This window comes from Diceros bicornis, chromosome 24, assembly GCF_020826845.1.
Source record: "Diceros bicornis minor isolate mBicDic1 chromosome 24, mDicBic1.mat.cur, whole genome shotgun sequence".
NCBI lineage: Eukaryota > Metazoa > Chordata > Mammalia > Perissodactyla > Rhinocerotidae > Diceros > Diceros bicornis.
Window position 1 is genome coordinate 41,876,719 of NC_080763.1, and position 60,275 is coordinate 41,936,993.

Below are 60,275 nucleotides of genomic sequence, written 5' to 3' on the forward strand. Positions count from 1 at the left end.
GGTGGGCTGTGCGCTCTACGTTTTCATCAGATTCATCAACATTTTTAGTCTTGCCTGTCAAGTGGACACTGGGACGTGGTGCCCGAGTTTCGTGAAAGAAAGAGGTGAAAGGGAACAAGATGACACGGCCCCTTGTGGCGAGGCCCCGGGAGGCTCCGAAAGAGGACGCGCTCTGCCGAGGGCACCCGGCGTGTCGCAGGGCAGAGGGGCCCGGGCTGCACGCACGCGGCGCCGCAAAGGTCACCGCGCGGGGCACCCGCCCGCCGGAAAGCCTCCAGAGCCCGCCGAGCGCGGGACGCCGGCGGCCCCGCCCCGCCCCAGCGCCCCGCCCCGCGCCCTAGGCCCCGCCCCCGGAGAGCCTCCCCGTCCCGGCAGTCCCCGGGCCCCCACCCCGCCTCCTTGGCAACCAAACCGACGCTTTCTCCTTAGCAACCAGCGCCGCTCCCGCCATGGCCGAAGAGAAAGTCGCTGCCCCGACGGAGAAAGTTAGCCGGATTCAGCGAGTATTTATAAACCTGCTGGACACATACAGCAGCAGAAACATCGGGAAGGTGAGCGGCGGCGGGTCAGAGCAGGACCCCAGCCCCCAGCTCCCAGTCCCCCGCGCCCGGCACCCCGAACGCAGCGAGAGCCTGTGCCACTGGGCGCTGACGGGGCCTCCCCTAAGGGAGGGTCCCTCGTTCTGGGCACGCCAATGCTCCCTGGACCCCAGGCCGCACCCAGGCTAGACAAGAGCCCCTCCTGGAAGCCCAGATGTTTGGAGATCGCCGGTCCAGCCCCGGGTCCTCTTCTGTTAATGGGGGGAAACTGGGGCTCAGAGGGTGGCAGGGACTTGCCCAAGATCACATGGCGAGTTGGGGGCAGGACCTGGCCACAGAGCCCAGTCTCTGGCCTCCTAACTACATTATCTTTCCCCTCTGCCATCTGAAGCAGGCAACCGACAGATAATAAGTCAATGGTTTTATCACTGACCAAGCATTTTTCATTCATCCATCCCTTCAACATACGGTTTTGGCGTCTATTATGTGCCAGGCACTGTTTTGGTCCCTGACTCCCATTAAGCTTCCTCACCGTTCTCCATCTTTATCCCTGGAAAATGAAGATATTAAAAAAAGAGGACGCTGGGGGCTTCCTCTTAAAATGCTCGGCAGTCAAAAGAAAGCCATAATTTTATCATTTCCCTGAGTAGGACTCACTGATCCTATTTCTACCCCCTGGAGCTACACAGAAGTCTAACCTCACCCTGGGCAGATTTCTGTGAGGCTGTAATGATCACACTTTCCAACAACACAAGCTCCCTAAAATAGGATGAGGCTGCAGAGCATACCACCTGTATTGGTTTCTCAGGGCTGTGGTAACAAATTACCACCAACAATGGAATTTATTCTCTCCCAGTTCTGGAGGCCAGAAGTCCAAAATCAAGGTGTCGGCAAGGTTGGTTCCTACTGGAGGCTTCAGGGGAAAATCTGTTCCATGCTTCTCTCCCAGCTTTTGGTGGTTGCCAGCAATGCTTGGCATCCCTTGGCTTGTAGACTCATCACTCTAATCTCTGCCTCCCTCTTCGCATGGTGTTCTCCCCAGAGTGTCTGTGTGTCCAAATTTCCTCCTTCTTATAAGGACACTAGTCATTGGGTTAGAGCCTGCCCCAGTTCAGTATGACTTCATTTTAACTTGATTACATCTGCAAAGACCCTATTTCCAAATATGGTCGCATTCACGAGTTCCAGATGGACAGGAATTTGGGGGGGAGGGGACAGTGTTCAACCCAGTACACCATCTAAAGCTGATCAGTCAAAAATATACAGATTTAGGGGCTGGCCCAGTGGCGTAGTGGTTAAGTTCACGAGCTCCACTTTGGTGGCCCAGGGTTCAAAGGTTCGGATCCTGGGCGAAGACCTACGCACTGCTTATCAAGCCATGCTGTGGCAGGTGTCCCACATATAAAGTAGCATGGATGTTAGCCCAGGGCCAATCTTCCTCAGCAAAAAAAAAAAAAAAAATCAAATAAAAAAATATATATACAGATTTAGATATATAATTTATATGTGAAAATAGTATATTTTTATATAGAGTGTAATTATATATCATAAACAATATATGTGATATTATATATGATATATCTCTTCTAGAAGGGACTAAAAACATGTGACATATCTTCCACATTACCAGAAAAGGGAGGAAAGAAGAGACAAGGACACAAACAAAACTAAAACAATAACAAAGTATTTTTTTAAAGAAGGGAAGCATTGAAAAGACAGGTGTGGTATGAACTGATTTGTGTCTTTCAAAAAGATGAATACTCCATGCTGAGGCTGCGTCCCACATACAGCAACTAGAAGGATGTGCGGCTATGACATACAACTATCTACTGGGGCTTTGGGGGGAAAAATAAATAAATAAATAAAATCTTAAAAAAAAAAAAAGATGAATACAGATATAGAGAAGATAGGTTGATCGATCACACAGAAAATGTCTATACACAGAAAATGTCTCAAAGGATACAAGAGAAGCTTAACTATTGTCTCCTCTGGAGGATAAGATTCATTCATTCGTGAACACCTACTAAATGGCAGGCACAGAGAACTACACAGTGAATAAGACCAGAAAAGGTTGCTACCCTCAAGGACCCCACCTCTCTGGAAGGAGATAGACAATAAATAATTTCCAGAATAAGCAAGACATTTCAATGTGTTGTAAGTGCTCTGAAGGACAGAGAATACAGATGCTGATTGGTAGGAGTGACCGGCTGCTTTAGATAGAGTTGCATGAGAGGGCTCTCTCGGAAGGCGACGTTTAATCTGATATACATAGGATGCAGATCAAGCTGGAGGAACTAGTTCTCAGGGGGCCTGGCAAAGGCAAGAGTTCTGAGGTGGGAGTCAGGTTGGCTCTTTCAGAGGACAGAGTGGCGAGCGTGCAGTGAACCAGGGGCTCCAGGCCGACTTCACTGGTGCAGCAGGCACAGTGCCCAGGGCCCGTGAGACTCCGGGGCCCACAACAATGTTTTAATTTCTTTTAACGTCAGAAAAAAGTAAATGAAATTTTAGAGTCAAAGACTGTGTGTCTTTATAGCAATACGGTCATAAAATATAATTTTTTATATTGTTTATGGAGGAACAGGCCCATGCAAGTCAGAATATGACCCTGCTCAGCAACTAAACAGTGCCTCACACATGGTCAGCACTCTCTCGATATGTGTTGCATAAATTAACGAAGCAGAGTCAAGCACAAAGGCCCAGACCGTGCCGGGTGAGGAGTTTGGTTTATATTCTAAATCCAATGAAAGCCATTGGAGTATTTAAAAAGGGAGGTGACAGGACTGAGATTAGGAGGGAGGGAGGGAGGAGAATTTAACTTTTTACTTTACCCTCTTTTGATCCCTGATTATTTTCTACAACATACTATTTTTATAATAAAACTTTTTCTTTTAGTATGCAGAGATCTTTTTGAAAAGCTTTTCAATAATGGAATTTTCTAGTTATTTCTGAACTAACCAGGCCCCCTCTTTCTCAAATCCCAAGTAATTGCTGTTATATGTACTAAGCAACATAGGAGTGGGAATATGAAGCTGTCAGGGATGGGGAAATTTTGCCCTTACCCCTCTTCATTTCTTCTGGCTGGACTAATAAAAAAAACTCAAGACAGATTACCAGGAGAAAAACCAATTTAATATGTATGAATGAGAGATCATAAAAATGATGCTCGGAGAAATGACCAAAGCAGGCAGCTTGTATATCTTTTTACACTAAGAAACAAATTTGTGAGGCTTTGACAGGACGAAGAAACTTAGGTTTGGGTGTTTAATTAGTAAGAAATTTAAGCAGAGTTTGAGTTTGAGGTAGTAATTAGTAAAAAAGTAACACGGTTTGTTTACACAGGATTCTTGGCCCTGAATTCCTTAGCTCTGGTGATAAGAATGTCTCTCTATCCCTGGCACTGGGAGGATACCTTTCACATGGGAGATTTATTTCATGTTTTCAGGGAGAACAGAGAGAGGAGGGTCAAAATGCCCTTTTTGCATCAGCTGCTTCTCAAGTAACTTTAATACAAGATAATCAATATACTTTTGTGTCATATTTTGGGGCAGCCTGCCCTGGGCCCCAGCAAATCATATAAAAGGAATAGAAGCCAGATTTCTTGTCTTCTGGCTCATAGCCCTGTGGGGGCAGTGCCCCAGCCCCTGCTTCCCCTGGTCCCTGGGAGGGCGTAGCGTGGTGGGGTGTGGCACCTGTGTGGCCTTGGGTGTCAGAAGGTCCCGCTTCACCCCTCCCTGCCCGTGTGATCTTGGGCAAGTTACTGCTGGCCACCAATTTCCTCATCAGTGAAATGTAATAATAAAATTGAATATGTATGTTTGAGAGATAAATGAAAATATATATGACCTACTTGGGAAAAATATATTCCAATAAGAGGTTGAACTTGACAGCCCTGCATCCTAACTTGGACTGTTTTTTATCAAAATAAATGAGGTGGGACTTTTTGTTTGGTTGGTTTTGGTATATTTTTACTCCCAAGGTGTGATAATGTCATGATTATTTACATATGTTTAATATACAAATTAAAATAAATTATTTTTATTTGTAGATAAATAAAATTATATATCTATGAAACTCTTTAACATTGCATAAACCACTCCCAGGGAAAGCTTTTGTAAAGCAAGAAACGAAACTTTCTATTTCATTATTCATCACGGTAGCCACTGGCCGCATATGGCTGGATTTAAATGTGGCGAGTCCAAATGGAGATGTGCCATAAGTGTAAAATGCACATCGAATTTCAAAGTCTTAGTATGAAAAAAAATAATATAAAATATCTCATTAATAATTTTTATGTTGATTACATGTTAACTTGATAATATTCTGGATATATTGGGTTAAATAAAACATTATTTAAATTAATTTCACCTGTTTCTTTTTACGTCCATTAATGTGGCTACCAGCAAATTTAAATTACCTGAGTGGATCACATTACATTTCTACAATTCTATTAGACAAGACAAACGTCGTGACTATAGCCCAGCTCTGCCTGTTGCCTGAGAAGGATCACATCCTTAACCGGTTCTTTAGACTCTCTGAGCCTGAGTTCCTCATCTATAAAATGGGGAATCATAATAGTACCCACTCCACTGTGTTGTTGTGGGAATTAAATCAATTTCAGTGAGATACCAGTGTACAAAGCATTTGTTCTGCATGTGGGCGCCTCCAGCAAGCCTTCAATGAAGGTTAGTTTTAGAATCATCACTCACTGACTGCCCTTCCTCTACGTTGTTCTTACTAGTGGGGAAATTTCTGTTTTCTTGCAGTTTCTCTCTAACTGTGTAGTCGGGGCTTCGCTTGAAGACATTACAGAAGAAGAGGAAGAGGAAGATGAAAGCAAGTCAGCAATGCCGGACGCCTCCTCAGCCAAACTGAAGGAAGGCACATTCCAGATTGTGGGCACGCTTTCCAACCTCGAAAACCTTCGGCCCAGCTTTGCCGTGGAGACATACTGTGTAAGTCCAGGGGGCGTTGCTAAGAGTAGACAAAGGAAGAGTCCCCTTTGGCTCCAACATGCATACAGTATGTTTTTACCCTGCTTCTCATTCCCTTTCTTCTGTGAGCATGGGGGAAGATGAGGGACAGGATGGGGCAGGACTTTCTCCTCTGATGGAGAGCCACAACCATCATCTCCACTTTATGTGTTTGCCTGAAGGACAGAATTTACATGAGATGTTCTTGGAAAGGACAGATCTCATTTGGACTCTCAGAGTCATAAAATTCTCTATACTGTGTTTAAAATGTAGTCTGCCCTGTATCACCCCAACACGACTCTGGGCCATGGTGGGTGTTATCTGTGAAAGAGAAATCTCTTTGGTAAGAAGCCACTCAGGCGTAACCATTGTATGCTGTCTCATCGAGAAACAGTGCTGCCTCCACGTGACAAATGCTACACAGTCCTCATCCGGAGACATTTAAATACCTCTGAGAGGGGTGTCCCTCCCAGACTAACTCCTCCCATCGCCCTGCCTGCTACTCTCCGGACACTACCAAATAGCTTTGCACCCATTTTTCCTCTTCCTGGTACAGCCTTTCCTCTTCCCTCTCTCGACCAGCCTTATTTATCCTTCAAGATTTAACTCAGGAGGTCACCTCCTCCAGGAAGGCCTTCATGATTCCCACTTCTTCCCCACTCCTAGTTTGGATTCTCAGCTCTTTTATTGTGCTCCCGTAACATCTTTTACCTTCCTAGATCATAACACTTTTCACACCCATCTGTCTATTGTGGGTCCCTCTGACCATACCATCAGCTCCTATCAGCTCCTTGAGAGGAGGGACTGTGCCTCATTTATTCCCCTTTTATCCATGCACCTTCAGCATTTAGCACAGCAACTGGCGGAAAGTGGCCCTCAATAAATATTTATGAAATGAATGGATGAGTCCCCTCCCACCACCTTCGGGAAATTTCTTCACCACTTACCCTCTTTCACACTCTTCCGGGTCTTCCCTTGACACCGGCTTCTTTCTTGCTACCTATCTATATGCTCAAATCCTTCCCACTGTAAAAACCTTAATTTAGCCTCCCTGCCGGCTACCAGCCTCTCTCTCTACCCCTGGCTCCCGCCACCACTGCCCTTCAGAGAGGGACGAGCCACATTTCAGGCCTCACTCCTGCACTCCCCAGTCCCTGGCCTGTCCAGGGCTGGCAGGCTCTGTCCCCACCATTTCACAGGCAGTGCCCTTGCCAGTGTCACCAAGGAGTTCCTAATTCCCAAGAGCCTGTCTTACCTGGCTTCCCAGCAGCAGCAGCAGCTCTGCTTCCCAGGAGAAACGCTCCTCCCTCCTTCTGCAGCCCCTACACCCTGACTTCCCTTGTGCCTCCAAGCGCTCCTTCTTGGCTTCCTTCACTGGTTCCTTTTTTCCCCCAGAGCTCCCTCCTTTCTCATAATAGGTGTTCTTCCTAAATCTTACCCACTCCTATGGCTTCAGCTCCCCCATACAAGCCAATGCCTTTCAAATCTGTCTCCAGCCCTGTTGACCCACAAATCCAACAGCCTCCTAGCCCACTTGCCCAGGCATCCTGCAGGCATCTCTAAATCAACATACCCCAAATGAAATTTATTACAGTACTCTACAAAACCACTCTGCCCTTTGTAGTCCTCATTTTTATTAAGGACTTTGCTGACTATATCAGTTTGGGCTGTTTTGGGCTGCAAGTAATAAAAAACAGTAGGGGGCGGCAATGAAAACTGCCTTAATAAATAAAGAAATTCATCAGCTTATGTGGCCGGTAGTCTCAGGGAAGAACCAGCTTCAGGGCTGGCATGATTCAGCTGCTGGCTGCAGCTCCTTTTCCTGCCCCTTCCTGGGCTCTGCCTTCCTCTGGGGGTGACTTCATCCTCAGGCCAGCAGCACAGTCCAGGGCCTTACCTTCATACAGAGGAACACTCTGATGAAGAGAACTTTCAGAAGGTCTCAGAAAAAGGAGGATGAACATTCCAGCAGCCTCCTGCAAGCATCTCCTTGAATCTCGCTGTCTTGAATTGAGTCACATGCCCATTCTTGAACCAATCACTTAGCCTTAGATCAATAAGGCCCATCCCTTAAGCTAAAGGATGGAGTAAATTTCCCACAGGCTGAGAAGGGGAGTATCTGAACAGAATTAGGGTTCTGTTGGGAAAGAAGAAGAGGAAACATATTTGTAGACAACCAACAGTGTCATTTCTATCATTTGTCATGTACTCACCTCACCACAGCTGAAAGCCTGGTAGCTCTGTGGGCTCTTGGCTCCCCCTGCCTCCCATACCCTCTTGGTCATGGGATCCTTCACCTGTCTCTTTAATAGCTCTCTAAGCAGCGCCTCCTTTCCATTCTCTTAGCCATCTGCATTAGTTCAGATCTCCATCATCTCTCACTATTTGTACCTGAATTTGATTCACTGAGTGTGCATTGAGCACCCTAAAGATCCACGGATAATGCTGAGCTCACAGCCTAGCAGGACCCGGATATAAACTAGGAGCTCCAGGGGAGTACGGTAAACATGACGACAGAGGTGTGCACAGAGCAGCGACCATACGCTCTGAAAAGGGCAGGGGATGGGGCCGGCCCGGTGGTGCAGCGGTTAAGTGCGTGCCCTCCGCTTCCGCGGCCCAGGGTTCGCAAGTTCAGATCCCGGGCGGGCACCGACGCACCGCTTGTCAAGCCATGCTGTGGTGGCGTCCCATGTAAAGTAGAGGAAGATGGGCACGGATGTTAGCTCAGGGCCAGTCTTCCTCAGAAAAAAAGAGGAGGGTTGACATTGGATGTTAGCTCAGGGCTGGTCTTCCTCACACACACACAAAAAAAGAGCAGGGGATGCATTCTCAGTCTTGTCTAGAAAGCCAGGCAAATGGAGCCTCAAGCCCCCCTCCCACACCGATCCAGGCCCCTCAGCTCCTCTGGTCTGGAGATCCTGGAGCCTCCAGCTGCACAGTCCTGCAGATGGCCCTCCTTTGGGAGCTTGGGTCTACTGGAAATGTTGGGGCTCCCAACTGAGCCTCAAGGCTAAGTAGAGCTTGCCAGGCAGATAAGGGAGCAAGGAAATGCCATACAAGGGGGAACACACGGGAAACTGTATGGTGTGCTTTGGAAGAGAAAGAATCAGTATAGTTAGAGCATGGGTTTTGGGGAGCTGAGGAGAAGAAGCAAGGGTGGCATGAAAAGTGAGAGAGAATGAAAGATGGGAAACATTAGGCTGGTCCAGGTTGTGAAAGACGCCTCTGCCTGGCTCAGCAAACTGCTGCTATTCCCTGAGCATCCCAGGCTCTGCTGAGTGAGCTCATATTCACCTTTCTAACCCAGCTCAAGTGTCAACTCCTATAAGCCATAATTACATATTCCTCCTGGCCCATTGAACCTCAAATGTACCTCTATGATAGCTCTTTCCATATTGGGGGCTGCCATGTAAGGCTGTACATGTTGCACACTGCACAAGGTTGCCCAGCTAAGAGGATGAGTAAGGACTGAAAAGTGACCTGTTCTTCTGGCTACAGTGTGCCCTGGAGCGGGTTCCTTCTTATAATTTTTTCACCAAGAGCATGTTGACTTTTTCTAATTTGTACAAAGGTGTCCTATGTGCTTAGCTGTGTCCTTGTCTAAAGGACTGTGTCTATTTGCTAAAAGTTTTCCCAATGACACACATACACACACACATACACACTGCTCCTTAGCACCAACAAACATATATTATTCATTTTGGCCTCTATCCTCAGGGTCAAAAACAGAGCCCACAAATGTTTGTTAGGTGAATAAATGAATGCACGAACGTGGTCACTCAACACGTGGTCACGACTATTCTCTTGAAAACATGACTGTCTCATCCTAAATCCGTCCAACTAGGATGTAACAAGCATGTGTGTTTTTCTTTGGACACCACCCTCACATGCATTTACAGTCTGGAATCATAGATGCTTTATCTTTCTTCTCTTGAACTGCATCTGGAACACACGTCTTCGGTTTCTCCCCTTCCTCCAGTATTCTTTCCTCCTTTCTTTCACGTGTCATTCCTCAATCTAGATCAGTCCTGGGTATACTGGGAGAGTAGAGTCCTTTCACATTGTCATGCTATTGACAAGGTAAAAATCGATGTTTGGATCAGCATTTCCAGAGTGTCTTCCCTCTTGCACAGTCAGTCCAGAAAAGACATTGAGTGGATGGTATTATGGGTTGAATTGTGTCTCCCTCCACAAAAAAACGATATGTTGAAGTCCTAACCCCTAGTACCTCAGAATGTGACCTTCCAGGATGTGTCTTTACAGAGGAAATCAAGTTAAAAGGAGGTCATTAGGGTGGGCCCCTAATCCAACATGATGGTGTCCTTACCAAAAGCAGAAATTTGGACCCAGACATGCACACAGGGAGAACATCATGTGAAGATGGAGGCAGAGATCTGGGTGATGCATCAACAAGACAGGGAACGCCCAAGATGGCCAGCAAAGCCCCAGAAGCTGGGAGAGAGGCCTGGAGTAGAATCTCCCTCACAGCCTCGGAGGGAACCCACCCTGCTGACACTTTGACCTGGACTTTCAGCCTCCAGAATTCTGAGATGTTAATTTCTGTTGTTTAAGCCTCCCGATTTATGATACTTGTTACAGCAGCCCCAGGAAACGAATACAGCTGAATGCCAAGGGCTGGAGAAACTAGCAGTCCATGCTGTTAAATTTAACATGGATGTGTTAACCTTGCCAAGGTAGTCCTCTTGTTTCATAAGGACAAAGCATCTACTTTTATTTTGTTCTGCAACCAAATTGTGTGGTAAGAGACCAAGTTTGATCTGAAATGTTCTACATTAATGCAACTGGTCAAGGATCTGTGGGGAGCATGTGACCCTCGGGACAATGGGATTAACCACAAATGCAAATCCTGGTTTGGAAATACAAGGTCCTTTTATGGTTATCTCAACACCCACCCAGCGTATTGCACTACTGGGAAACGTGCTGGCATCCACGCACCGAGGAACAACTAGTTAAAACACAACGATCACCAACGTTGCTTTTGTCTAATGTAAGAACTTTATATTTTTAACCATTAAAAGCTTTTATATTTTAAAAAATATTCCCAACTGTTAACTCTAATAAGGTACCTTACATCTAGAAAGAGAACAGATTAATTCCATCTTGAGGATTCTGAAACAATCCACATTAATCACTCATCAGCACATCTGAGTGATTTATGATATATAATTGCTCAAGTAATCTTGCATAGAGTTTGAGTTAGTTTTAAATGCCTCACACATTTTCTTCTACTGTGTTCTAATTCTTCCTTTCTGAACTGGGGTTTAAACAGCATGCAGAAATAGTACCTAAGATCATTATGCAGTTTTTTTAATCATCTCTTCCCAGCTATTTTCATAAACTTCTTTGTTACTTGAAAACTACACACAGAAGAGAGCCAAAATTTCATTTTAAATAGAAATGCTTCTGCACATGTTTCCTGTGGGACTCTTCAATGCAGCATATCTAATTCGGAAATTGTCATTCCATCTAAACATTAAAGTTACTTTGTTAGCTTCTTGCAACAAATGGCTGTCAATTTTCTTTTTCAGGCCATCTCTCGAGAAGACCTTCTCATGCGCCTGCTGGAATGTGATGTTATTATTTATAACATCACCGAGAACCCACAACAAGTGGAGGAAGCCATCTGGGCAGCCTCTGGTCAGTAGGTCTTCTGTCTCCAGGGACACTATTTTTGTGCAATTTACTTTGCCTAAGAGTCATTTTATGAACACTAGGCAAATTAGGGCCATGGAAAAACTGATCCAAGACTTACTTAAAACATGAAATGAAATCAGGATAATGAATATGCCTGTGGATAGTGTTAAAAGATTAACTGAGGCATATTAAAATTTTTAAGAGTTCATTGGAGCAAAAATCGATTTGAATGGGGCAGTGCCACATTGGATGTGGCTAGGAGCGCTCCACCTACAAAAACCAGGAGAAAGAATTTTATAGAGAAAAGCCGGAAGCAAAGCAACGAAATTATTTGATTAGCTATAGCTGAGGGTTTCCCTTACGTGGAAGGGCCTAGCTGGCTGTTTGTGAGGGGTTGTCTTTAGGTTTTGATTTCTTAACCTTGAGGCATTTACAGACTTAGATTTTGATTTGCTTACCTAAACTGCGAAGGTATTAGAACCACCTCAGTCTAACGGCCACCTGTTTAATTAAACAATAGATGCTTCCAAAGAATAGACTATTTTTAATCATTAAAAGAAATGAAACATTAACATCCAAAATTTCACCTTTATCCATTCCAGAGGCACTGCCTAAGGAGGTGGGGCTGAAGGCATTGGAAGATACAAAGACAAATAAGGAAAAGATTATACCCTCGGGGCACTTGTAGACCCACAAGAAAGCTACGGGCACATGAGAGGATCTCATCCTCAATGCAGGATAGAGAATGGCATGCTCCCAAGAGGGATGTGACTTTAAAAGGACAGGAATTATTTCTAACTGTGAGGATCTGATTCAATTCAACAAATGTCCCCTGATAGCAGGGGTCAGGGAGGGCTTGTGGGGAATCCTTGCATTTTTTAAATGCTTTGACAAATGAACTCTAAGGACCTCAGATCTAAGAGAACAAGGTGACGTTGAGCAATTTGGCGCTTTGTAAGTCATCTCCTCAGTAAGTCGGAAGCACAGGAGAAAGCAAATTAGCTTACTGGAATCATCATTCTCGACTAGGAGGACAGCCAGAAAGACACAGAGCTCCTTACATTTCAATATCTTTTATACTTCAGTATCTTTGTCTTAGGCAGATTAGATCAGGGGTCAGAGAACTCTTTCTGTAAAGGGCCAAATAGTAAATATTTTTGCTTTTCGAGCCAACCACTCTGCCACTGTAGTGAGAACGCAGCCATAGACAATATACAAATGAATGGACTGGGTTCCAGTAAAACTTTATTTACAAAAAATAGGCAGTATTTTGCCAACCCCTGAATAAGATCAACAGCAAACCTGTATTTTGGCTTAAATTCAAAGAAATGGAATGGGGCCTCAGGAATGACTGTACAGTCATGTTCAGGAAAATAATGATGGAAAAGTACTGTCTGTGGATGTTGGGATTCCTCAGGAGCTTAGAATGTTTGATTTCTCATTTATGAGTCTGTGCCTAAATTTCATTCAGTGAGATACGAATCAAAAACATGAACATTGTGTCATATTTTGGAAGGGAGCTTTTTTAAAGCCTACTGTGTGCATTTTGTCCCCTTGCAAATATTTACAGATGATATATAATTGCACCTTCTAAAATAATTGCACCACCTAGAAGAATAATCAGAGCTAATGTTTACTGAGTTCTTATTTTGTGCCAGGCTTTGAAAATTGATTTTTCTATATAATATATATTTGCAATTTTTTTTTTAATCGTAAATTTTTTCTGAAATAAAATCTGGATGTGTTTTGAAAATTAAGAAGCGCAGTAGGGCTTAGAAAAAAACCAACAATTTCCTGCATTTCCTTTCCATCCCATCCCTACCCCACAAAAGGAACCTCATTTAATCCACTGTTCCTTTTAACACATAAAAATACCTGTGCTGATGTCCTTTGATTGTGCATCTTAGACATTAACCACTGACTTCCTGCTCTGATAGGTGAGCCTCAGCCCCTTGTAGGACCACCCCATGCCCCTCAGGGGACATACTCCTTTCTCAAACTTTGACACTGCATTTCCTTTCAGGAGCTTTAAATGCAGTGTATGACTGTTTCCTTCTTCATTGGAATAAAGAGCTTTAAATAATTAAGAAAATTTTACTTCTCTATTTGGTGGAAAGGCTTTAACTGTATTACCTCATTTTTGAGATACAGAGTGTTTGTGTCTGCAGGAAAGTAGAGTCCGAGTCCCTGGGTCTGTCCTCGGGGTCACCTGGAGGGCAGGGGGTTGGCGGGGCCATGGAGAAGAGGGGCAGAACTTGATCATTTTACCTGATGCACGTTCTTAGATTTGGGGGTTTTTGTTTTTCCAATGGTATGTGTTACTTCTTAAAAGTGTTTTATTAAATTATTTTTAAATGTTTTGTATTAAAAGAATTAGAAATATTTATAATTATTAAACTTAATTATTTAACTATTAAATATTTAAATATTAGACAATATTTTATATTAAAAGAATTCTCCTACTTTTCACAGATACTGTCAAAGGAAGACAAGTGACATAGGGAGAAAGGAATACAGTATTAGAAATGAGAGAAATCATTTGCACATAGGGATAAAATGTGCTTGTTTGAAAGTGAACAAGCAGATCATTTTAGACCCATAAAAATTATCAGAGGTAAAGAAGGGTAACCCAATTCGAGTCCCTCTAAGTGTGCCACCATTCACAAAATAGGCCAGTCTGAAGCACAGCTGAGCAGAAAGGGTAAAAGAGCAAAATTAAATTGAAGAGGCAATTTTTTTTAATAGACTGGAAATAGAAACTAAAATTAATGGTTGAATTTGGGATTAATATGTGGACATAGCGTTCTTACAGTTAATGCAATAATCCTCTCTCATCTTCCGGTCGGAATCCATGCGCTTGTTAGATTCAGGATATCAGCACTTTATTGTTTTCCTTGTTGTTTAAGAAATCAGTTCATGAGACTAAAAATGTACCCATGACAACTGTGTCACTTAGATCCTCTGACGATTTAATTTTTCCAATTTTGGAAAATTACATGTCTTGAGAAATATTTTAGTGGAATCACATGCCGCAGTATTCAAGGAGATTCAATGCTTAACTGTTTGTGGAGAGCCCTCCCGGAAAGTGAGGAACCCTTTGGAAACCACATGGCCACCCTTCGGGCCACCGCCCTTCCACATTCCGGCTCATGTCCAACATCCCCGCCTTCCGGAAGCCCTCCGCACACGGCCCACAGCCCGCACCGCACCGGCGCCCCCCCCGCCCCAGCCAGGGGCACTGCAGGCGTGGGCAGACCCCAAATTACTTCCTTCCACAACAGCTTAAGCCAAATAGGACTGCTTTATGGGAAATCATAGAAAGGCCTTATCTCTGATCTGGACCTTCCACAGCCCGCATCCCCAACCTTGATGGGTGTCCTGCTCCATTCCCCACGGAGCTGGCCCTACGGCTTAGTGGGGCGAGCACAGGCCTTGCAACCAGGCTGCCCGGATTGCACTCCCTGCCCCACCACTTCCTTCCACGATTCTGGGCACACTGTGCCTCAGTTCCCTTATCTGTAAAACAGAGATCACAGTAATACCTGTCTCACAATGGTAAGAACTCAATAAAGCCCATGAATTGTTCCAATCCATGTGAGCTATGATTATCACTAGCCTTCCAAAAAAGTGCAAGCGCACTGCTACAGGCCAGGCAATAGGAAGGGGGCTAAAGTTTTGGGCTGAAGTCAGGCGGCTGGAGGGAAAATGTCAAGAACAATGATGGGGAGGGGACAGTGAAGCGTCAGAGGTGACGCTGCCCTCTCAAGTTGGTCCCTGAAGGAGTAACTTCAAGTCCCGCTGAGAACTGACAGTACACGTGATTTCAAAACCACGTTCTGCATGGAGCCGAATAACCGCTCTGCTTTTTGGCCCCGCAGCACTGAATGAAGAAGTCAACCATTTTGAAAAGCGAAAGGTGTTTATTTTAGTGTCCACGGTGATGACTTGGGCGCGATCCAAACCCCTGGACCCTGTAAGTAGTGCTCCCGCTTTTCCTTTATGCAACATTTCACCCTCAATAGCTTGTAAACTGCGTGCGGAGAGAACTTTCTACAGTGAATTGTGTATTCTTACATTCCTGAACCCTATCCCCTAAGAAGCGCTCGACAGAGCTCGTTGATCCTAAGCACGCTCGATTCTACGGGGCCCCTTTGTTTCATATGCCACTAAAAAGAAAAAGAAAATGCTGCCTGTGAAACTATAACAGTGTTTGCTGATCACTTGTACTTTGTGTTTTAAATGTATTGAGACAACTCTCTTTTAGACTTATTTAGACCTATATTTTTATCCTATGCATTCTTGTGCACACAATAAAAGGAAAATATAAGCAAAATGCCATGTTATAGTATTCCAAAAACTTCTTCGTGTTCCGAGTCCGGCTCCTCTGAATCACACCTACACTGACTGTTTCCACACAAAAACTCAGTATAAAACCTGAGTCATGTCATGTATTTGTCAGTACTTTCCTTTCCTGTAAAGCACGTGGTTATTACTCTGCAAGAAAATATGGACTTACAGTCATTCTTCTAACATTGCCTATTCTCTTTACTGTTGTCAGATTTCCATCTGCTGCTCTGCTCCAGTGCCTTTGTGCCTGTGAACCACCTTTTCACTTCAGTGCTGAACCACAGCATAATCTTTTAAAAGATATTTAAAAAAGCAATTAGATCAACATGCATGGTACCTAACTTGTAAAGGGATGACGCTATGAACCATTGTGCTCAAGGTCACCCTGGCACCAGGCAAGGACAATGTCAATGCTTCCTGGCTGACCACAGTTGTAATAAGCCGTTGATTACAAGACACATTGTAATTTCAGAGATGTTAAAATGTGAAAAAAATGCACATGTTGGAATCAATGGAGTACATTATTTTTAATAAGGAAATATTTAGGGATTTATCACACATTGCATCAAATGCCATTTGTTTGTTTAATTATCACTCCCTTGGTGGATCTTTGAGGGCAAGGACCAGTGATTTCATGTCCCTTTCTTGTAAAGTTCACTTACCTGCTCCATTTGGTTGCCATCACCTCAAGGAGCAGACCAGTCATTTTATTTCTGTTATAGTTCTTTTCCTCAGAGTGTCTCATAAACTATCTGCTACATAACAATCATTGGTCACTTGACTGGCTGACCATTTTGCTGGCCTGACTGACTGTCCCCAATCCTTCAGTTATAAACTAAATTGTGCTGACTTAAGCAAAATGGGAATTTATTGACTCACATAATTGGTAAGTCTAATAATGGACTTCAGGCACAGCTGGATCTAGAGACTTAAACAGTGTCCTCAGAGCTCACCTACTCTCTTTCTCTTTTCTATTGCTTCTTTTCTCCTCTGAGAAGACTTCATTCTCAGGTAAGCTCTCCCCTCCTTCTGGCCCCCAGCAGCTCCCAGGCTCACATCCTTAGAGCTTTAATCCTCTTTTCCACTTTGGCCAAGTCCCATCCCAGGACTGGAATATGCTATTTGCCAAGATCTTAGCTCATGGGCCTCACCTTGAACAGTCACTGTGGCTGGGGGAATGCGGAGCTCTGACTGGCCAGACCTGGGATCATATACTCACTTCTAGAGGCAGGGATCATCAGCCCCCTAAACTAGATGGGCTGAGAGTGGAGAAGAGATGGTTCCCCAAATAAACCATGGAGAAATGGCTCCCGTGTTAGCTCCTCTGTCTTTTTGGCTTGTCCCCGTCCTCTTGCTGTGGTTTTCATTTGCATTTCCCTAAAGGTTCATGATGATTTTGTCAGGTTTATTAGGGTACAGTTTGCATACAGTAAAATTAACCCTTTTTACTGTACAATCTGTAAGTTTTGACAAATGCATACAGTTGTGTAACCACCACAACAATCAAGATATAGAACATTTCCATCACCTCCCAAAATTCTCTACCTCACACACAACAAAAGTTCCAGATAGATCACATAATTAAATGTAAAAAGCAAAACTTTCATTTTTTAAGAAAAATTATGGAAAGTTATAGGGAAGGATTTCTTAAACAAGACCCAATAATGCTAAATATTTTTTAAAAATTGACAAATTCAACTGCAGTAAAATTCATGAAGTATTTATGGATGAAATGATACTGTATCTGAGATTTGCTTTGAAATAATCCAAGGGATTGAGGAAATAGGTGGGGGTATAGAGGAAACAAGATTTGCTACGTAGAAACCTGAATCGAATCATGTGGAAACATCACACAAACCCAAATTGAAGGTCGTTCTAGTAAATAACTGGTCTATATTCTTTAAAAATGGCAATAAAAGACAAAGAAAGCTGAAACGTTGTTCCAAATAAAGAAGACTAAAGAGACATGGCAATTCAGTGCAATACATGATCCTAAGCGAGACCCTATACTGGAGGAAAAAAATGCTATAAAGCACATTATTGAGACAATTGACAAAATTGGATTATGGGCTGTAGATGGGATACAATTATTGTATCAATATTAAATTTCCTGAATTTTCTAACTGTACCATGGTTATGTAGGAGAATGTTCTTGGAAATACACTGAAAATTAAAGAGAAAAGGAGCATTATATATGCAACCTACTTTCAAATAGTTCAGAAAAAATAAGTAATAATATATGTGTAGTGTTGGGGAAATAGAATTAAAAACAAAATCTTCACCCAACCCAGAAAATCTCTCCACAAGGTGGTGGAGAAAGAAAACAGCTTTATTATCGGATAAACATTAAACGGGAATGCTGGGGCTGGCCCCATGGCCTAGTGGTTAAGTGCACCTGCTCCGCGGTGGCGGACTGGGTTCGGATCCTGGGCCTGCACTGACGCACCGCTTGTCAGGCCATGCTGTGGTGGCGTCCCATATAAAGTGGAGGAAGATGGGCACGGATGTTAGCCCATGGCCAGTCTTCCTCAGCAAAAAGAGGAAGATGGGCATGGATGTTAGCCCAGGGCCAGTCTTCCTCAGCAAAAAGAGAAAGATTGGCATGGATGTTAGCTCAGGGCTGATCTTCCTCACAAAAAAAAAAAAAAACACAGGAATGCTATACACATCACAGGCAATCGGCTAAGAGATTGCAAAGATAGAAGGAATTCCCACTCTTTTACATCACCAGGCAGATACGATCCATAACATACATGTTTTCATGAAACAATCCCTCGTCCTCGAGTGAGAGGACTTGACAGCACCACTTGTCACACATGTCATGTCCTAGATTCATCTAGTAATTGGGGGTGACCATCTGTGTTAGCTGATTGGCTTTATCCAGAGGAAAAGCAAACATTTCACATCTTTTTAACAGGAGCTAGTTTTGCAACCTGGAACAAGGCGCCCACCAAAGTGAGGCTCCTACCTTCCCACAGGGACCGGAAGACAGGGGTGCTGTCTCTCCCCTGATGTTCACATTTCAAAGAACTGTCTCCCAGGTCCTTGAGGAAGACATTTCTTTGTCGTAAAGCAGGCAGGAGGCTTACTTAGCTTCTAAAAGGACTTACACACATTTTGAAGAGACAGAGAAAGAACTTAAGTTTTCTAAAGTAAATGCTCTAAGAAAAGTGATGGGGGAGAAATCTCTTCCCTTATTTTCAACAGGAAGAGTTAAGCCTCGTATTTAAAATTTTTATTTGTCCTTAAAACATACATACGGATAGACAGAGCTAGAGAGAGAATGAGAAAACAATGTGTGAAAATGTTAAATATGAGTGAATCTGAGTAAAGGATATATAGGAGTTCTCTATATTATTTTTGCAAACTTTCTACAAATTTAAAATTATTTCAATGTAAAAGGTTTATAAATAAATATAACTTAGTAGAAGCACACTGGGAGCAGAAGAAAGCCCGAATGGAATTTCAGTTTTCCTTGTATAATGAACAGTTTCACTAATAGTCCGTTCTAGGATTTTTGTGCGAGTCACAGGTGACTTGTAATGATGAGTTAAACTCCACTAAATCTGTAAGGGCAGGACGTCTGAGGATATGAGGTACTCCAAATGTGCCTCTCTTTCCACTCAGATCAGCACAAACATTGAATAAGCCCATTGCAGTGCCGCCAGTTCATGACTTCCTTCAACTCCCATGAATGCCCCCTTCTCTAAACACGTCCACCGTACCAGATACAGTTATGATTGGAAGAGAAAGTTCAAACCTAAAGGTGATACCTGTCCTCAGTGTCCAGCCATAGAGCTGACTGGTTCCCCTTCTGGGGAAAAGGAAGCAAACTGAGCCCAAGCTGGTCTTGGCAATGATATTTTTGGATTTGACACCAAAAGCAAAGGCAACAAAAACAAAAATAAACAAGTGGGACTACATCAAACTAAAAAGCTTCTGCACAGCAAAGGAAACCATCAACAAAATGAAAAGGCAACCTACGAAATGGGAGAAAATATTGCAAATCATATATCTGAGAAGGAGTTAATATCCAAGATATATAAAGAACTCATACAACTCAATAACAAAAAACCCCAAATAATCCAATTAAAAAATGGGCAGAGGATCAGGATAGAAATTTTTCCCAAGAAGACATACAGATGGCCAACATGAAAAGATGCTCAACATCACTAATCATCAGGGAAATGCAAATGAAAACCACGAGATATCACCTCACACCTGTTAGAATGGCTATTATCAAAAAGACGAGAGACAACAGGGCAGGGATGTGGAGAAAAGGGAACTCTTGTGGATGGTTGGTGGGAATGTAAATTGGTGGAACCACTATAGAAAACGGTATGGAGGTTTCTCAAAAAATTGAAAATAGAACTACCATTGATCCAGCAATTCCACTTCTGGGTATTTATCCAAAGAAAACGAAATCATTATCTCAAAAACATGTCTGCACCCCCATGTTCATTGCAGCATTATTTACAATAGCCAAGACATGAAACAACCTGTGTCCAGCAACGGATGGATGGATAAAGAAGTTTTGGTGTATATATACAATGGACATATATACAATATACAATTCAGCCACAAAAAAAGAAGGAAATCCTGCCATTTGTGACAACATGGATGGCCCTTGAGGACATTATGCTAAGTGATATAAGTCATATGGAGAAAGACAAATACTGTATGATCTCCCTTATAAGTGGAATCTAAAAACAAAGATGAATTCATAGATACAGAGAACAGATTGGTGGTTGCCAGAGGTGGGGGTAGGGAGGTGGGGGAATTGGGTGAAGGGGGTCAAAAGGTACAAACTTCCATTTATAAGATAAATTAGTCCTGGGGATGTAACATACAGCATGATGACTATAGTTAATACCGCATTGTATATTTAAAAGTTGCTAAGAGAGTAGATTTTAAAAGTTCCCATCACAAGAAAAACAAAGTAACTGTGTGTGGTGATAGATGTTAACTAAACTTACTATGGTAATCATTTCACAGTATATACATATATCAAACATTATGTTGTACACATAAAACTAACACAATGCTATATGTCAATTATATCTCAATTTTTAAAAAAAGAATATTAAATCAATATTAAAATAAGCAGTAGTTTTTAGAACGCTTTATTAGAACTTAAAGGAACACAGTCGCTCTAGCGTCTTTGGGCATAGAAGTTTTATGTAGCTCTAACGCACCACGAGTGGCCTTTTTTATTTTATAGGAAGAGTCTGAGATTCCATTTACTGAAGAAGATTATCGAAGAAGAAAGAACCATCCTAATTTTCTGGACCACATAAATGCTGAAAAAATGGTTCTCAAATTTGGAAAGAACGTAAGTCTGGAGAAGGAGAACATTAGGGTAGGAAAAGTTTGTTTTGAGGCAGCGTACAATGCACATGGCTGGGTCTGTTCCACATGCTTTATGAACATCATCTCAGCTCATTGAACATCTCCTTCCTTGGTTTCCTCATCCTCACACCCATAGATCTCTGAGCTTCAGGCTCACCCCAAGTTGCATTGTCCTGAGACTCTGGCCCAGTCTGCTAAGGTCAAAGCCTTGAATGGGGTCCCCAGCAGAGCTCAAGCCCTCACCTACCAAGGAGTCTGTGGGTCCAAAGAGTTGCTTGGCCCAGAAGAGGCAAATAATTCAGAGTTGAAACGGGGAGGAGGGGAACCACATTTTCCCTTTCTTCCAGAATCTCTCTCATTTGTTTCTTACAACACTGAAAAATGCATGTTGACCCCATCTTACAAATGAGGAGACGGAGGCTTCCAGAGGTCGGTAAGCTGCTCAAGGTCGCGTAGCTGGGATTGGCCGAGCACTGTCCTGAGCACTGCTTGGCCTTGTCTGATCTCCTCCTGACAACAATGGTTTTGTGTACATACGTAATTGCCCGCATCTCACAGTTGCGGCTGTAAGAGAAGGAGGCACCAAGTGGTGGAGCTGTGACACACACATAGATCCATCAGACACCAAAGACCGTGGGTTTTGTTTTTATTTTTTTTCCTGACTCCCAAACTCCGTCATTGGATAGAGCTGATCTTGACACATCCGTGGTCACCGGTTATTAAGACATACCTGTAGCTGAGAAGTTCAGGTAAACAATAATATAGGTTGTTAGCCTCCTGTTGCAGCAAAGTTTATCATTTTGATATATATATCATAAAATTATTTTATTTCTCTTATCTTTTATCAAAATAGATGAGAGGAATGCCCTGATGATGAATAAGCAGTAACAGCTAAAAATTGTGGGCTCGCTCACTGTGTGCCGGACACTGTGCTAAATGTTTTACTCCCAGGACCTCATGTAATCCTCGTGTATCTCATATGTAATCCTCAAAATCTTGTGAATTAAGTGCTGTTATCATCATCCTCATTTGACTTATGTAGAACTTATATAGAACCCCCAAACTTCTAAAGGTTCCATCTGCTGTGTTTTTCCCATTAGCGGAAGACCCGCAGTAGAGATATGTAATAATAGCTCTAAGGTGACACCTAGTGGTCTCAGAGGATATTACAGTAGGAACTTTGTCCCCAAGTTCTGTCCTACTGTTAAAAATTTTTTTTCTTTGGCAGTACAAACGCTGTGAGTATAAGATATTTGAAGGAAGCAAAATGGGATTAGGAATTCTAGTCCCTTTTCTACCCATTAACTTGCGACCTGAGCCAAGTCATTAAACTTTGGGGGTTAAAATAAACAAATAAAATGAAGGGGCTAGATTAGACAGTCTAAATTTCTTCCAATCCCAAATCCTATAACTATATTATTTTATTAAACTTTGAACATTGCCAAATTATCATCAGCATCATCTTGTTCTTTTGTTTTCCATGTCTCAATTTTTTCATCATTTTAAACATATTAATCTTATAATCTCTGCTAATTTATTTTCTGAAGGCAATGTGAGTCTGATTTCATTCCTGGTGGATTGTCCCTTCATAAATTTTGTAATTTTGGTTTATGAGTTTATCTTCAGTAGGTTTTTTTATTACAAAAAAAGTAAAGTTTCTTTTAATAGGCATTTTTTTTGTGATTTATAAAACTCCAATTTAAACGTAGTCCTGTAATTTTACATGGATTTTTAAAAATAGCAGCTCTTTACCTTGTCAACATCCATTTCTTTATAGCTCACCATCCCCCCTAAAAACCTCATATAAATGTGTTATCAGGAAAAAGTGGGTCAGTGCAAAGTCCATCTGTCTTCCAAAAGTGCTGCTGTAAAAGTTTCAAGTTATTGATGAATCAGGCGCCTTCAAGATTCATGGTGGTCAGTGAGAAATGGGAATTCACACTGAGAATGCACCTTACAGTTTGTAATTGGCGTGACAGTCAATGCTGTGCTCTCAAATCAGCACTCATCTGTTACCATGAAGTCACCACCCTCGCCCTACCTGGTGTCCCTTTATTGGGGCTTTAAAGGGCAGGGAAGGTGCCTCCTGGGGGTGGGCAGGGGGCCTTGTATTTGCCTCTATAAAATGCCCCAGGTGTTAATTTTTCCGCTCTGGGATCCCTGGATTAAGCAGGTAATTTAAATTTGAAAGACAAACCGTTGAGAAGTACAAGGCCAAGGTTGGAATTCTCAGGGGAGCTTACTTTGCTCCCAGAGCCTTGTCTGGGTTTGACATGTTTCCTTGTGGCCTCTCTGTCACGGGGTGGATTTTTTTCTAGTTCACCCTTTTGTTGTGGATGGATCCTTCATTATTGTGGCCAACTCCTAACCCCACCAGACCAAATGCTTTGCCTCCTCTCCCCACATGGATTTAAAAACCCACCCACACTCCTAGATTGAGAGACCACGGACTTCCCAGGGCTGCCACACCATCAGCTCCACCACTTTTCTTTTCAATTCTCTATTTTTGGCCCCTAAGGATATCTCTTATTTTCTTGAGAATTCTGCTACTAGTGGCATTTTATTTGGCATTTCTAGGTGTTTGTGGTAGGAGAAGTTTTAGATTTTTTTAATCCACTATATTACCTGGAGCAGAAGAGGGAGACTTCATTTTCCTGGTAAAGATTCTAGACGCAATTCCAATATGTGTTTGTGTAGGGGGGTTGTTTCCCCCACACCACCAAGCAATTCTCGGACACCAGCTGGGTGTCCTACGATTCAATTCAATTCTGACACTATCTACCTGGAGACAGCATCAGATCCCACAGGTTAAGGGCTCAGTCCTGCAAGACTGCTCCCTGCTTTTCAGATGCCAGTTGCAAGTTCAGGTTGTCACCTGTGCTTCTAACCAACCCCTATAGATTGGAAGTTCTAAAACCCCCCGCCTTGGGTTCGATTAATTTGCTACAGTGGCTCACAGAACTCAGAGAAACATTTTACTTACTAGGTTACTGGTTTATTATAAAAGAATATAACTCAGGAACAGACAGATGGAAGAGATGCATAGGGCAAGGTATGGAGAAAGGGCACAGAGCTTCCATGCCCTCGCCAAGTGCCCCACTCTTCCCAAATCTCCACGTGGTCACCAACCAGGAAGCTCTCTGAACCTTCTCCTTTTAGGTTTTTATGGAGGCTTCATTACATAGACATGATTGATTAAATCATTGGCCATTGGTGATTGAACTCAATCTCCACCCCTGCTGCCCTCCCTGAAGGTGAGAGGGGCTGAAAGTTCCAAGCTTCTAATCACATGGTTGGCTCCTCTGGCAACCAGCCCCCATCCTCAGTGGGGTCCAAAAGTCACCTCATTAATGTAATAAAAGACACCTTCATCACCCTCATTGCTCAGGAAATTCCAAGGGTTTTAGGAGCTCCGTGCCAGAAATGGGGATGGAGACCAAATATGTATTTCTTATAAATCACAATACCACAGCTGAGTACCAGTATTATTATTTATCTTGAGTCACTGGCAGCTTTAGGGGTTAACACCGTTTTCTTATATCTTTAGATAAATACAAATGTTCATGGTCTCAGTAACTTGCTAGACTGAATTATCAAAAGTCAATCGAGAATTAATGCCAAAAATTATCAGAAACTTTACAACTTAATAGTTGTTAATGTAGAATAATTTCTGATGCCCAGATAGTTTTCACATTGTGTGGGTTCCACAAGACCCAACTCATAAAAGACATTTGTGCCTGTGAATTATGACACATTGGAATTGCAATTTTATGTTTGTATTTTATTTACACATTGTCTGTTGTTAGAAACAACAGGCCCAAAATGGAGTCAGTTATGCTAAGCCCCACATCACCAAACCGAGACTTGACTTAATTACAGTTTCGGCTCTCCCAGAAATGGAATCTTAAACTGGTCAATCAGCAATCACCTGATCAGCACGAGTTAGGTAATCTGCCTGATAGACCCCTGCCATCCCCTAAAGGAAGTGACCTTGCCACAACCAACACACTTTTTTGTCTAGTATAACTTCCTTGTTCCTGTTCCCTTCTGCCTATGAAAGTCTTCCATTTTGTACAGTTCCTCAGAGCTCCATTCTATCTGCTAGATTGGATGCTGCCTGATTTGAATCAATTTTTGCTCCAGTAAACTGTTAAAATTAAGTTTTAATATGCTTCAGCTTATCTTTTAACACTGTAACCAATCAGATAGTGGTATACTTTAGGGGATTTCTTCTCAAGCAAGTAGAGAATAACCGTTGAAAGGTCTAGTACAAATATCTGTAAACTTGATTAGACTAAAATGTTCAGTATGTGTATCCCCAATTTTGCATTCTTTCTTAACTTTACTACAGAAAAGAAAAATAAATTTCTTCCCCGTAATATAGTGTTTATGGCTCTATAAGATTTCCAAATATGGGATATGATTTCACCAAAATTCAAACAAGCCAGCCAGACTTTGGCCTTCTTTGTTGGACCTTGTCTAGGCTGATGCTAGTATTTTACTCTTCATTAACTATGTAAGTCACAGGAAGAAACTGCTCAGAAAAATTACTGGCTTGGGGCATAGCACTCCAGACTGGCCCATTCTCTAGTCCTCCACTCCACTTCTATAAAAGGGCCCCTGGTCTCCCAGAGAGAGAACAGTCAGCAGACCTCATTCAAGCTATCTTGGTAAGGGCAAAAATTGTATGTATCCATTTAAGTAAAGTGAGAAATATCTGGATCCCAATTTTAGCCAATTTCATTCCCAGTGCCTTTGTCCAAATTGTAGTCTCAGCTCAGAGTAATCCATAAGGGAAAAGATCCAGCACGTACCCAAACACTTACTGACAATTAAAAAGTTTGAACTAGAACCAGTTTCCTCCTTAACTATTTTGTCAGGGAAGGCGAGTGAAGACAGAGCATTTATTACTTTATTGCCCTCCCCTCACCCACAGTTAAAATCTTTGGACTTTATTTTATTCCCCTTGTTTGGTAGCCCCCTCCTCATCTCTCAGCTCCGCTCTCCCACCCCCGTTGCCTTCTAAAACCTCAGCGGGTATCTCATTTCTTCCTGGAAAGCCACTGCATGCCCATCTGGTTGGGCCTTGAGAGGATACGCAGAACCACCTCCAGCTTGAAGTCCTTTCAAATCCCTTTGGGAATCTTCTGTTGTCACTTTACCTAGTACAGTTAGGAAAAGCCAGGGAACTAGATCCCCTTGCCCTTGCCTGGCTCACCACTGGTCCAGATGTAGAAGAATGTGGATCAGTTACAGTGATAGGGTCACTCCTCAAAAACCCCACTTGGTGATCCCAGTTCTCCCATACCATGGGGTTTTCCATCTCTACTTGGGCTCCATCCTCAGTCCATCATCCATCCCTTCAATTTACCAACATCTGACCTTCCAAAATCTGATCATAGTGGTGATGGGGGGGGAGTGTCTTTATTCTACTTTATCTTTGTTCTACTTCTGACACCAGCTACAGTGTTTTAATCGGGTGATGGATTAGGAAGAAGAGGTCAGTCACACACACATGTATTCACAAATCGCTTTCTCAGATAAGATTAAATTCCCAATTTAATTAACCGAAGATAAAAAGTCTATCTGAAGTGGGGTGGCCTGTGGTGGCCTGTGAGTCAAGTGTTTAACGGAACTAGGCAGACCTCTGCTGGTCACTGCACCTTTTATACTTGGACCTCACATCAGACCAGGAGAAATTGTACCAACCATTACACGAGTCTCTCTAGATTTTTAAATTAAACATCGGGGCCGGCCCAGTGGCACAAGCGGTTAAGTGCGTGAGCTCCGCTGCAGTGGCCCGGGGTTCGCCGGTTCGGATCCCGGTTGTGCACCGACGCACTGCTTGGCAAGCCATGCTGTGGCGGCGTCCCATATAAAGTGGAGGAAGATGGGCACCGATGTTAGCCCAGGGCCAGTCTTCCTCAGCAAAAAAAGAGGAGGATTGGCAGACATTAGCACAGGGCTGGTCTCCTCAAAAAAAAATAAAAAAATAAAAATAAATAAATTAAACATCATCAAAGCCATGTGGTTATTAGATTATGAGGGAGGAGGGCATTAAAAGCAGAAGAATCAATGCCCAGGTATCCCTAAGTATTATCTCTGCCTTAAGCTTTTCAACATGCCAAAAAGCCCATTTCCCCACAGTGTAGATGCTAGTACCATGATGACTTTTTTTTTTTTTTTTTTTTGGTGAGAAAGATTAGCCCTGAGCTAAAATCTGTTACCAATCTTCCTCTTTTTGCTTGACGAAGGTTGTTGCTGAGCTAACATCTGTGCCAGTCTTCCTCTATTTTGTATGCGGGATGCCATCACAGCATGGCTTGATGAGCGGTGTGTAGGTCTGTGCCAGGGATCCGAACCCACAAATTCTGGGCCGCCCAAGCAGAGTGCTCCAACTTAACCGCTATGCCACCAGCCTGGCCCCCATGATGACTTCTAAAAATAGTTAAATATTGAGGCAAATTTTCCCAGCCCCTAAATTACTCCTCCCAGATGAAGTGAACACTCCATGTCAATTAAAATACTTGTATTGGGGAGCCGGCCCCGTTGTGTAGTGGTTAAGTGCACGCGCTCCGCTGTTGGTGGCCCGGGTTCGGATCCCGGGCGTGCACTGACGCACAGCTTGTCAGGCCACACTGTGGTGGCGTCCCATATAAAGTGGAGGAAGATGGGCTCGGATGTTAGCTCAGGGCCAGTCTTCCTCAGCAAAATGAGGAGGACTGGCATGGATGTTAGCTCAGGGCTGATCTTCCTCACAAAAAAAAAAGAAAAAAAAATCCTTGTATTGGGGCCAGCCTGGTGGTGCAGCAGTTAAGTGCGCGTGCTCCGCTTTGGCGGCCTGGGGTTCACGGGTTGGGATCCCGGCGCACACCGACACACCACTTGTCGGGCGATGCTGTGGCGCCGTCCCATATAAAGTAGAGGAAGGTGGGCACGAATGTTAGCCCACGGCCAATCTTCCTGAGCAAAAAGAGGAGGTCTGGCATTGGATGTTAGCTCAGGGCTAGTCTTCCTCACAAAAAATTAATTAATTAATTAATTAAATAAAATCCTTGTATTAAGGGCCATTACCAAACTCCTTGGTTTTATGTATGTTTCCCTCCCTTACTGGTAATTAAAGGTCATCGTGGAAGGAGAGATTTTTGTATCTCCCTTTTCCTCTAGGGGCCCAGCGTAGTGCTTAGAGGTATTAAGTCTTCACAAATAATAAACTCTGGCTTTCGTTTAATTAAGGGTCCCAATTAAATTTTAGCAGTGGTCAGAGGCATCCTGAATGTGTGGGTGGTGTTGATTCCCCCTCTTAGGGATTCTATTTCTATCCTAAATAATACCTTAGCAACCTGAAAGGGGTGAGGAGACTTCCTAAAGTGCTCATTTTAACCACTAAAATAATCTGGTTCCATATGATTAATAATATTATATTAAGCTTTTTCCCTGTATTTTATCTAATAGGCCAAAAAATTCGCAACTTATGTAGTTGCTGCCGGACTTCAGTATGGGGTGGAAGGAGGCATCTTACATCCTTTTTTCAAGGTATGACTTCTCAATGACTATGAGGATTTTTTTAAGTGTTTTACAGTAAGGTTATACAACTTGAAGATATTTTTGATTGCTTCTAGATGTGGCTAGGCCAGTAGAACAGCAGAGTTAAGGAAGATATGGATGTAGACCCTAACCACCTATTTTTCTTTCCCAGTATCGGCAACTTGTATTCACCACTCTCAGAATAATAAAAAGATGGATCTCCTTTCATTCCTGAAACAAATGTTGATGGAGTGCCTTTGTAGAGACTGGGAATCCAGTAACATAATGAAGTCCCTGCACTTGTGGACCTTGCATTCCAGAGGGGGAGAGAGGAAGAGCGAGCGATATGATAGATAATACACAAATTAGCCAGCAAACGTAGAGTATTTCAGATGTTGAAAAATAAAGGGGAAAACAACAAAACAGAGAAAGGTAGAAAGAGAGTGCCAGGGCTGGCCCGGTGGCGCAAGCGGTTAAGTGCACTCACTCTGCTGCAGCAGCCCGGGGTTCGCTGGTTCAGATCCCGGGCACGCACCGACGCACTGCTTGGCAAGCCATGCTGTGGCGGCCTCCCATATAAAGTGGAGGAAGATGAGCACAGATGTTAGCCCAGGGCCAGTCTTCCTCAGCAAAAAAAAGAGGAGGATTGGCAGATGTTAGCACAGGGCTGATCTCTTCACACACAAAATAAATAAAATAAATAAATAAATAGATAATGAAAATTTAAAAAAAAAGAAAGAAAGAGAGTGCCAGGGGTAGAGTTGGGAGGTTAAATCTTATATATGGTGGTTGAGGAATGCTTTTCTAATGATGTGACATTTGAACAGAAAGTGAAAGGCAATGAGGGGGCTAGCGCATTTGCTTTCTGGGGAAAGGCAGTGGGAACTGTAAGTACAAAGAACTGAGACAGAAATATGCTGGCTCTGGGAAGGAACAGCAAAAAGACCAACGTGGCTAAAGTACGGGAGTCAAAGAGGTGATGGAAGAGTCAGGTGGAGCCCAGCCTTGCAGCCCATTGGGAGGACTTTGGCTTTATTCTAGTGGGTTGGGACACCATTAGACTATTTTGAGCACAGAAATGGCATAATCTTTCTTAAGTTTTAAAAAGATAACTCTCTTCTGCTGTGTTGAGAATATACTGTAGTGGGGCAAGGGCAGAAACAGGGAGGCTTGTTAGAATGGTAGTGCCTAAGACCTGGGTGGGAATGATGGAGATACTGAAGACTGTTCGGATTTTGGATATATTTTGAAGGTAAAGTCAATGCGATTGGTTCAAAGCTTGGATGTTAGGGTGAGAGAAAGAAAGTAAAGGATGACTTCAAGGATTTTGGTCTAAGTAATTGGAAGTATGGACTTGTCATTTATTGAGGGGGGAAAATGGGGAATGGAACAGGTTAGGGCGTGGTATGCAATGGGAAGTTCAGTTTTAGACATGTTAAGTTTGAGATGGCTGGCATCCAAGTTTAGATATTCAGTAGGGAGTTGGACGTATGAGTTTGGAGATCATAGAGGTGGTCAGGGCAAGAGATGTCATCTTGGGAGCCATCAGCGTATGGGTGGTATTTAAAGCCATAGGACTGGATGACATCACCTAGAGAATAAATATGGAAAAGAGAAGAGGTCTAAGGGCTGATTCTTGGGACACTCCAATATTTGTAGATTATAAGGAGATGGGAGGGAACCAGGAAAAGAGGCTGAGAGTGGGGTGTCCACTGAGGTAAGAGGGAAAACAAGATGAGAGTGTTGAAAAAGCTGAGTGAAGAAAGTGTTTCTAAAAAGGAAGAATGACCAACTGTGTCAAATACTGCAAATAATCAAATCATGTGAGACCTGAGAATTCACCACTGGATTTTTTTGGAACTCAATAGGACAAAAGCCTGATATGAGTAGGTTCAAGAGGGAACAGGAAGAGGGGAAGTAGAGGTGGTGAGAATAGAGAAGTATTTTGAGGAATGTCGCTGTAAGTTGGGGCAGAGAAAGAAGGCAGGAGTTAGAGACGTGTAGTTAAGAGAGGGTTGGTTGGTTTGGATTTTTTAATATAAGAGATATGACAGCTGAAGAGGATAAGCTAAAGAAAGCTCTTTCTCACTCACTGTCCATTCTCAGCTACTCCTTACCTACTGACCACTGAATGTTGACATTCTCCAGCCTCTGCCTTAGTCCCTCTTGTCTTCTCCATCTATACTCTTTTCCTGGGTTGGCCTGTTCACTCCCATGACTGGTCTCACGACTCTCAAACGTAAGTCTCCAGGGAGGCTCTCTCTCTCTCCTTAGTTCTTGCTCTATAGATCCAGCTACCTATGCAGCACCTCAACTTGGATGTCTTGCACAAATCCAGACTGCACCTACAGTCACCTCCAAACCTGCTCCTCTTCCGGGGCCCCATTCAGAAATTGGGACCACCCTCCAGCCAGCCACACCAGGCAGAACCAAGTCCTCCCTCTTTCTCATCCATCACAAAATTCCCAAGTCCTGTAGAACCAGCCTCCTCAATATCTCCCTTCTCTCCAACTCCGCTCCCCCAACTCCCCACCCACAGGCCAGGCTAAACCATCTCTTGCCTGTACAACTGTCATGGCCTCCATCTCCCCATTTAGACTCTTACTTCCCATCATCCTTAACAAGGTGACAAAAGCAAATCTAATGATGTCACTTCACTGCTTAAACCCTTAAATGGGTACCCAGAGTCCAAAATACCTTACAAGATTCAGTGGTCTGCTGTGGCCCCCACCCCTACCTCTTTCACTCTTTAAAAGCAATTTAAATAATCTAGTACATAACAGTTAAACAGTATCCACACTGTCTATTTATTTACTGAGATACTTAGTGAAAGGAAAAGCGAAGGATCTGGACTCTGAAGACCAGAGGTCAAATCCAGACTCAGGGACTCATCAGAAATGTAACCTTCTGTGGGATACTTTATCTACTAAGCGTTTCATCTATAAACTGATGAGAATTACCCCCTGCCAGTGGGGGTAATTTTAAAACTTAATTTAATTCTGGTTTTTCTGAGAATTAAGGACATCATGCATATGAAAGCATTTTCTCTCTATATAGATAACATGCAAATGATGCCTAAAGATAGCTGATGAGGTTATAGATTTCTTGAGAAGTGTTTCAGTCCTAAAGTTACACTTTATTTCTCTTAATAGGATTTGATGGGCAACGAAATGTCATCAGGACTGATTTATAAAGCACCCCCCAGAGGCAATTACTTTGTCAGATAAATAGATCTATGACCCTAGATGTGAGCTATAATAGTCACACACATATAACCGGGGAAAATATGCCTTTGCTTTTTTTTCTTTTAGATGGCTTGGTTGGGCGAGGTCCCTGCATTACCAGTTTTTGGTGATGGAACAAATGTAATTCCAGCAATTCATGTTCTTGATCTAGCAGGGTAAGCATTCTCCCAGAGATGTGACTTTCCTAGAATTAATCGATTAATGTGTTTGTTTATAAGTGAACATTTATCAAGCACTTTCCAAGTGCTGAGACCCTTACATGTATTATTGTATTTATTCTTCACAACCACCCTGTGCAGAAGGTACTGTTATTATCTCCACTTTGCATCTGATGAAATAGTGTCCACCATCTAAAAGCTTCACGCTTCTGATGACAAGTTCCGGTTCATCTTTTAGAAACTTAATCAGCAGAAGAGCATGTCTCCCAATTTTGGAAGAGAAAGAATTTGTTACGTGCATTCGGGGACCTAGTTTCTTATTCCTCTGTCCTAGATGAGATTGATATGTCCAGCCCACCAACTTAAATTCCAGAAAGGAGAGAGCTAACTCTAAATCTGAAGCATTTTTTTGGCAGTTGTAGGTAAAGTTAACACGTTTTCCGCACTCACAGAGTATCCCAACTCTATGCTCCAGACAGGTCCAGAGACCCTTTCTCCTTCTTTGCAGCCGCTGACTCAAACACTAGGTCAAAGAGATGGTTCACTTTATTTGTGGTCACCAGCTCTGCATCTCGGGTTCCAGGGGCTTTATTCTACCACCCCCTCGGCTCATCCCCTGGGAGGGAGCACTGTCAGCACTTCCCTTCCCTGAGATTCTGGTTTCTAGATTACTTCCTCTCATCCATGGTCACTAGTAAATTAGTCACAATCCCAGGCGGATTTACAGATTTACTGGGAAGCAATGAGGCTTAAACTTCAGGCCTCTTCCCCTGCATGGGTCTCTTCCAAGACCCTAAACTTAATTTTTTTTATTTTTCTTAAAGAAGGATCCCCTGAATTGTATAAGCTTCAAACTCCACAGAAAACCTAGATCTGCTCCAGCCAACATTTATAGCAGACATGGGGGACTGAAATGCACCCTTCTTTTCTGCAGAGATTTTACATAATTATGTCATCAGTTTTTAAAGATGTGAAAAAATCTTTCACATTATTAAAACAAAATGCTCAGGGGGCCAGCACCATGGCCTAGCAGTTAAGTTCGGCACGCTCTGCTTCAGCGGCCCAGATTCAGATCCTGGGCACGGACCTACACCACTTGTCAGCGGCCGTGCTGTGGCAGCCACCCACATACAAAATAGAGGAAGATTGGCACAGATGTTAGCTCGGGGCGAATCTTCCTCAGCAAAAACAAAAACAAAAACAAAAAAACCTTAGCACTGGTCCTTAACGTCTTATCTCCAAACAGACAAATTAGAGAGTTCAGTTCTTCCCATAACAGAAGGACTCAGGGCCCCTTTCAGTAGCATTTTTTCCTACAGGTTTCTTTGAAGATTGTCAAATATTTAACAAAGAAAGAAGCTAAAAGATGAAGTGTTCTGAGAAATTAATATGAAATAAATGAGAAATGGACATTTAGATGTGTGCATTTGTTTATTTTCCTTTTGCTGAAAGGGAAGCTAAAATGGAGGGCAAGTCGAGTCATCGTGATAGACTTCCGTTCACTACTGTTTCTCTTTGGAATTCTTTAATTTGTATTCAAATCCCTGCTCTGCCTCTTGCTACCTGTGTGAATTTGGGAAAGTTGCTTAACCTCTCTGTGTCTGATTTTCTTATTTGTAATAACAGTACCTACCTGATAGAGTGGTTGTGACGATTTAATAGGGTAACACCTGCAAAGCCCTTAGCACAGTCCCCACACAGAGTTAAGCACTCAGAAATGTTGGCAATCGTTATTAATCCACAGTAGGAAATCTCAGGCCCAGTCCCTGTACCAGTCCTTTAAGAGAGCCACAGCTTCTCTGAATCTGCGTCTTACTTTGTGAAACACCTATCCCAAAGCACTGTTGTGAGACTTAAATGAGCCTCTGGGTGGACAGACTTCATAAACTTGATAAATAAATGACAAGCAACAGGATATACTGGAGTATATGAGGAAGCCATCTGTTTTAAAACTAATTGGGTCTGACCCTGTTTTTCCGAAAGGGCCTGACGTGGCCTGTTGAGCATGCATTGTACATCTGCTTTAAACATTTACTATATCCCAAAGACAAGAATGATGCCCCTAAAGATAGGGATATAACCTCCCCCATATCAGCACTTCCTTTAAGATAAGCATCTCTCCCTAAACTATGGATTAATTACTGACCTGCTGTGCTCACCTTGTGACCACTCACCTTGTGACCACTGACCTGCTGTGTTCACTGATCTGCTCTGCCAGCAAAGCAATCTCGTGACTATTGTAAAAGGGACATTCCTGTCACATGTGATGTGTGCTCTTTGTTCCAAGACAGTATATAACCACTCTGTCCACCCTACTTCTTTGGTGCGCTTTGTTCCTTGGGGAAGGAAGGCCCCAGGCTGGTCCTCAGATCTGGCTCATAATAAACTCGCCTCAATTTTGATTATAGATTGATTATGGATTATTTGTGTCGACAAACTGAAGTCCTGTCGGAGGTCAGGTTTTCTTGGTGTATACTAGACGAATCCGGAGCCAGATCGATCTGGCTTCAAATCCTGGTCCTTCTATTTTCCCAATAACTCTTCCGCCCAAGAAATGTCACTTAACTCAGGACCAGCTTCCCCATCTGTAGAGTGCGGCTCGTCCTCCCCACCCTGACCTTGTTGGAGACGGAGTGAGATAATTTCCTAAAGCACCACAGACCGGGCCTGGCCCACGGGGGTGCTGCTCAGGGAGTTCACTTTACCACCGCTCTTTTGCTTTTTCCCTCCGGTGATGATTTTCCCTGTTGGTCTGCAGAGTGATACAAAACATAATAGACCACGTGCCAAAGCTTCGTTACCTGGTTGCTGTGGACGAGTCTGTTCATACCCTGGAAGACTTTGTCAAGGTACAGCCATTTCAACCCATGCTTGATGGCATTTCTTAAATCGTTTTACTCCCCAAACTATAGTTATGGAATCAGGGTTGCTAACAAGACCAGGGACTCCTAAAACAGAATATCCTTAAAACCAAACTCACTATCTGCATTTGCAGGGTATGTGTTGGGAAATTACAACCAAAACGGCCTTCCTCCAGTGTATGCACAGAGGGGAACAGGAAAGGCCACTGTAGGGCTCAGACACACTGGGATCCTGAAATGTGTCTGTGGAACTTTCCCCCACAGTATTGATATGGTCAGGTTTGCCAGACCTACTGGTGGCTTCCAGGAACTCTAGCCCTGTGAGGGCTCCCTCTCCAGTCCGGGCTGCCTGGCTAGAGCCACCTGTCACTTCTAGCCCAGCTAGCCCTGTGAGTGCGGCCCTCTCTTGCCCTTCCCCTGGCCACTCCCACTCATCTTTAAGATTCAGCTCAGATATCTTCCTCTGCACCCTCCTGCCTCCTTCCCACCTCCCGCACAGGCAGGGGCCTCTCTTCTGTACTCCCAGCATCCCCTTTACTGAGCTGCAAACATTACATGTCTGTGTACATGCATCTGTCTCCCTTTTCAGACTGGGAGCTCCTAGAGGGCAGGGGTCAGGCATTACTCATCTCCATCTCCAGGCCCTGGCATGTAGCAGTGATTGTTAAATATGTGTGGAATAAATAAACCAATGAATACCCTCAGTACACTCCTCTCTGCTTTGCAAATTTTCTTTTGTATTCAGTTATGTTTACATTCATTTCAGGGGCCGGCCCAGTGGCGCAGTGGTTAAGTGCGCCCACTCCACTACAGCGGCCCAGGGTTCGCAGGTGTGCATCCCGGGCGTGCACCAACGCACTGCTTGTCAGGCCATGCTGTGGCGGCATTCCATATAAAGTAGAGGAAGATGGGCGTGGATGTTAGCCCAGGGCCAGTCTTCCTCAGCAAAAAAAAAGAGGAACATTGGCATCAGATGTTACCTCAGGGCTGATCTTCCTCACCAAAAAAATATATATAAAAAATAAAAACTACATTCATTTGAGAAGTTTTATATTAAAATCTTACAGGTAAACCCAATAATCTTTCTCTTTTTCTCTAACAGTGCATCAGTAAAAATAGTGGCCCTGGGAGAATCCAGAAAATACCCAAAGAAAATGCTTTCCTAACCAAGGACTTAACAGTTAGTATATATTAGAGATTCTTTTCTTCTGCTGTTTTCCTAAATGTATTCTTGAGGGATTTGGAGTCGGAATACCTGGCTTCAAGTTCACCTTCAGCTCCTCCTGCAGAACTAGACATGCTACCCTCAAGCAACTTACTCTTCTCTTCTGCGAGCCTGAGTGTGTTTTCTTTTCTGAAAAGCCCTCAGAGGTCCTGGTTGAAAATGTATCTGAAAGCTGTTTGATATGTAAAATGCTATACAAACACTGGGCGTTATTCTCTTTGCCCTCTTTCTAAGATTCAAACAGGAGGTTGAGATTCTGATGCCATTACAACAAAAACCAATAGTTTTAGACATGCAGTGCGCTCTTCGAGCTTGCTTTCGGATAGAATTCTTTTTAGGAATAAATTACATCAAGACACTGCATTTGCAAATGTTTCTGAAAGGACTGATATCACTGGTTGCCTTTGAGGAGCAGAACTGGTGGGTGGTATGGGGGTCAAAGGGAGCGTTTTCCTCTATACTTTTTGTTCTTTTGGATTTTGAACCACGAGATTGCACTATTCAAAAAGTAGACACAGGGGCCGGCCCGTTGGCGCAAGCTGTTAAGTGCGCGCGCTCAGCTTCAGCGGCCCGGGGTTCGCAGGTTCGGATCCGGGCGCGCACTGATGCACTGCCTGTCAAAGCCATACTGTGGCGGCGTCCCATATAAAGTGGAGGAAGATGGGCACGGATGTTAGCTCAGGGCCAACCTTCCTCACGGCAAAAAAAAGAAAAAGAGGAGGATTGGCATCGGATGTTAGTTCAGGGCTGATCTTCCTCACAAAAAGTAGATACAATTGAAATTTTTTATAAAGAAATCCATGCTTGGACTTCCAGTATCTTCCCACTCTTTGAGCTGCATGTCTAATGACCAGAGCCAGGATGTCGCCTCATGACAGAACAGGTATAGGGAGAGTTTAGTAGTGTCACAACGTATCACAGTAGGCGCTCGATCAATGCTTAGTGCTGGATTAATTGACTTTCATGTTTTGTGAAGATATATTTTTTTTCGTTAATAGCTGCAGTGATTTTGGTCTGTTATAACTGTAAAAATGAAGGAAAAAAAGACAAATCTCTAATATTCCTTTATCTCTTAGCAACAGTGTCTTGACCATTTACTGGTCAACTTGAGAATGGAAGCGTTCTTTGTGAAGGAGAATTTTAACATTCGATGGGTTGCCCAAACAGGATTTGTGGAGAATATCAACAATATCCTCAAAGAGTACAAGCAAAGCAGAGGATTATTGGTAACTATAACCTTTTCCTGTTTAAGCTTCTGATTTAAACAAAGTAAATGAAACTTTTAGTATAATTACACCAATGAAAAAACTTTCGTTTTCAAATGTCCAAGTTTCTAGATTCAAGTTCTTTTTCAAATTTGACCCATTTGTCCAGATCTAACAATCTACATGTATGTTATGTTAATACTTGTCAATCAAATACAGTCATGTGCCACATAATGACATCATAGTCAATGATGGACCACATATACAACGGTGGTCCCATAAGATTAGTACCATCTAGCCTAGGTGTGTAGCGGGCTATGCCATCTAGGTTTGTGTAAGTACACTCTATGATGTTCGCACAACAATGAGATCGCCTAATGATGCATTTCTCAGAACATATCCCTGTTGTTAAGCGACACATGACTGTATTAAAAATTTTAAAGTTAACATAGATAATAACTGTTATGCTTGACACAAATTGAATATGATAGTAAGCTCAATCACAACTTTTCAAGGTAGGAAGGCTCAGAAAAATGTGACCTTAGCCTTCAAGGTCACACAGCTAGTCAGGGGTTCAAACTACCTAGGATGCAACCTTAACAAGAATGGCCTAACTGCAGAGCCTCTATAGCCCCTGTCTGAAATCAGGTGAATGCACACTTTCCCGGAGCTTTGGATTTACCCCAGGAAAGCATTCCTAAGATGGAAGTGGATAACACATGAGAACTGAAGAGTAGCATATGAGTTACAGATGCCATCATAAATATAGTTACCATTGTGCATGGGAATACTCCATACACGCAAGTACAGTGTCACCATTGTATCCTAAGAACCATATTCTCCTGAAAAACATGCCTTGTTAAGAATAAGTAGAAGATGTACCACTTAGCAAAAGAAAGAATGACCCCTAAGCATCTGAGATACCCATGGTGGCTGTCCTGGGAGACTACCCTAAGGCACACACCACCCCAACTCAAGAGGTAGACTAGTGTTGTCCCCTAGGGGCCACTATACAACAAGCCACAGCTAGAGTGGAGATAAGACAAGACACCTTAAAGAGACCGTATGGTTCCTGATTAGCAGGACTGGACAGAACACGATAGAAGGAAAAAGGAAAGAATAAGCATATCTAAAAATTAAACAGAGTCTATCCATCCCTTGGGGCATTGGTCAGCATAGCAGCATAGAACAGAAAACAGTACTGAGGGCAATGTAGACAGTGCCACACCAGTGACATCCAAAAAGATGGAGTCTCAAGCACAGGGCTTCCACGATCCCAGTTCCTTTAGCAAAGCAAAGATGTCCCTGCTGCAGAGAAAGATGCATCAAGCCGCCTTGACCCCATGCCACTACACAGTGCATTCATCTAACTCTCCTTGTTCTGATCAAAGTTCATCAACAACCCTCCATGCCTGTCTGCCCTGAGGGGGTAAATGTCCCGGGCAGGTGCACTTGGAGTGTTCTGAGTTCAGTGGCAGTCATCCTTCTCATTATAAATGAATCAACTGTCATTTTGGTTCTGTACCTGGATAAGGTGAGCCTATCCCCGGAGACAGATCCGCCTTTGGTGTGTGGATGGAACGAGGCACGTGAACCTGCTTGGTTGACAGCTGGACCTCAGGCCTTGGTGAATGCACCAAGCCCACCTGGGAGCCCAGCCCTGCCCATCCAGACCCAGCTCCAGAGTTGCTTTCCCAACACTGCTCCCTCCACTGCCTGCCATCTTGGGGGTTCCCATCACCCTGAAAATGCCTGTCCTTAATCAGTCATATTCACCACCTCTGTAATGTCCCTGCCTATTTGCTTCACAGCCTTGGTGTCCTCGTCTGACAAATGGTAGTAACAATATGATAGCCAACTTCATGGATGAAATTATATAATCTTTAAGCATATGGCACTCTGCCAGTGGAAGTTCTCTTCATCGGCGTGATTTTTTTTTTAATTTTTTAAACTTTAAATTTTAAAATTTGCCTTGCAAAATACTGGACCTCAGTTTCACAACTGTTTGGACCATTTTGAAAGAAATGACTGTTTGTTACTGATATTTTTATTTCTGTTAGAAATAAACATTGACTCACTGGTTATGAATGTGAACGAGCTTCTTTAACATTCAAGCATTTTTTTCAGCAGAAGAAAGTGTGGTATTTTTAAAATGAGTGTTTTTAAAAACTGGAATAAATTAACTATGTTAAAAAGGAAAGTACAATTGAAGACTGAGTCCAGTCTGGAAACAATATTCACGAGGCAATAAATTAAGCACCCTCTATATCGGACCAAAAATTCTCCGGTTCGTTTGTTATCTTTACAGAAGTAACACAATAACTGTGAAACTGGTAGCATGTAATGCTCTAGTACTGCTTTTTGGTACTTTGGAGGTATTCCTGAGCCCATCTTCTTGAGTCTTGTATGCCCCCATGCCCGGGTCAGTGCACGTAGTAGATGCTCATTAAAAACCTGGAGGAGTGACTCTGGAGTCTTGATGGAGGAGCGGGAGTTACCCTGCAGGATTGGAGACTTTCAAAAAAGCACACCCCAACACAAAAAACACTGCCTGGCTGCAGACGGTTCAGAGCTTGCCACATGAGCTTTATTCTGTTCTTTCAGCCCATCAAGATTTGCATTCTCGGGCCTCCTGCTGTGGGAAAATCCAGCATTGCCGAGGCATTGTCCAAGTACTACAAACTGCCCCACATTAAATTGAAGGACGTCATTTCCGAAGCCATAGCAAAACTGGTAACACTGTTAACTACGTTACTGGGAATTTTTCTATTTGAAAAATGCTTTTCTTCGTCTTGTAAGAAGCCTATAATTTTGCACGGCATCCTACAAAGAGATTTGTCATTTTAATTGGATTTTATTGTTGGCCCCAGTTATGAAAACAGAATCCCACAGGGCTTTCCTCTGTGAGATGGAAGCATCTTTCCGGCTTGCCCTTGAAATTTAGTCTTGTCTCCAGCTGTTGCTCAAAATATGTATCATATTCTCTCTGTCAATTGGAACATTTTGAGGGTTTTTTTAAATTCTCAATGTATGTGTCTCAGGGTATTATCAGGCTGTTTATTAACCGCTTTTTTTAAAAAAAAAAAAAGATTTTATTTTCTTAGAGCAGTTTTAGGTTTACTGCAAAATTGAGAGGAAGGTTCAGAGATTTTCCGTGCATCCCCTACCCCTCCCACACACAGACTCCCCCATTATCAACATCCCCCACCAGAGTGGGCCATTACAGTCATGCTTGGTATTAACAACATTTCTGTCAACAATGGGCCACATATACAACTATACAACGATGGTCCATATAGCCTAGGTGTGTAGTAGACTGTACTGTCTAGGTTTGTGTAAGTACACTCTATGGTGTTTGCTCAACGATGAAATCGCCTAATGATGCATTTCTCAGAATGTATCCCCGTCGTTAAGTGACATATGACTGTAGTTACAATTGATGAACCCACAGACACGTCATTATCACCCAAAGTCTGTAGTTTACATTAGGGTTCACTCTTGGTGTTGTACATCCTATGGGTTTGGACAAATATATAATGACACGTAACCACCATTATAGTATCATACGGAGTAGTTTCATTGCCCTAAAAATCCTCTGTGGTCTGTCTTCCCTTCCTCTCCTCAGTTAGTTGCTTTTTATCATTTTATTGGGAATGGTGGATACTGACCTACATTTCCATAAGTGAGCACTAAAAGTCTTGATTTCTACAAAATGTGTTTCCTTCAAGTAAGATACTACCGGATACCTAGAAAAGTGTTGATTCTTAAGCAGTTCTAGCATTAGCACAGAAATAGATTATTTTCCTAAAACAGAGAAAGAAAACCCTCGAGGCTCTCATCCATCTTTTTTTTTTTGTGAGGAAGATCAGCCCTGAGCTAACATCCATGCCAATCCTCCTCTTTTTGCTGAGGAAGACTGGCCCTGGGCTAACATCTGTGCCTATCTTCCTCCACTTTATATTGGACACCGCCACAGCATGGCCTGACAAGCAGTGCGTCAGTGCGCGCCCGGATCCGAACCTGGGCCGCCAGCAGCGGAGCGTGTGCACTTAACCGCTACGCCATGGGGCCGGCCCCGGCTCTCATGGTTCTTTGTAGATACTCGCATCCTGACAACTTTTGCACAACGCCCGTCGTTGAGTGCATTGCGTATTTGGGTACCAGGCTTTTCCTGGATCCCTTGCCAGATGATTTGTGAGTAGCAAATCAGTGCAGAGCATCCTCCAATTTGAATATCCCTGTGGTATGTAGGAGGCGATTGTCACACCTAAGGCTGGAGGGGAAGAAGAAGAGGAAGGTGAAGAGGAGGAGGAAGAAGAGAATGTGGAAGATGCACAGGACCTCTTAGACAGCATCAGGGAAAGCATGGAGCAGAACTCAGGTAACGCACACACGGCACAGGGCTGTGCTGGTCTTGTTAATAGGGGTGTTTTTTTTTTTTCCTCGTTATGAAAGACTACTTGTTTGCTATGGAAAGTAAAGTACAGAAATTATAACAACCACAAAGAAGTTTCATTCATAATCTCATCCCCCAGGAAAAAAATCACCCTTAACATTTTGGTGACTATCTGACCATAGCATGGGAAAGAACTACCTAAGTTAAAAAAAAAAAATCAAATGTGTAGTCACAAATATTTTATAAGCATCAGATATCATTAATTAAAAGGCAAAAGAAAAACTAGGAAAAAATATTTGCCACCAATATGACAGAGTTAATATCCTTAATATATAAAATGCTCAGGCAAACTAATAGAAAATCACTAAATCCTAAATACAAAAAAAAATAAATGAACAACATGGACCCATAATTCATGCAGGAAGAAATACAAATAAATGGAAAAATAGTCTTAGTCACTTGGTAATTTAAACCAGGTTTTTGAACAAAGTAATCACAGTAAAGTGTCACTTTAAACTCAAACTCTGCACTCATTCTTTCCCCACCCTTGGATGGAATTTCGGGCAGGTCCCACTGCGACTTTTAGATAATAAGAAAGTAGCCTCTTGTTGATTCATGCTTTAAGAAGTCCATTCCAATCAAATAATCACAAACAGGGTTTTGAACTGAGATGGGAACTCGAAGGGAGCTTGCTACCCAGCAGGAAAACAGTCAGTAGCAGTCATTCGAAAAATAAAACCATTTCGTTTTTATAGTTAGACAGTTGAGATCCCCCATCAAACTGGTTGTACTAGGATCGTCTATAGACCAGTCCAATGTGAGCGATAGCTTGGACTCTTATCCAGTAGAGTTTCACCCCTGGCGGCGCCCTGAAGCACGTTTGGTTTCTTTCCTCTTACTTACTCCTCCCATCTTGCTGGTGGCTGTTTCTGATCCTCCAGGGTTGGGCTGGGGCAAGTGGGGATTGGGGGGAAGGACAGAGGTGTAAACTGGCCCTGGGGGACTGATGGGATGGCATCTGTGCTTGCTGCTCCTTCCTGGTGTTGTGCTTCTGTGGGCCCCTCACAGACCCACCCGCTGAGGACCACCCACTGCCTTCCCCTGAGGCTCCGCTCTGGACTGCCCTCTCCATCTCTGTCTTCTGGCACTCCACCCTTTTGTCCCTTCAAGTGGTCCCCTTCCCAGCTACTCATCTTCAAGGACTCCACTCCCTCCGTGCTTTCCTCTGAAGTCCAGGTTTCCCGTCTACCTCCTTTCCCCGGGCCACTCCAATCTAGTTTTTGGGGGTGGAGAAAATGGTTTTGTACCATACACTGAGTGTCCACTTAAGCCAGCTGATTATCTGAGTCCTGGTTTCAGCTTTGGTCTGGGCTTGGCCATGAGGAAATGGCATTTAGAATCCCAGAGAGATTTCCCAGAGGAAAAGGAAGGTATATAAAAAACATAAATTAATACTTTGAGCTATAACACTGCATCTTCCTTACCCAGGACACATTTCGGGGTCACTCTCCAGGCTTTAGAGTCTAGCAGAGTCCTGGCTCCCACCATTTGGGGGAGAAGAAAAAAACCCCAAGATACAACATTCCATTGTGAGAACACCTGTGGAGGGAAATCTGGCAAGGCCACATTGAGGGGTGGGGGTTGGGACTTTTAGGAATCTACAGGCGAGGGCCGTGTATGCATACATTTTAAGCCTGAGGAATAAAGCCAGAAACAATGCGCTGGGGGCAGGGAACCGCCCTTAGGGGAGAGGCAAGGCAAGAACATCTATTATTCAGACTAAAGGGAGGAGACAAACACTGGACAATGCTTATTGGCAAAGACTTATAGAGCAAGGACCCAAAAGTCTTATCCAGGGACCTCTTGTAACAGGACAGTGTGAAGTGCTGACAGGGCTCTCCCATGCCCAGGGAGGTGACCACACAGAACAAGAATTATAGTAGAGACAGTACCGAGTTAAGAACAGTCACCGCAGCGCCCAAGCTCAGGAAAGGCCTGCCCTTGGCAGGGGACTTGTTCTTTCCCCAGATGCAGGAGAGGCCAGCCTGGGTCAGCAGCCTCTGTCTAGAGAGGCGCTGGGAGGGAGCAGAGGAAGTGGTCTTTGGGGGACCAGAGAGTCTTCAGAACAGCAAGCATCCCTTCCTCTCCCCTCTCCCAGTTGGTATGCCCACCCATCCACTTCCTACAAGATTAGAATAGTTCATTCAATCCCCTTTAACCTTAGGAAGGTATTTTTTATCTTCCAAAAATCCTTCCTCTTCATATTTACCTGAAACTAGCCCATGGACCTTGATTGTGTTTGGATAAAACAAGATCCTTGAACCCACTGCACGGACCTACAATGAAATTTCACAGCATGAGGACACGGGTTAGCTCACTTTTCCCTCACATGACCCAGCTTGTTATTATGTGATTCCAATGATTCCAGCAAGAGAAGTTGCACAATCTCACAGTGAGGCACCTCCGTGTCCTACCCATAGGTCTTCTCCCATAAGCCCCTGACAGTGCGGCCGAAACAAGCGTGGTTAAACCACAGAGCATACTAGCTATAGATTCTTTTTGCTCACTTTATATATTTCAAAAGTGCTGTGGAGTTATTGAATCTAGTTGGTGGGATTGCAGGTGATGATTAAAATAGTCTTTCAACTCGTCTGTGAGTTTGAAAATAAAAAGTTGGTGGGAAAAACATCTGCAAATGTATCCACTTCATAGTGTCCATACTGTGCACGGATTATTTTAAAACTTTGGTTGGAGCTATTTTTAAACCATGTTTTAGTAATTGTGAATGTGGGTTAATATTAGCGTTGTAAACATTTCTGGTATTTGAAAGATAGACTTAAAAAAAAGCAGCAACAGCAGTGTGGTGTTTTAAAGGCTACCCAGTGGGGCTGTGTTCATTCATTTTAAAGAAGCAATGACGGTCCGCTTCCCCAGAGCTCATCAATGGCTCAGGTCACGGGTGTATCTCTAGGAGGTCACAGTTCTCCAGAGAAAGGCACTTGGGCTTGGTCCTTTGTGTACTCACAGTCCATAATTATCATAAACCGCTGCTGGGGGTCCCTTCTTGCATACTGAACACTTATATTCTGAAGCAAACAGAAATGAATAGCAAAATTCACTGCCTGAAATAAACTAAGGGATGCGTTGGAGGGGACCGAAGCTAGATTTCTGAGTATGTGCCTTTGCCTTACCAACGGAGCCTTTGAAAATTGAAAACAGACTGCTTAAATAGAACTTGTCTTTGAGTATTAGTGAATCCTTTGACAATTTTTTTTGGCCTTATTTCTTTGCACTATTGAGAATCCTACTGGGAAGTAATGTCAAATCATTTCAAGGAATTTTATTAAGTTAAACAATACCTTTGATTATTTTTTTCGACTGCCATATTTAAATTTCTGAAAGACAATTATTTTCTGAATCAATTACTGCCTTATAATTTCATGTGGCAATGAAAGGTAGAAGAAAGCAGAGGTGTTTTAATTAGATCATTTTAGGGGCCAGCCCCACGCCGTATGGGTTAAGTGCTCGCGCTCAGCAGCTGGCAGCCCAGGTTCGGATCCCGGGCGCGCACCGACGCAGCGCTTGTCAGGCCATGCTGTGGCGGCGTCCCACATAAAGTGGAGGAAGATCGGCACAGATGTTAGCTCAGGGCCGGTCTTCCTCAGCAAAAAGAGGAGGATTGGCATGGATGTTAGCTCAGGGCTAATCTTCCTCACACACACACACACACAGACTATTTTATTGTCATTAATAGAGTGATAGGAAAAAAGGCCAAAAATGATTTATTTTATATGTAGACCCGCTGATAAACTAAAAGTTTATCATACCCTAGAAAGAGCTTTGGAGATCAACTTCTCAAACTTGCAAAACTTACATTATTTTAATGTGTACACTAAGCAATGTAAGGGCAGGGCTGTGTCTTAGAAATGATAGCTGTTCAGTAATTACGATGGAATGATAAATGAATATTGTGTTGAAGCTGCATCATATCGTCCTTTAACCACTGTGCCAGTTTTAGAACAAACTCCCCTCCTCAACCACCCCAAGCAATTTCAGGAACCTAGCGTCCAGGGCTCGAGAGGGAACTGTCCAGTGGGCCAAGGTTGGAAATGCAGACTGGAAAAGTCACGGAGCGGGGAGGGGGCACGTTCTTTTCCACAGCTTTAAAGGGAACAGTATCTTTAAGGGTCTGATCAAGTTTCATTTTATTCAAATGCAGCAAATATTTCTTGAGCACCTACTATTAATAAGTCGTGTGTTAGCAACATGCATAAATACTATGTCACTTAACTCTCATAACAGAAGCGTTTATTACTATATGTTAAGGTTATAGAGGCATAATAGCAAAACAGAATCAAGACAACCCCACTGGTAAGTGGGAAGACTCTGGATTTCTCCACTTGTTCCTCATTCAACTTAACCCAAAAGTTGTGACCACAGAAGAACATTCTGGAAGTGCACATAAAAGCATTCACTCCTGCTCTTTCTTGTAGACAAGCTCATTGGGGTTCTCCTACTCTATTGTGCATTAGAATTCATGTCCAGTGTTCAAAATACAAAACCACATATTTTTAACTCTAAGGGAAAAATAAGAGATTTTCCATAGTAACTTTGACTACACAACAATTTTGGAGATGACTTTAGAATGTAACCCCTACTGGGGCCGGCCCCGTGGCTTGACGGTTAAGTGCGTGCGCTGTGCTGCTGGCAGCCCGGGTTCAGATCCCAGGCGTGCACCGACGCACCGCTTCTCCGGCCATGCTCAGGCCGCGTCCCACATGCAGCAACTAGAAGGATGTGCAGCTGTGACATACAACTATCTACTGGGGCTTTGGGGGGAAAATAAATAAATAAATAAAATCTTGAAAAAAGAAAAGAACGTAACCCCTACGTAAAATGTGATTCCACAGTAATATTTTTTTTCCTTTTATTAGGCCAAGTAGATGATCAATATATAATTAAATTTATAAAAGAAAAGCTGAAATCTATGCCTTGTAGGAATCAAGGTTACATTTTAGACGGATTCCCAAAGACATACGACCAAGCCAAAGACCTGTTCAATCGTGAGTTCGAGTCACAATATTTTAACTTGTTGCTGAGCGATCCATAGTAATAACATACAATAAACATGCTGATGTATATTTTGTTTTGTTAGAAGAAGATGAGGAGGAGGAAGAAGAGGTCAAAGGCAAAATGTTTCCCTTTGATAAACTAATCATACCTGGTAAGTTTAAACTATTTCTCCAAGGTCGTATTTAAAGGAATGCCATTTGATATCTCTTCTTTACCCGAACCATCTTTTTGATGTTAATAAAGTGGATCTCTTCTTTTAGGAAAAAAGTAAAAGGATACACTTAAACACAAACTTCCAAACTAGAGAATGTATTGGGGGTAAATGTCAGGGATATTAAAGCTCTGAAATGGACAGAAGCCCCCTTGAGAATGTTCATTTCTGCTGCCGCCGCCTGTAATAAAGCAAAACGTAGCCGACCTGTTCAGGCCCTGACTTCTGGCTCAGTTGGCAAGACTACCAGGGACCAGACCACCGCTGTTCCCTCCTGCTCTGTTTTAGGTGCTAGCAACGTCCTCATCTTTGCCAGGAGACCTTCAGAATTCAGAATCGAGACAGGGCAGGTAAAAAGCTCTTCCGTTCAATGCTAACTCCACAGCAAATTTATTCTATCACATATTTACACAGGTTTCACAATGTTCTCTTGAAAGTGAAGCAAAAACAACTTATTCCATGAAAAAGGATATACTGAGTACCTAGCAGGCATTTCTTGTGACCTTGCCATGAACTTGAAAAGTTTTTTTTTTAATCAATTTGCATGAGGTGTAATCGTAGGAAATAATTTTTGGTCATATGGTGAAGACAAGAACAGCTGTTTTCGGCAACTTAGCACAAGGCTGTAACTCAGAAGGGCCTGCTCACTTGTGTCAAAGTCACCAAGGAAGTCAGTTCGTGGCTGTAATCCTCTCCTCCTCTTGGTCCAGCCACAGCTTTTGACGAAGCTTCTGGAAGCACTGAGACCACCAGAAAGCAGTGATCCTCAGGGATGGATATTTATTGTTTGTCTGAGGGCTTTGAAACTTGTGGCAGGAGCATGAAATGCCAAAGGGATGGGTTGTTTCAGATTTCCCATCAATTTATGTATCAGCCTCAGAAAAAGTTAAAAAGTGAAGTCGATTACTCTAAATTATCAGGTCTGTCCAGTTTATGAGAGTTTATCACTTCTGCACAATATTCATTCTTTGCAAACGTCATCATAAATCCTCTTGGATAAAATTTAGCTTAACTAATCATTTGTTATGTGCCCAGCACAACACGAGATATGAGCTCATTGAATTTTCCACAATCCTGGAAGGCAGGAATTACTCCCACGTTTACCTGATCCAGAAGCTAAAGCCCAGAGGCTTATCCAAGTCCACTTCACTGGTAAACGGGAGGGCTTAAATTCAAACTTGGGTTTTCTCACTCCACTGCCTCCAAAAACAGAATTAATGAAACCCCTCCATGAGATGAGGAAATGGAGACACAGAAGTAAAATGATGAATGGTCCTTAATCATGGTCCACTGGGCTGCCCTCTCTCTGTTGGACACAGTCCAAACATGTGTAAGATGTAATATACTTGGAATCTTTAGTCTGTTCTCAGTAAATTGCCCTCTTTCCAGAAATTGTTGTTATTTTCTATCTTCCTCAAAGAAATTAGAGCATTGTCTCTTTTGTACCCCAGGACTTTAATTTATGGAGGTGACTGAGTGATGACACAAGAGGTTAATGCCATTGAAAGAAGAATTTATTACTCACATTTCCCCAGAGGAGGGGGCATGCCACACCATGCAGGGCTGCATGGGGAAGCACCAGGCTTGGTCAGGAGATAGGGAAGTCCAGAACACAGCCTTTATTGGGGTTTCCATGGGAAAGGCAAGGCAGGGCAGAGGAAACAGCTTTTTTAGAGAACTGGCTAGTGTGAGTAATTCCAGTGGACTTTGGCTTCTAATTGGCCTGGTACCTGGCCCTGGGATGATTTAAGGTAAGGGAAACATTGGCTTGGTGTGTGAGTTATATAAAGGGGATGGTTGACTCGCCTATGAGAGGCATGCTTCCAGTATCAAGTTGTTTACTATCTTTAGGTATTAGCTAGCCCTGGGAGGGGCAGTCTCTCCTTGGGTCTGTAAGGACCCCCCAAGATGTAGAAACATCATTAGATACAGAAAATAATAAACATGATTAATATAAGCATCCATGCTTGATTTGAGTGATGAAACACTTGAATCTATGGTAATCCAGTCCTAGGTGGTATTAGCTCTCATTGATAAATTAGTACATTTTTCCACTGTTGTTAGCCTATATCCAGCTTGATTCTTTTCAGATCTCCTAGTTGAAGGAGACAAGTTTAAAGTTGTACCTACCTGATGAATACGGAAATTTTGTTAAAACATGGATTTTCACATAACTCCAGATAGCCAAATACAGTGACCTCCTTGTTATGTACAATCTTACCAGGCAGAAATCTATTACTTGCTATCCACAGTTAGCCAGCACAAGGGCAGTAGACCTTCTGAATAATTATCTCAAGATACTGCAAAATCCTGAAGTTTTCTCTGAATCATTAAAGAGAAAAGACTTTAAAAAAATACCATGTAGTGGGAAATATATTTTATCATATTAAAATTCCTTGAAAATTGGAAGCCAAGTATATCACTTATTATTCACAATATTTGATTAACTGGAATTTTCCATCCCCCAATCACTGGAAAAAAAAGATACAGTATTATATTTTGAAATTCTTAGATTATTAACAGAATTATTCAGTTTTTATCTAGATGTCTGACATCATGAAGCTTAAATAGATTCAATTTCCAGTGAATTTATTGACATAATTTCAATTTAAGTACTATACCAGCATTTGAGAGTGCAAATGTCTAACTTCCTTTCCAAGATATAGCTACTCATGAAAATCAAGTGGTCAAAGATGAGCATCTAAATTAAACTAAAATACGTAGAATAGTGGTAGTGTATCAGACTTTGGTTATGAATTTATAGGTTATTCCATAAGCTCTGTCCTCAGCCTTTGTTTTCTCTGTTAACACACAAAGCAGATGATGTTCACATGTGTTCCACATGCCCCATGTGCATACCCTGCTCTGGGCTCTGCCGGGTTCGCTTTCTTTTCTCATCCACTCAAGAAGGCTTATTAGAATGCAGTTAAGCGAGAATGGCATTATTATGTGGCAAACCAATACAATTTTAGAATAAAAATTAAATCATTCGCAACTTTTGCCAGGCTCTTATAATTTCTTTGTGTGTGTGTGTGAGGAAGATCAGCCCTGTGCTAACATCTGCCAATCCTCCTCTTTTTTTTTGCTGAGGAAGACTGGCCCTGGGCTAACATCCATGCCCATCTTCCTCCACTTTATATGGGAGGGCACCACAGCATGGCTTAGCCAAGCAGTGCATCGGTGCACGCCCGGGATCCGAACCTGCAAACCCTGGGCCGCTGCAGCAGAGCACGCACACTTAACTGCTTGCACCACTGGCCCGGCCCCTGCCAGGCTCTTATAGATAGCAAGTTATTTGTGAGACACCTGGCTACTGATCTGGGCACCAGTGCACCCTGGTCCTATCGAGAACATCTGAGAATGGTAACTCACCTAGAAAGTTTATTTCCCTGATCCACACTATAATCATTTATTCATTCACTCAAGAAATATCCATTGAACTTGTATTAGAAGCTGGAGAAACAATAACTTTTATAATTTAAAAGAAAATCACATGTGGGTGAAATGATCACCATCATTAATTAATATGATTAATATGAGCCACGTGTCAAACATTCTCTAAGGGCCAACTGTATTGTATTGAACATAGATGTGTCATAGCCATTGGAATTAAGTGAGGAAAGAGCTGGATCTATGGAAAATTAAAATCCAAGAGGAGTCTCCAGTTTTGTTCATTTGGCAAGTCGGCAATTAGAGCATTTCACTCATAGCCGTGCATCTCTGAGAGCCTGTGATACTGTGCTGGCAAGGAGGCAAGATGAGGAATGACTGGGAGGCTGAAGATAGATCCCACAGGGTTATTAGAGATTTGCTATTTACAATTTCTGCTGCTTTTATTAAAAGGAAGGAGAGCAGGAGAGAGGGAAAGAAGAAAGGAAGAACGGAAGGGAGGGAGGGAAAGAAAAATAATAGATCTCACAAAATACCAACTGGTTGGGCCTCATAGGGTGGTCTCTGGAAGTATGGGTGATCTGCATGTGTTTATCCTCCATGAGAGGCAGCAAGGCCAATTTGTCAGGCCATTTGTGGCAACATGAGGTGTTCCAGCTGGTAACCAGAGGTTTTGGTTAAGCAGTGGCCGGTCTACCGGCACCTGCTAGTTAGCTCCACTGTCATTGTGTTAACGCGGGAGCTTCTTCCTCTCCCCAGAATTCGTTTGTGCCCTGGATGCCTCGGATGAGTTCCTGAAGGAGCGGGTGATAAATCTTCCCGAGAGCATTGTGGCGGGGACCCACTACAGCCATGACCGGTTCCTCCGGGCTCTGAGCAACCACCGGGACATCAATACTGAAGATGAGACTGTCTTAAACTATTTTGATGAACTTGAAATCCACCCGATACATATTGGTATGAAGTGAACTCAAGGATAATGGGAATGTGGAGACCTACTGCCAAGTGTCATGACCCCCAGAGCACCGCAATCCCGGTGCTCGTCTGTCATAGGGCTGGGGGAGGACAGGGAAGTATAACCAGGTGCCCGGGCTTGGGAAGTCACAGAATACACAGGGCACTCCTCCTGGGGAGTCCTACTTGAGGATTGGGTGGTGGAGGGGTGTCATTGTTATATGAAATCATATGGATATATTATGAAGTTGAATACCAAATTGGCGTTTATTTTTTAAGGGCACTTGAAAGATACATGTGTTTGCTGCCGAGTGCTTTGCACCATTCCCCAGCTTCGTTGAGGGCAGCATTCTGTCCCCATAACATTGCAGGGCACTGGTGATCTTCACAGAGCCCCTCCGGGCCTTTAGACCGGCCAGCTCACCCCCATAGCTACCCAGAAAAGCAAATAGCTCTTCATTGCATTCCTCCCTGTTTCCTGTAAACACAACTCAGAGCTTAGCACCCAGCAAGCACTCAGGAAACATGATCTCTCATCAACCTCACCGTCATTGTTAAGGTTCCTAGCTCCAAATCTCCACTGTCATAGCTGTTTCTACTCGCCTTGGATCAGTGAATCCCTGAATCTCCTTTCTAGTTTTCTGGATCTTGACACTTCTTCCTCCTCTGGGTTTGGTGAGAAACCCTAGCCTGGGGGAAGCTTAGTGGTGACCCCTGGGGCCTCCCAAGGCCTCTCTTCACCCTCAGGAGCCACTGGGACTCTGGAGTATTGGGAGGCTTAGAGCTAAGGGATAACAGCAGCAGGAGACAAGAGAGCTGACTCCAGTTCTAGCTCTGCCTTGTTTTTCTCATCTGTGAAATAGGACAATAATCTCTGGCCTGTAGGCTTGTTACAAATGGTAGAGAAGAGACAGGAAGGGTCTGGCACATTGAAGGAGTTCAACAAGTGGTCATTTTGTTTTTACTACCAATAGTAAGGCATAAAATGATGGCCTATTAAGAAATAAAAAGATAACACAATTTACAAATCTGCAAATTCTTCTCTGTTTTGCACTCTCAGAAGTGACTGTGTTTTGCCTTGTGCATATTGGACACGTGTTTTATATGTAAAAGCTAAGGATTTGACAGCTACCAATATGGAAAGTAGTCTACCCTATTTACTTAGAGAACTAGGAGAGAATGGTGAGCAAATGTCACAAAAATAGTGATTGTCATCTTTTCAGTTAAGCCCAAAAAATTCTTTATGGAAAGATCAAGAGAGCCCTAGGGAGAAACGTTGAGAAAGACAGAAGTGACGGGGAGGAATGGCTGAGCGGCCACCGTGTTCCTGTCTCATTCCGTACCCGTGACGTTTGGTCTCCTCTCCACTCTGACAATCAGGAGATAACGTAGAAGCAAAGGGCAGAAATGTATCATAAGGATGGGCATGGGGGAGGGTGTCAAGGTCAGAACGCAGCCCAGCCCCAGAGGGTCCGGAATGGGGCCCTGGAAAAATGCTGGCGCCTGCATTCTCTCTCTCCATCTCTGGACTCCACTTCCTTCGCAGTGTCTCTTTACTCTCTCGCTCTTTGGACCGGCGCCTGTCTCCCCTCTCTGGCCCACGTGGGGCCACCCTACAGCCCCAAAGTTTCCATGTCACACTGGGAGCAAAGCCAAGAGCCAGACGTGACTCTTTCCACCCTAATTCCACATTCCTAGACGGGCAAGCCGGAGGTCAGAGTTTGGTCAGGTGCCCATGCCCGTCCAGTGGGCAGTTGCCCCGCCCCAGGGTCAGGGCAGAAGTACTGCTGGGGGCAGCACTGTTCTCTGTGAGCTTGTTCTCCAAGAGTGAGCCCTTTCAAAAATGTTTCAGAGCACTTTCAAGCACATGAAGGCTGTAATTATTCTACTAGAAGAATCGAGGAGAAATACATTTAAACGTCAGAGCTCAGGCAGTGAGAAGGTGGCAGACGTGAGGGGTTTTTGTTTTGTTTTGGGGGTATTTTTTGCTTTTTTATTGGCTTGCCTCCACCCACCAACTGATACATTGGTCCTGGTCTTCCCCTCTTCCAGTGTTAGAACCAGGCAGGGCCCATAGTCTAGGTCAAGGTGAAACAGTACAAACATGGGGGTGGGGGAGGGGAGCACAGCGGGGCTGTGCATGGGGCAGGGTGAGAGGTTACCCAGAGGAAGGTCTGGAGGCGCCCGGTACCAAAATGCAGACACCTTCCCAGCAAACTCAAGAGAGTGATGTAGAATTTACTCCTTTAGCAACTTTGTGGGGGAATTCATTGTTATCAACGGGCTCTCTTTTTCTTCTTTTTTTGGTGTTGATATTAACATTAGTCAGATATTCTGGAGTTTGGACTTTTTCCTATTCAATAGGCTAACTGAAATGGTCAATTTTTTAATGAATTGAAAACGTATCCCAGAATCATTGATTCTCAGACACAGAAACCTAGGGGTCAGCCTGCCTGGCCTCCAACAAGGGCAGGACTTCCTTCTGTGGAAACCACCATAGAAGTGTCACAGTCTCTGCTTAAATGCTTCCAGGGATGGAGAACTCATTCGTTTTGAGGAGGTCCATTCCCCCACCCACCCGCTCAAATCAACAGTGACTGTCAGCACTCAGAGGCCTGAGCCCCAGTCTTCCTCCCCGGGCCTCCCAGACACTGGTCTGATATGGGCCAGTGAGACGAGAAACTCTGAACTGTGCTGGCAGCTAGAAAAGGAAACCCCAATGTGGTAGTTTACACAATTCACCATCACAAATTTGTAGTAGCAAAGCAGGCCGAGAATGTAAGCGTGCGTTGATCTCCTTCCTCTCTCCTGCTATTTAAAGATGTAGGGAAACTTGAAGATGCTCAGAACAGACTTGCCATCAAACAGCTCATCAAAGAGATTGGGAAGCCTCGAAATTACGGTTTAACGGATGAAGAAAAGGCAGAGGAGGAGCGGCGGGCGGCCGAGGAAAGCCTGGCCCGGGAGGCTATGCGGGAAGCCGAACGCGAGCGCAAGGAAGCCATGGAGATGGCAGAGAAAATTGCTCGCTGGGAGGAGTGGGTGAGTGTGCATGGGTGTGTGTGTGTGTGCATGTGAATCTGTGGGGCCCTGCAAAGCTGTTTAGGCCAGTTGCCCTTCCTATCCTGCTAATTGAGAAATGTCATGGAAATACACCAAATAAGTTTGTTTTGTTTATCTGGTTTCTGTTTGTTTTGTCCTATGTACCATTTTTTAAAAGCTGCCCATGGTCTTTTGCTTAGTATAAATAATAACGATAATAATAACCAGCCATTGCCAGTAGTATTAATAATATGCATCCCTGTGAAGGTGTAGCATTTGCTGCGTGTCGACCTTGTAATTTCACTTGATTTTCCTCCACTTACCCGTCTGACCTGGGTGGTTGGCTTCATTCCACCCTCCTCAGTCCCCAGATTCCCGAGTCTTACCTATTTGCTTCCTAAAATAGCGCTCAAATCCACCCACAGCTCTCCACTTCTCCTGGTCAGGGTCAGTGTTTCTTGCCAGAATTATGTGGTGCCTTCTCGCTGGTCTCCCTGACTCTGTCCACCCTTGTCCATCTCCAGTCTATGCCCATGCAGCTGCCAGGCGATCCTTCTAAAATACAAATCCACCACGACCATTCTCTGTTAAACTCTTCACAAGCTGTCCATCACCATTAGAGAAAAGTCCAAACTCCTTGTTGTGGCCCCCAAGGTCCTTTGTGACCTGACTGCTTCTAATATTTCCCAATTTTTTGTTGTTGTTGTTGTTGAGGACAACAACAACAACAGCTCAATTGGCTCTGAGCTAACATCTGTCACCAATCTTCCTCTTTTTGCTGTAGAAGATTGGCCCTGAGCTAACATCTGTGCCAATCTTCCTCTATTTTGTATGTGGGACGCCGCCACAGCATGGCTTGATGAACAATGCATAGGTCCATGCCCGGGATCCGAACCTGCAAACTCCAGGCCGCCAAAGTAGAGCGCACGAACTTAACCACTGCACCACCGGGCCTGCCCCAAATATTTCCCAATTTTAAGTAAGGCCCCAGTGCCCTTCTTTGAACCATCTGCGTGACTAACTTCCTTATTTGCTTTGAGTCTTTACTAAGAGTCATCTTGCCGATGAGGTCTTTCCTGTACACCATGTTTAAAACTTCAACCCCTGCTCCTCCCTATAACGTGTCATATCCCCTTTTATACTTAATTTCCCTCTGTGCACTTATTCTATCTACTGTACTATGTATTTTGTATATCTATCTCATTTATTGTCTTTTCCCTGCCTAGAATTTAAATTACATGAGGACAAGGATTTTTCTCTATGTTGTTCTCTACTATATTTCCAATGCCTAGAACAGTGCCTGGTGCATGACAGGCACTTAACAAATATTTGTGGAAGGAGGGAGGGAGGGAGGGAGGGAAGGAAGGGAGGGAGGGAAGGAAGGAAGGGAGGGAGGGAGGGAAGGAAGGAAGGAAGGAAGGAAGGAAGGAAGGAAGGAAAGAAGGAAGTCCTTATGCACACATCTTTGGGTGCCTAATTAGCCCCTTAGCATGAATTCCTAAGGTTTGCTAGGTCAGACTATATATATAGTGTAACTTTTGATCCATATTTCTGCCTTGCCCTCCAGCAAGGATAAACCAGTTCACATACTGACTGTGTGTTTCCCTATACCTCCTCCAACCCTGCTTTCTCCATTTTGCTCACACACACCAATCTGATAAACAAAACCCCATCTCATTGTTTTAGTGTTCACTTCTCTGATCAGTAATTCAACAACTTTTCCTGTGTTAGGTATGCGTTTATATTTCTTCTTATGTTGCACGTTTTCTCTGCCCGTGTTTGGGCTATGTGTCTTTTTCTTATTATTTTGCAAGAACAGCTCCTGATAAGGTAGTGTAATAGAAACAGGAATGGCCCCGGAGACAATCGTCTCCCAGTCTACGTTGCTAGAGTCCAGATCCCGCTCCACTCTCTCTGCAGGTATGTGGCCCTGTGCATGTTACTCTCTGTCTCAGTTTCTGCATCTGTAAAATGAGGATGATGATAGTACCCACTTCACAGAGTCACTATGCTGATTAAAGAGTTAATATATGTCAAAATATGCAGACAGTGCCTGGCAAATAGTGTGCACTCCCATAATATCCTAGCTTTTTATAATATGTTGCAAATAGTTTTTTTCAACTCATCATTTATCTTTTAACATCATTTATGGTGGTTTTCTTCTGGCCATAAAAAAGTTTTGTGCTTGCGTGTAGTCAAATCCACCAATCTTTTTCCCATTTTGATTTCTGGGTTTGCTGTCTTGCTGGGAAAGACATCTTTTCAAACAAATAATATCACTTAGAACTCTTTACCTTGCAAGTGATAGAAAAGCAGACTCAAAATGGCTTAGAAATAAAGAAAATGTATGGATTCACAGAACAGAAAAGTTCGAGAGTAAGGCTAGATTCAGGTGAGGCTTGATATAGTGGCTGAGATGATGTCACCAGGGACCTGGGATCCCTCTCTCTGCTCTGCCTTCCATGTTGGCGTCATCCTTAGGCTCAGCCTCATGTGCCCAGCCTTGACGAATGTCCATGGCCAAGAGGTGGGCTGTACTGATGGCCTTAAGTCCCACCAAAGGGAGATTTCTCAAAGAAAATCTGGAATTATTATTCCTGAGAGAGGGGAGCCATATGCTGAGCAAGGAATAACACATATCCACCAGACCAATACCTTCTAGACTTTCTATTAGCAGTTCTACCTATCTTTCTTTGACTTTGTTTCATCTGAGCAGCTAGAAATTATTTTGGTTTAAGAAGTGAGGTAGGGATCCAATTTATTATTTTCTAAATGACTAGGCAGTTGTTATAACACCATCTTTTCTCTGCTGACTGGAAATGTCATCTTTATCATAACATGCTGAACATTTAGAGCAGAATCTGGTGCTAATGCACGCTGGGGTGAGTTGTGTGAAAGTGTTCTCCCCTTCTGTCTGTTTACCCCGCCCCTAAATGTCCTATTTGTAGAATAAACGACTAGAGGAAGTGAAAAGAGAAGAAAGAGAATTACTGGAGGCCCAGTCTGCTCCCCTGAGAAACTATTTAATGACCCACGTTATGCCAACACTTATGCAGGGTCTGAATGAGTGCTGTAAGGTCAGACCGGATGATCCCATTGATTTTCTGGTAAGAGACTGAAGTTTTGGATTTTTTAAAAATATCAATTTGAAAATAAAATATGCCTGAATCTAAATGGAAAGCTAGTTGAGATAGAGAAATTCTGTGTCTGGTTATCTGGGAAGTAGCCTCCAATATCTTCACAGTTTATGATAAGATTTTTATTACTCATTTGAAAGTAAAAGATTTATGTACTTTTATATTTAAATTGTAAACATTAATAGTACAAATATATCACTAATAAATATCTTGTAGTATCTTCTAAATTGTTGACTTGTCTTTTTTCTTTCTTTCAATTATAGGCAGAGTATCTCTTCAAGAACAATCCTGAAACACAGTGAAACTTTGAAGATCTCATGTCATATATCTTTACAGAGCTAGAGATGAGTTTAATGTTGTAATCTGAAAAATTGCTTTAAAAAATGTTTTTTAGGTTTTTGGAAAATTCTTTCCTTTCTTCCTGCAAACAAATATTTACTAAGTAGAATCATTATAAAAAGCTCTATGGCAATGAGTCACTACTTCATTAAAACTATATTTGAAAGGTAAATTGATAAGGTGTCTGTGCATAGCTCATGGGACAAATATTGATTTATTATTTCATTCTTAGTCTAAATATTCTGTACACTAATGTTTATAATAATTTATAGCATGAAAAAAAGCAGACTATATTTTATCCTAACACGTCGGCTAATGAATTTATGCGATTTGTGATGGCCCCAATACCAACGGTGTTAGAAATGGAAAGAAATTAGAACAGTTTATGCTTTTTAAGTCACAGTAAGTCAGACATGATTGATTTCTGCAAGGTTGCTTTTTGAGTCCAGGGTCAGTATCCCAACCAATGAGTCAGGGAGAATTGTAAACCTCTTGGTAGTTAAAATTTCATGTAACAGGGTGAATAATTCTAATATTTGTGATAATTAGAAAGTTGCTGAATATTTTCAATAAACTAACTTTACAATCTAAGACTAAGCAATCAATGTCTTTGCTATTTACCAGCTCTAAAAAGCCTGCAATTCCCAGAATTATACTGAATGAGAAATTAGTTTAGGTTTATTTTAATGGCATATATATTTCATCGCTTTAAATAATGTAATCTGAATTAAATGCACTATTCTTTTATTGTGGCAAAATACACACAACATAAATTTACCGCTGCAACCATTTTAAAGTGTACAATCTGTGGCACTAAGTACATTCATGATGATGTCCACTCATCACCTCTGTCTAGCTCCACAACTTTTTCATCCCCCCAAATGGAAACCCTGTACCCATTAAGCAGTTACTCCACATTGTCCCCTCTCCCGAAGCTCGTGGCAACTATTACTCTGCTTTCTGTCTCTATGGATTTGTCTATTCTGGATATTTTATAGAACTGAAATCATGCAATATGTGGCTTTTTGTGTCTGGCTTCTTTTACTTAGCATGTTTTCAAGGTTCATTCATGGTCTAGAATGTGTCAGTACTTCCTTCGTTTTTATGGCTGAATAGTATTCCATTGTATGGATAGACCATATTTTGTTTAATCATTCATTTGTTGATGGATATTTGGGTTGTGCCCACCTTTTGGCTATTGTGAATAGAGCTGCTATGAACATTCGTGTACAAGTTCTTGTTTGAACCCCTGTTATCAGTTCTTTTGGGAGAAGCCTAGGAGTGGAAATCCTGTTCTACAGTAATTCTGTGTTTAACTTATTGGGAACTGCCAAACTGTTTTCCACTGTGGCTGCATCATTTCACATTCCCATCAGCAATGTATGAGGATTCCAATTTCTCTGCATCCTTACCAACACTTGTTATTTTCTCTCTCTCTCTCTCTCTCTGTGTCTGTGTGTGGGTGTTTAATGGTGATGCTAGTGGGTGTGAAGTGGTATCACATTGTCACTAAGCATCTTTTCATGTGCTTGCTGGCTATTCGTATATCTTTTTTGGAGAAAACTATATTCAAGTCCTTTGCTCATTTTTTATTTGGGTTGTTTGTCTTTTTGTTATTGAATTGTAAGAGTTCTTTATATATTCTGGATATAACACTCTCATCAGATATATGATTTGCAAGTATTTTCTCCCATTCTGTGGCTTATGTTTTCACTCGCTTGATAGTGTCCTCTAACGCACAAAAGCTTTTAATTTTTTTTTTTATAATTTCATTTATTTATTTATTTTTCCCCCAAAGCCCCAGTAGATAGTTGTATGTCATAGCTGCCCATCCTTCTAGTTGCTGTATGTGGGCCGCGGCCGCAGCATGGCCCGAGAAGTGGTGCGTCGGTGCGCGCCTGGGATCCGAACCCCGGGCCACCAGTAGCAGAGAGCGTGCACTTAACCGCTAAGCCACGGGGCCACCCCAACTGCTATTTTTGACCCTTCTATTTTAATTGAAAATACTAAGTCAATAAAAAAGCATACATTTTCAACAGTTTGAAGTCATTAGTCTTTATAATCTGTATCTTTTCATGCCTTCATGATGGTTACATTTCATGCCTTGCTTCTTAGTTCACTGAGAAAACCCAAGCAATCAAAAGAGAACTCCCACAGTCTCCCACTACAAACCTACCTCTGCCTTCCCTTCTGCAACAGAAGAGAACGGTCTGTACTCCCATCTAAGCTCAACTCCGGATTCGTGCCCTGGATCCCACCCCTTATCACATAATCCAGTTCTGCTCCTCTAAGCGTCCTTTCTCTCTCGAACCTTAACTTGCCCCTCTCTTCTGGATCATCGCCCTTGGCTTCAAACTGGATGTACGAGCTCCCATACTTCAAAACAAAATAAGACAAAAACCAACTAAAATGCAAAAACCTTCCCAGACCTCCGCATCCCCCTCCAGCCGTGGTGCCAATATTCTGGTCCCCTTTAGAGCAAGGTTACCAATGCCCTCCACATTTCCAGATCCAGTTGTCAGTTCTCAGTCCTCATCTTACTTGGGTTCTCCACTCAGCTGACACATTTTCTCATTTCCTCCTTGAAACACTCTGTTCCCTCCCCCTGAATGTCTAATAGGCACCTCAAACATTAGCATGGCCAATCCAACT

The 60,275-nt window shown here is 43.0% G+C and overlaps 1 protein-coding gene across 1 annotated transcript; it reads left to right on the forward strand.

Moving 5' to 3' along the window:
- The first annotated feature begins 435 nt into the window (after positions 1-435).
- On the forward strand, positions 436-58,205 carry AK7 (adenylate kinase 7). The gene is made up of 18 exons (XM_058567654.1): positions 436-551; positions 5,303-5,491; positions 11,059-11,167; positions 15,043-15,137; positions 20,733-20,843; positions 28,316-28,396; positions 31,699-31,787; positions 34,549-34,639; positions 35,754-35,831; positions 36,953-37,102; positions 39,686-39,814; positions 41,333-41,462; positions 46,412-46,540; positions 46,633-46,701; positions 50,911-51,108; positions 53,927-54,147; positions 57,096-57,254; positions 57,548-58,205. The coding sequence occupies exons 1-18, from the start codon at positions 450-452 to the stop codon at positions 57,584-57,586; spliced, it is 2,169 nt and encodes a 722-aa protein (XP_058423637.1). The 5' UTR covers positions 436-449; the 3' UTR covers positions 57,587-58,205.
- The last annotated feature ends 2,070 nt before the right edge of the window (positions 58,206-60,275 follow it).

Excerpts from the sequence above, each read along its gene's own strand:
- AK7 (XM_058567654.1), top strand. The coding sequence starts at position 450 with ATGGCCGAAGAGAAAGTCGCTGCCCCGACGGAGAAAGTTAGCCGGATT. Across the intron at positions 552-5,302 it reads GCAGCAGAAACATCGGGAAG|TTTCTCTCTAACTGTGTAGT; the intron begins GTGAGCGGCGGC and ends GTTTTCTTGCAG. Across the intron at positions 39,815-41,332 it reads CCGAAGCCATAGCAAAACTG|GAGGCGATTGTCACACCTAA; the intron begins GTAACACTGTTA and ends TGTGGTATGTAG.